General features: G+C 39.8%; 3 protein-coding genes across 3 annotated transcripts; 1 reads left to right on the top strand and 2 right to left on the bottom strand.

Moving 5' to 3' along the window:
- Positions 1-35,329: 35,329 nt before the first annotated feature.
- On the top strand, positions 35,330-36,091 carry LOC138879994 (uncharacterized). The gene has a single exon (XM_070159642.1). It carries the CDS (start codon positions 35,330-35,332, stop codon positions 36,089-36,091), a length of 762 nt encoding a protein of 253 aa, XP_070015743.1.
- A 14,169-nt stretch (positions 36,092-50,260) lies between these two features.
- LOC138879995 (uncharacterized) lies at positions 50,261-50,767 on the bottom strand. Its single transcript, XM_070159643.1, has one exon. It carries the CDS (start codon positions 50,765-50,767, stop codon positions 50,261-50,263), a length of 507 nt encoding a protein of 168 aa, XP_070015744.1.
- A 415-nt stretch (positions 50,768-51,182) lies between these two features.
- Positions 51,183-51,773, bottom strand: LOC104230463 (uncharacterized). Its single transcript, XM_009783284.2, has one exon. It carries the CDS (start codon positions 51,771-51,773, stop codon positions 51,183-51,185), a length of 591 nt encoding a protein of 196 aa, XP_009781586.2.
- Between the last annotated feature and the right edge of the window lie 20,316 nt (positions 51,774-72,089).

Consider the following 72,089-nt stretch of genomic DNA (forward strand, 5'->3'; position numbering starts at 1 on the left):
TCGTTCTTCAACTTCGTCCAGGTCTTGTAGCCTGCTTTTGTTGTTGCATGTTCCTTTCAAACTGGGCTCCCTGACCCCATACGGGTATAACTGCGTCGGTCCCATAAATCAGTGAATATGACGCTTCTCTTGTGCTGGTTTTTGGTGTAGTGCGATATGCCCATAATACTTCTATTAATAGCTCAGGCCATAGCCCTTTAGCTTCCTCAAGCTTCTTCTTTAGTATGTTCAATATTACCTTATTGGAGGATTAGGCTTGACCATTGGCGGCAGGGTGGTATGTCATGGAGAGTACTCGCTTGATGCGCCACTTTTCGAAAAACTCAGTCGTTCTTTTTCCGACGAACTGAGGTCCGTTGTCGCAGCTGATTTCTTTGGGGATGCCAAAATGAAATATAATGTTTTTCCATATGAAGGTGATGACCTCCTGATTGCGTATCTGAGTGTATGCACCTGCTTCCACCCATTTAGAGAAATTGTCAGTTAAAACCAAAAGGAAATGTACCTTACCTCGTCCTCCTGGGAGGGGGCCGACTATGTCCATTCCCTATTTTATGAATGGCCATGGCGAAGTGACAGAGTGAAGGAGTTCCTCTGCTTGATGTATCATAGGGGCGTACTTTCGACATTGTTCACATCTCCTGACATAGTCGGCGGCTTCTTTTTTCATGGTGGGCCTGTAGTAGCTAGCGCGGATATGGCATCGAATGAGGGCGCGGTTTACCGTATGGGCACCGCAGTGCCCTTCATGTACTTCCTCTAGTACTCTTCTTGTTTGATGTGGTCCAAGACATTTGGCTTGGGGGCCACCGAATGTTCTTTTGTAGAGATCACCGTTTACTAGGTTGTACCGGGCTGCCTGTACCCGGAGTTTTTTGGCTTTTTTTTTATCTTGTGGGAGCATTCCATCCTGCAAATAGGCTACGAAGCGGTTACGCCAGTCCCAAGTTAAGTTTATAGAATTACCTCGGCGTGGTCTATTGCCGAATGAAGGAGGGCGACCACGTTTTCTTTGTTGATATTACTGGTGGCCGCAACTAGTTTGGCGAGGCCATCTGCTTCAATATTCTGTACCCTGGGTACTTGGTTGAAGCGACATTCATCGAATTCTGGCAGTAGTTTGTGGATTTCCAACTGGTATCTTTGTAGCCTTTGTTATTTGATTTGGAAAGTTTCGGTGACTTGATTCACAACGAGTTGAGAGTCACAGTAGAGGACGAGTCGTTGGGCGCCGTATTTGAGGGCTAACTTCAAACCTGCAATCATAGCTTTATACTCGGCCTCGTTGTTAGTCATTTTGGGGCATCGTATGGACTAGCGAATTACTTCACCCATAGGGACCTCGAGGACGAGTCCCAGTCCTGATCCTGAGGAATTAGAGGCACCATCAGTGTAGAGGACCCAGAGGTCGGTATGTGTAGAAGCACAGAGTGCTTCTTGTTCTACCTTGGGCAATATCTCTGTGCTGAAATCAGCGACGAAGTCGGCGAGCACCTGCGACTTAATAGCGGTTCGCGGTTGGTACGTTATGTCGTGCTCGCTTAATTCTATGGCCCATTTGGCAAGTCTACCCTATAGTTCGGGTTTGTGTAGGATACCCTTCAGGGGGAAGGTCGTTACCACTTTTATGGGGTGACACTAAAAATATGGTCTAAGCTTCCGTGAAGCCACGACCAATGCCAGAGCTAGCTTTTCAAGGTGAGGGTACCTTGTCTCGGGATCGATTAAAGTTTTGCTGATATAATAAATTGGAGATTGCGTACCTTTATTTTCACAGACCAAGACTGCACTTAATGCGACGTCGGAAACTGCTAAATACGCAAGTAGACACTCACCTGGGCCCGCTTTGACGAGCAATGGTGGCGAGGACAGATACGCTTTTAGTTTTATTAGAGTGTCGATACATTCCTCGTTCCATTGCAGCCCGTGGTCTTTTCTCAGCACATTGAAAAATTTGTGGCATTTGTCCGAGGATCGTGATATGAACCTTGATAAGGCGGCTATTCATCCTGTTAGCTTCTACACCTGTTTTTTGTTGGTCAGTACCTCTGGTATTGCATCGATGGCTTTGATTTGATCCGGGTTGACTTTGATTCCCCTTTGCGACATGAGGAAGTCAAGGAATTTTCTTGAGGTTACGCCGAAGGTGCACTTCTCAGGATTCAATTTCATCCCGTACTGTTTTAGTATCTCGAATGCTTCTTTTAGATGGCCGATGTGATCCTCCTTCTTTGTTGACTTTACTAGCATGTCATCGATATAAACCTCCATGGTCTTGCCGAGCTGATCTTTGAACATTTTGGTAACTAACCTCTGATACGTGGCCCCTGCGTTCTTGAGTCCGAACAACATCACTTTATAGCAGTACGTTCCTTGGTGAGTGATAAAAGTCGTCTTTTCTTGATCTTCTTCAGCCATTAGAATTTGGTTGTAACCGGAGTAAGCGTCCAAGAAGCTTAGCAGTTCGTGCCCCGCTATCGCATCGATTAGTTGGTCGATATAGGGTAACGTGAAGGAGTCCTTTGGGCATGCTTTGTTTAGATTGGTGAAGTCAACACACATTTGCCATTTCCCGTTCTTCTTTTTGACCATGACCACATTAGCGACCCATTGGGGGTATTTCGATTATCTGATGGAACAGTTGGTGAGTAATTTATCCACCTCCTCGCTGACCGCCTCGTTGATTGAGGCATTGAACTTTCTCCTCATTTGTCGTATCAACGGGTAGAGTGGGTGGACATTCAGTCTATGAGTGGTGATGTCCTTTGGGATTCTTGGTATATCTGAGTGGGAGAAAGCAAATAAATCGGCGTTGTTAGTTAAAAATTCACGATACTTATCTGGTTCTGATAGGTTGTGCCATATGTAAGCCTTTTTTGTACTGTCGGTGTCCTCCAATTGGACGGGGTCGAGATCCTCTATAGTTGCCTTGCAAGCTTTTACGATATCTGGGTCTTTGATGGCCTTTGTTTGTAGGTTGGGTTTAGTTCCCAACACAGCTGATTGCTATGCCTCTACACTTGCTCCTTTCAGTTGTTTGGTGTGTGTGCAATCTTGGGAAATCCAGTAGCATTTTTAGGTGGTGCGTGGCTAGCCTCGGATGCTAAATATCCCCCACAGGGTGGGAAATTTGATCACTTGATAGAAGCTTGAGGGGATGGCTCTCATGGCGTGTATCCATGGTCGCTCTATGATGGCGTTATAGGTTGTTTCCTAGTTCATGACGTGGAATGTTATTTCTAGGGTGACCCCTCATGCTAGGACAGGTAGCACTATTTTTCCGGATGTCCTCTCTACTGCTTTATTAAAACTCGTTAGTGTTATGTAACACGGTATTATTTTATCCTCGAGCCTCATTTGCATGAGAACTCATAGGTAAACAATACATGCACCGCTTCTGTCATCCACCATGATTCTTTTTATGTCGTTGTCAGTGATGCGTAAAGTTATAACCAAAGCATCATAGTGAGGGAAAGACAAACCGTCGGTATCTGACTTATTGAAGACGATACTATCTTCGAGGTCGTTATATCGTTCGTGGGCGACTGTTCATTTGAGTTTGTGCGTGGTGGTGAACTTCATATGGTTGATTACCGTATCATCGCCGCCGCCAATGATCATTTGTACGGTTCGTACCGGCGATGGTGGCTTTAGAGGTCCTTGAGATGGGTCGCGTCCTCGAGCAAAGTTGGCTCTTCCTTTATTACTCAGTCGTTCTTTCAGGTACCCTTGGTTCAACATCCTAACTACTTCTTGCCGCAGACCTATGCAATACTCGGTCTTATGTCCTCTTTCTTGGTGGAATTCGCAAAGGACGTTGGACCTCCTGGTGCTTGGGTCCGATTTCATTTTTTGCGGCCACTGTACCTTCGTGCCCAGCTTCTCCAGTGCGTACACTATCTCTAAAGGGGAAACACAAATTATGAGCAGATAGTAGTGGAGGCATACCTCTGTCTCTTCGTAGGGGTGTAGTGTGCCGTGGCACGGCGTCTGCGTGTCGTGGAGGGGGCGGGTTGGATGTACGAATACAGGGCTGATGCCTTTCCCGGTTGAAATGTGGTGGTTGATCTCTTCGCCCATCATTACATCGATCTCTCCTTGTCTCGGTCTGAACCGATGTTAGTCGCTGAAGTGGCTTGTTCAGGTCGTTTTCATCTGCCCTTACCTCGGCGCAGTAGGCATTGTAGATTTCTTCCCATGTAGTAGGGGTACTTCATAAGTTTGCTGAGCAGTTTTTTGTTCGCCTTTGATCTGTTCCTGTTTAATCCATTTTGAAAGGCTGCTACTGCCATCCTTTTTGACACGTTCGGCAGACTCATCCTTACTCTGTTGAATCGGGCCAGGAAATCCCGAAGTCCCTCGCCCGTCGTTTGCCTGACGGCGAAGATATCGTTGACCCTAGCTTCGGCCTTCTTCGCTCTTGCATGGGCGGTGGCGAACTTATCTACCATCTCTTCGAACGTCGATATTGATCACGCAGGTAGCTGGGAGTACCATGTCAATGCTCCCCTGTCAGAGTTTCCCCGAACTTTTTTAACAGCGTAGACGATACCTGTTCTTTTGACAGATCATTGCCCTTTAGTGCAGCAACATAGTGGATTAGGTGATCCTCCGGGTCCGTGGTCCGTGGTCCCGTCATATATTTTCAAGTATGGCGGCATCTTAAAGGTCTTTGGAATAGGATGAGGAGCAGCCCTTTCGATGTATGGCTGTTCGACGAATCGGCCCACGTCGCATTTTGGTAATAGCTTCGGAGCACCCGGTATTTTATCAACCCTATCCTGATGTTCCTTCATTTGGTCACGGAGCGTTTTATTCTCATTTTCCATGTCTTCCATTTTCTTCAAGATGGCCATGAGCACATCGTCACCTGCATTAGTAATAGTACGGGTGTTACCTGCTCGTGTAGTGCCTGGTTCATCGATGGCAGCTGTGATTTCTGTAGGTGGCACGTCTTCGACATCTCCTTGAGTGGGGTTCTCGAGCATGTTGCTCAAAGCACTCATTAGCCATTCTTCTAGTAGTCTATTTGACTGCTGGTGGGGCTTCCCCGCCGCGGAGGTTGAGGTTCCTCTTTCGTGTAAGATCGTTAGGTCTCCGTGTGGTAGAGGCAAGATCTCTCACTCCGGTGTAGCGCTTGGTGTTGCGTTCTCATTATCTCCTCTGCCGGCTTTGTTGAGGGAGTTCAGGAGATTATTCGAGACATCTGTGATTGCCTTTAGCCTCGCTTCCTTTCCTGCCATTGTTGGTTTATACGGAGTTCGAAGAAATGCGAATATCACCTTCAGGGATCTAGATGAGAACTATGGTTTCAGCTATAGAAATCCCCACAGACGATGTCAAATTGTTTGACTCAAAAGATGTTAAGACCTATTTGAGCAAATCAATCAAAGATGAGAGGGTAAATCGTAGCTAAATATAATAATCTCTAGAATGATAATGAGTAAAGAGAAGAGAGCAACAAGTTTTCTTTTTATCCAAGATTCACAAGTTTCCCAGAATATTTCACTACCCTTTACAGGGTCCTTCTTTTCCCCTTATATAGTAGGGAGAAAAACCCTTCCGAAATGTAAAAAAATACATTATAAGGAATATTCAGCAGAATATTCTTAATGTCCCCTAATGGGCTTACATTCTTACAAGGGTCGTACAACTTCTATTTTTGCCTTGAGGTCATCTCGCTCGGGGTGCCGATTCGTCAGTACTCGATCGTTAGTCGCACTCATCAAAAGCTTGAGGTCGGTCAAATTTGGACCCATACAGATACTGACACCGAACAACAATAAACCTAGTGAAATTCCAAAAGTGAGATCCGATAAAGGTCATGTGTACGCATATCTTATTCCTACCTTATGAGTATAGAGAAATTGTTTTCAGTAGACCCTCGGCTCAAGAACGATACTAACACCGAATGAAAAAACAAAAAAGTAAAACACATTGGTTTTAAATTTAGTTAGCCTTGGTGGACCGTTTTCACATTACTTCACTTTATCCAACTTGAATTGACCTTGAGGAGTCAATAAAAGTTGTTTAAATCTATATATAGATATAAAGGTGGGAATGAAAGAGATGAGGTGACATCTCTCTTTGGCTAACAATAGTATTTTTCTAATTTCTGATTTTTTTGGCTTCTCACCTTATTTTTAATAAGAAACTCACCATATTCATGAGTTTATAATAGAATTTAATGTGTAATTATAACTGTAAAATAAATATTCATAAAGATTTGTGAAGGCAATAAAGAAGTGCATTAAATTAGGATGGTCAGACTTTCAACAATTCTGTCTCTTTTTTTCCCTTCTTCTATTCAATTACCTCTCCTTTAAATCCCACAGTTTCAATTCTGAAATTAATTCTCACCATTTAGAGTTAATTTTCAGTTACAACTTTATATATGCATGCACAGTTACAACTATAGAATTTGAAAATGTGTCTTCACCACTAAATTCTAAACACCTATATAAATAGAATACCATATGCATTCACCATCTCACTTTTCCACAAATTAAATCCAAATCCTGTAAAGTGTGCATTAGCAAAAATGGGTGAGATATAAGGATGAGTGAAGTTAAGGAACAAGGCATTAACAATCCAAGGCCATTTGTAATTTCAAAGAATCATTAAAACTCTTACTATCTTGACCTCCGCTTGAATCATCACCATACCATAATAGAGATTGTTTACTCCAAAATTGATGAATTATCATGATAGCTTGAAGCGGATTGAAAATACTATACGAATCACTCTTTCTTCACTCTTCAAGTCACAAAAAAGAGGAATCAGAAGGCTTTTGGTGAGGGGTTTAAAATATGATTTCATGAGGAGAAGCTCAGATCAGAAACTATGGCCAATTTGATATATTTTTGCAACATAGAGTTTTGTGTGAATGTAATTGTTGTCTTGCTATTTCTCCTTCTTTTTTTTCCGTTGAAGCACAATTCAAATTTATAGGAGATAATGATGAGAATATTTTAAGAAAAAACTGATTATTGGGAATTTTGCATAAAATTAGGAAGAGATCAAGGGGAGGAAAAGGAAAATGAAAACAAAACAATTGGAAAAGGAAAGAGAAACAGAGAAGTTACAAGAAAAAGAAAGGAAAGGAAATATTCGGCCGAATCAAAGCTTAATTTCAAAAGAATATTTCATTTACTTTGTTTCATATATATGGTAGGTTTTAATTACTTTATTTATCCTTTCTCTTTTACTACTTCATGCTTTATTTAAAAAAAAAAATTATAAAAAATACTACTAATAACTATCTAAGAAAATTTAAATGTACAAATAAAATATTATTCCCTTCATTTTAATTTATGTGAACTTTTTCGAGTATAGGACAAACTAACTAATTTCCCATGTGAATTTGGACATAGAATTTTAAAAAATTTAAAAATAACTTTACATATATTAGAAACTAAATTACTATAAATCAAAATAGTTAGTAACTCAAAATATTTAAGAAGCATTTTTTAAAAATGTGCTCAAAAATAACTTTATTGATTTTTCAAAAAGTAATAGTTTCACATAAAATGGAACTGAGGAAGTAAACATTAAAATACATAAGATCTATCTATATATGCAACCACATTTATAGAAGTGAAAGTACTCTCTATTTTAAGTAGGAATATGACAAATATCTCTTTTGTAATATAACAAAAATAATTTCAAAAGAATTATCACCATAGTCCAATTAGCAAAAAATAAATTTTAAAACCGCGCGAAGCGCGGCCAAATGCACTAGTACTCATATAATTGAAGTAATAATATTCATGAGGGAGCAACATGTGACACGTACTTTTGAACATATGCTTCACAGCATTTACTAGAGTTTGACATTCATATTTTTATGTAAGAAAAAATTATCACCGTACGAAATTAAGACTTGTTTAGTCTGGATTAATTTATATACTTCTAGCAGAACTTGAATCAAATGAATTTCCATTATTAAAATCGGTAATTGAGCTTTATATGAAACTAAATTTTGGAACCACTAAATTTACTTTATTTAATTACCCTTAAATAATTAGAAACAATATAGAGTAGTAAATTTTTATAATATAAAACGGCGCCAAACTCACTGTAGCTAAGAATATGACATGGAGAGACCCCAAAGATATTTTTTGGAGGTTTAATAATGACTCTAGAGACGTCTTAAACTCAGCAATTCCAAATCATTTAGTACGAAAAGTTTATTGTTTGTATATGCGGGCTTTGAATAAAGTATCAAGTCTTGTCGGTTCAAAATACTAGGTGAAATTTTGCTATTTGTCCAATTTTAATGGACAAAATTACTCAATATTTGTATTAGTGAGAGATTGCATGTACACCATGAAATTATAGTATCACATTATTTCTTGTTTGGTTATTAATTCTGAATAAGTTATTCCAAAATCAAAAATAGTACATGAATAACTTATACATACCTGAAGGTGAAATAGTAATCTCAATATAAGTTAACACAGAATAAGTAATATTAATAATTTTAAAATTAATAAAACATACCAAATAATCAATAAAAATAATTTTAGTATAATTAATCTCACCATAATTTATCTTCAAAGCAAACGACCCGTTAGTGAGGGACTTAAGATCGGGAGAAATTTAAAAATAGCCAGATTTACAATTGGTCGTTCAAAAATAGTCAATTTTAAAAGTAATCGAAATTTAGCCACTTTTCATGTAAAGAAAAATTTGAGCGAAAATACTGTTCAAAACCCGAAAAATACACCAGTATATTATACTGGAGTTCCAGCACAAATATGCTTGAACTCCAGCATATTATACTGGAGTTCCAGGATAGTATGTTGGAACTCTAGCATATTATATTGGAGTTCCAGCATAATTATACTAGAACTCCAGCATAATATACTGGAGTTCCAGCAAGTATAATTGTCCAGTATAATATACTGGAGTTTGGAGCACCGATGCTCCAATCTCCCGTATATTATACTGAAGTCAGCAAAGTATACCGGTTCAGCATAATATGCTGGAGTTCGTACACAAATACACCCGAACTCCAGTATATTATACGAGAACGGTCTCTGTTACAGCAAAATACTGACTATTTTTCATTGACTTCGTAAACGGTGACCATTTTTGATTGGCCTGGCTATACTGTGCTATTTTGACCTTAAGATCCCACAGCTGCGATAACTATAGTGCAAGTGAACTGTGATAGTGCTTGTCTTGGAAAATTAATTTATTTGTCCGAACTTTAATTGTCTTGTACTCCTTCCCCGCTTTGTTTCAAGAAACTTCGACTTGCTTTTTACTCCTCCGCCTTTGAAGGCTGGTTACATCCAATGTCTCCTACGAGGCTGTCTTAAAGTCCTCTTTGTCTAGGCAGAGGTATAGCCCTTTTTGAATACATTTGACTTGGTGCTCACTTGTAGGAAGATTCCCCGCTCTGAAGTCAAGTCTTTTTTGGAGCTCCTTCCAAAGAGGTTGGGATTAGACTTTCAATTGGATGTGTCCCGGTCAAATCGTTAACGACAGATCCCTGCAGACGTACTACTTTCAATCAAACCTTCTCTCCTTTACCTTCTTGATTGATAGATAGTGAGGCCTAGGACTTGCTTCCTTAGATTTGTTGAATTTACTCTGTCTTCACGAATTGGATTTGAACAAATATCTCTGGGCGACTTTCCTTTTAATCGATCGTGAGGGGGGTTTCCACTTTATTACTCGGGTAGAGTGAAATGGCTAGGCTCCCCTATCACCTTTCCTTTCGGTGATATATTTTGCCTTAGCACTTACGAAGTAGACGTCATTTATTGAGTTGAAGTGAAGTCTTTCCGTTCCCGATTCAATTACAGCTGTTCTCGCTAAAGCCCGATCTGATCCCGCTTGAGCGGCAGGGAGAAATCCTGATCTTTCATTTGCGTCAATACAATAAGATAGATGTCTGAATCGCTCCGTGACTTTATACACCCCAAAAAAGAATGAATAGGCGAGGCGCCCAGATGAAAAAATTACGATAGAAATAAAGCTTGGAAATGAAGGATGCGCTCGCGGAAACAATGAGATCATCAATATAAACTATAAGATAGACTTAAATGTCTGTCAATCGGTATTTTATATGATGTGATGTTGCTAGTTTCATCTGCTAGTAAGAGAAGCTGCGGTGAAGACTTATTTAGTCTGGATTAATTTTATATACTTCTAGTAGAATTTGAATCAAATGAGTTTCCATTAAATCAGTATTTGAGCTTTATATGAAACTATATGATTATTTCCTTAATGTAATTACCCATTAAAATATCAGAAACAATATAGAGTGTAATTTATTAATATAAAACGGCCCAAACTCACTGTAGCTAAGAATATGACAAGGAGAGACCACAAAGATATTTCTTTTGGATTTAATAATGACTCTAGAGACGCCTTAAAGTCAGCAATTCCAAATCATTAAGTATGAAAAGTTTACTATTTGTTGTTTGAGCGTTAAACTTTTTTACTTAAACCAATTAATGATGAATTAAAGGGCAAATTTTAATTGAACTTAATAAATTCTAAATCAAATATAATATGGTACTTGAGAGATAAATAGAGCTCAAGAGCATTAAATAACATATTTAATACTCAATGATTGATAATGAATATGATAGCATGAATATGTAGTAAATGTAGATAATGACAATAAGTGTAATAAGAAAGGATCTACCACTCCAATTATTGTATGATTAGAATGTTCCTTTCTCCTGTCAGCGTGAGAAAGTGAGAAGTAAAGATGGATAAGAAATCTTTGGATTTTGTGAATAAAGATTGAACAACATGTGCTTGAATAATATAATCAATGAACAAAAAAACTTTTGTATATTCACTCTAGTCAACCTTACAATGTATTTCTTCTCAGAAAATCCTCTCCCCCCTTTGCTCTCTATCTCTTACTACTTATAAGGGATATTCTCAAGAAATTCTAAAAAGTACAATATAAGAAATATTATGGTATCCTTTTCTAAGCCAATCTTACCATTGCAATTACAACTTCGATTACTCGTCCTCGGCAATGACCCTTACAAGAGTGACCTCTTCGTTATAATGTAGTGGTCGATCCCGTTCTTGCCACGACTTATCTTCAGCTACCGAGTTGCCGAATTTTGACCAATACAGTTAGTCCATCCACTTGTTGGGGTCGTGATCTTGCATGCCCTCGAGAAGCGGACTTGATCATCGTTTGTTTAAGGAGAAATTTGGTCGTAAAGATTAGGTTGAAACGACCGGGGTCAAGGAGAGGAGGCGTAACCAGCAAGGCTGTGATTGGTGTGACTAGCGTGGGATGACGTCACAGCCATGCACGTCATCATTACACGTCTTCCCGAGGCAACGTTTGTTCTTCCGTCATTTCGATTTTGGTGTCAACATCGTTTTGCTGCTTCGATTTTTGTGCCAACAAGCCTTATAAATAGATGGAGGCTTAATATTTTGGAAGTTTCCACCATTCTCTACTTTGCATGAACACTGTTCTTCGATCTTCTTCCCCAATCCCTATACTGAAATTCTGCTACTCCGATTTCATCTTTTCCTCCTTACCCAACTATTATCTTCTTCTCTGGGCTTGGTAGCGTACGTTTTATTATAATAATATGTCACAACCCTCTCACATTTATGATGACGTTTCTGATGCCACTCCGTTATCGGTGGCCCCTCCTCTAGGTGGTGAGGATTTTGTGGCTGAAGAAGATGACAGCTTTCCTACCCCGGAGGAGGTAGTTCTTAGAAATCCTTTGGCTAGGAACGATTTCCCAAAGGAGCCTGCTCCTGCCCCCACTCATGTGCTATCTGAGACTGGACCATCTCATATAGCCGAGCTTTAGTCCAAATATCGCATTCCCCCTCCCCCCATGTCGAGATAATTCTAGTCGGTGGCGACATCGTGGAGGTTCATTGACCCGGGTATTGCACCTTTTATGTCTACCAGCTCTTATTCGGTTACACTTTTCTTCTCCTTTCTCTAGCGGAGGAATTTTGCCAATTTTACAGTGTCTGCCCGTCGCAACTCTCTCCTTACTTGTATAAAACTTTCTTGATGCTGACGAAGTACGCGGAGTTGGCTGGTTGTGAGGTTAATATTCATCACTTACTGCACTTATTTACGCCTAGTTTTTATAGAGGCACCATGATACACCTGCGACATCGTGGGACTAGAGGGTTGATAGACGGAATGGATGATAGAACGAATCGTAAGTTCTAGCACAAATACTTCTTTATCAAGACCGAGCATTTGGTGACGGACCCCACCGGGTTTCCTGAGTAGTGGAATCACAATCGTAAGTGTTTCTGTTATGCGCTTGTTGTCTTCTGTCGTCCTTTCATTTTTAGCTCAATTGTGGCTTTTTTGTTCTTCGGCTGAAAGGCATACGCCCTCTCATGTCCTTGATATTGAAGATTGGTGTCTCGTGTGCTGCCTCACATGGTGGGGATTTGCGACTAGGCTGCTTTCTTCAAGCGTTTCGGACCTAAGGTCCCATCTAGTAAGTGTTATTTTGCTTCATCCTTCCATCGTTTACCGTTATTCATTCGCGCGATCTCCTTTTGATGCTAGGTCAACGAGTCTCCAAGAAAAGGCTCCAGTGTCAGCGTTCCTCTAGGCTATCGCATCAGTTGGGATACAATTTGCTTTGGCCGAATCCATTCGTGGAGGTCGTGCTCAAACTCCATCGATGAGGGATTTCGCCCCTCAGGCTGTTATGCGGGATGAGATCTCTTCCCTTCCTGTCTACCATCTTATAGACGAGTCTTCCAATGGAGAGGAGTCGCCATCGAGGAAAAGGCGAAGGGTATAACTCAGGGAGGCCATCGTCACTGATATTGAACCGGAGAAACACTCTGTTCCGAAAGTTGCATCTGCACGTATGCTAGACGTAAGGGCCATGTTCATGACGAATACTGTTATGGAGGGGAGGTCCTCTAGAGCCGAGGGGGTGCGTGATGTCGAGGAGTTTGTACGGACCATAGAAGGTGGTGCGTTACCGGCGAAGAGGGATAGGGCGGTACTTGCATGGGATGATGGCTCTGGCTCGGGCATTGATCCTGAAGAGGTATGTGCATTCTTGGAGAGGAATACTCACGTGGAGGTGAGGACGGCAGGTCCTAACCGACACGTAATCATTCCTGTGGGTTATGACCTTTTGGCTAACTCTGAACAAGCGGTGCCGTCCTTCGCTCCCTTATGTGCGACTTCTGAGAACACGGCGCTACAGGCGATGAGTGATGCAGAGTTATCGCTGAGTATTTCTGGCATGGCTTTGTGAGTAAGTGCTTTTTAATGTTAGGATTTGTTTCGCATATGTAATCTGCTAACTCCAACTCTTTTTTTGGGCTGTCAGACTCTCATTATGGGGATCAAGCGTGACCAGCAGAGGACGGCCATTTTTAAAAAGGTGTCTAATAGGTACAGAGAGTACCATACCAAGCACTAAACACTGGCCGACGTCTTTAGCCAAGATAGTGAGTTTTAGCTTTTTCTTGATGGGCTCAAATAGATGGAAGAGGAGATGATGAGGAAAGTTGATGACCTAAAGGAGTAGGACGATGAGCTAATGAAAGCCATCAGTCAGTGCAGCGAGCTTGAGGCCGCTCTTATGGACAAGGAAGATGAGCTCAAAGTGAGCAAAGGGTAATGGTTGAGAATGCTGACCTTCAAGCGTGGGTGGACTCCTTTACTACCGAGCTTAGGAGGAGAGAAGCAGAGGCTGTCGATATAAGGGGCGAGTTGAGCATTAAAGTCGAGGAATTGACTCGTGCCGAGAAAGGCAGAATAGTCACCATGTCTGAAGCAGCGGCCTTAGATGATGCCCTCCGTGTTTGTACGTCTGAGCGGGATAATGAGGTGGAGATGTCGTCGCTTAAGGTGGCGAGGTTAGATGAGCGGATCCAAGATCTGGAGGCGGAGTTGTTTGGATTGAACGAGCAGGTTGTGGCTTTGAAGGCTGAGAAAGTGCGATGACAGTCACAACCATCTACATCTTATATTGCTGCCGACCCCATGGTGTCGCAGTAATTGTATGAGATGTGGGTTCATGCCGAGGCTTAGCTTGATGTGTACAAGTCCCTGAAGGCCGATGGGAAAGTTTCCTAAGCGGAACTCGAGGGTGTCCGTGTTAAAGCACGTGCGGCCCGTGAAGCTTGTGGTTACACCCCTGGTACACCTGGCGGGGATGAGATTGATGATGATGCAGACAGGCTCGCCTCCGATTCTTGGTATGATGACGAGTACGCTAATGAGGATAACGCAGCATAAAGCCGTCATACTTAGTTGTTTCTTATTTTGTTTTGCTATTTTTGGTGAGGGTGTTGTTGAACCCCTTTGTAAAATGTAGTTTGAACAGTTGAAATGGAATGACTACCTTTTGTTGTATATTTCCGGGTTATCATTATCTTTTTGTTTGCTATACGGTAAAGTTCTTGACTTTTTTGGCCGCTTGCGGGTAATGTTTTGGCGTAGTCGATCATAGATTGTAAAGTAGTTTAAGCGAAGTTGAATGTAAAGCGAATCGAGTGAGGTCGAATGTAAAGTAATTTGAGCGAGGTCGAATGTAAAGTAATTCGAGCGAGATTGAATGTAAAATGTAGAACAACTTTGGTAGAGGTGTGCGAAGATGCTGCTTTATTTCATTCATTGGAGAGTGTTACATGTTTTTTTGTTCCATACACATACTGGAGAAGTTCTAGTGTACCTAGTCCCTCTATCGTTCGGCGTGGAGAAGAAATCAGCAGGTGCAGCGATAAACCATACTTGAACTTCGAGACGTCCCCTTTGTCGTCTCGTTAAAACCTCCCCGAGAAAACCCAATTAGGACAAAACCTGGGAGAGGGAAAAAGAGTATGACTTGAAGGGCGTCCTTTTTCAGAAGTTGAAGTATTTGAGGTGGGCGACATTCTAATTGTTTTGTAGTAGTTTTCCTTCCGTTGTTTCTAGTTGGAATGCTCCTTTGCTTGCTGCTACCGTGATTTTGTATGGCCCGTCCCAATTGGTTCCTAGTTTGCCTTCTCTCGGGTATTTGCTCGCTTGTGTTTTGGCCTTGAGAACATAGTCTACGACTTTGAGTGGTCGTATTTTTGCTTTTTTGTTGTAGTACATTTCTGCTTGTTGTTTTTGGGCTATTATTCTTACGTAAGCCATGTCTCTTCGTTCTTCTGCTCGTCGAGGTCTTGTTTTGTGTTCTCGTCATTGTTTTGTCCACTTTCATTGGAGTATCTCAGGCTAGGTTCCCCGACCTCAACAGGTATCATGGTGTTACTCCCGTAGATTAGTGAATATGGCGTTTCGCATGTGCTCATTTTTGGTGTAGTGCGATAGGCCTATAGTACCTCTGGTAGCAATTCTGGCCATAATCCTTTGGCTTCCTCAAGCTTTTTCTTCAAGATATTCAATATTGTTTTGTTTGAGTATTTGGCTTGACCGTTATCGGCGGTATGATATGGCGTGGAGAGTATTCGCTTGATGTGCCATTTTTCGAAGAACTCGACGGTCTTTTTCCCGATGAATTGGGGCCCATTGTCACAACTGATTTCTTTAGGGATGCTGAAACGGCATATGATGCTTCTCCATATGAATGTAATGACTTCCTATTCACGTATTTGGGTGAACGCACCTGCTTCCACCCATTTGGAAAAGTAGTCAGTTAAAACCAAAAGAAAATGTGCATTACCTCGCTTTGATGGGAGGGGTTCAATGATGTTCATTCCCCATTTGATGAATGACCATGGAGAAGTGACAGAGTGGAGGTGTTCACCCGCTTGATGTATCATAGGTGTGTACTTTTGGCACTGTTCACACCTCTTGACGTAATCGGCGGCTTCCTTCTTCATAGTGGGCCAATAATAACCTGCCCGAATGAGGTATCTGACGAGGGCTCGGTTGCCTGTATGGGCACCACAGTGTCCCTCGTGTACTTCTTCGAGCACGCGCCTTTTCTGATTCGGCCCTAAGCATTTTGCCAAGGGGCCCCCAAACGTTCTCTTATACAGGTCATGATTTATGATGATGTACCTGGCCGCCTACATTCGAGACTTTTTGGCTTCCTTTTTGTCTGGTGGGAGTACTCCCTCCTGCAAGTATGTTATGATGCAGTTACGCTAGTCCTAAGTCAAATTTAAAGAGTGTACCTCAAGTTGGTCTATTGACGAATGGAGGAGGGTGACCATGTTTTCTTTAATAATGTTTTTGGTGGCTGCTGCTAATTTGGCGAGTCCATCTACCTCGATGTTTTATGCTCGAGGTATCTGGTCGAGTCGACATTTATCAAATTCTGGCAGTAATTTATAAATTTCTGTCTGGTACTTTTGCAGCCTCTACTCTTTGATTTGGAAAGTCTCTGTGATTTGGTTGACGACGAGTTGTGAGTCACATCTGAGTATGACTCGTCATGCTCCGTATTTGAGAGCCAGCTTTAGTCCTACAATTACGGCCTCATTGTTAGTCATATCGGGGCACCGTATGGATTGGCGGATAACTTCACTTGTTGGGACCTCGAGTACGAGTCCAAGTCCGGATCCTGATGCGTTGGATGCACCATCGGTGTATAGGACCCATAGGTCGGGTGGCCCGAGAGGGGTACAAGAAGCTTCCTGCTTGACCTCGGGCATTATTTTGGCACTGAAATCGGTGACAAAATTGGCGAGTACCTGCGATTTTATACTTTGTTTTTGCGGACTAGCACTGCGCTTACCGTGACTTCTGAGACGGCCAAGTATATTAGGAGGCATTCGCCATGTTTTGCTTTGGCGAGTAGTGGGGGTAAAGACAAGTATGCCTTTAGTTCCCTCAAAGCGTCGATGCATTCTGAATTCCACTATAGCCCATTGTCTTTTTTCAGCACATTGTAGAATTTATGACACGTGTCAGATGATCGTGAGATGAACCTCGACATGGCGGCTATACGGCCAGTCAGTTTTTGCACCTTTTTCTTGCCGGTTAACACTTCGGGTATCCCTTCAATGGCTTTGATTTGATTCGGATTGACTTCGATGCCTCTTTGTGAAACCAAGAAACCGAGAAACTTGCCCGAAGTTACGCCGAAGGCATATTTTTTGGGGTTCAATTTCATGTCGTACTTCCTTAATATATTAAAGGCCTCTTTCAAGTGGTCGATGTGCTCTTCTTTCCTTTTTGATTTGACCAACATATCGTTGATGTAAACTTCCATTATTTTGTCTAGTTGATCCTTGAACATCATGGCGGCCAGCCTTTGATATGTTTCCCCTGCGTTCTTCAACCCGAATGGCATGACTCTGTAACAATACATTCCCTGATGGGTGATGAAAGTAGTTTTTTCCTGTCCTCCTCCTCCCTGAGGATTTGGTTGTAACCAGAGTAGGCGTCCAAGAAGCTTAACAATTCGTGCCTTGTTGTTGCATCGATGAGCTGGTCGATGTGAGGTAATGGAAATGAGTTCTTCGGGCAGGCCTTGTTTAGGTCTGTGAAATCTACGCACATCTGCCATTTCCCGTTTTTCTTTTTTACCATGACTATATTGGCGACCCATTAGGGGTATTTTGATTCCCGGATGGAACCGTTGGCGAGTAGCTTATCCACTTCATCACTGACGGCTTTGTTAACTGCGGCGTTAAATTTTCTTCTTATTTGCCGCACTAGGGGTAGAGTGGGTCGACATTCAACTTGTGTGTGGCAACGTTTTTCGGGATACCCGACATATCTGCATGGGAGAAGGCGAACAAATCGACATTGTTAATTAAAAACTTATGAAATTTACCTGGTTCTAAGAGTTTATGTCTGATGTAAACCTTTTTGCTGATATCGTTGCTGTCCAGTTGGACGGGATCGAGGCCTTCTACCGTTGACCCTGCTGCTTCCACAATGTCGGGGTCCTTGATGACGTCTGTTGATGCGTCGAGTCCAGCTCCCGACTTTGGTAATTGCTATGCTTCTGAGTCTGTTCCCTTTAGCTGTTGAGTGTATGTGCAATCTTGGGCGATGCAATAGCATTCTTGGGCATTGTGTTGCTCGCCTCGGATGCTGAATATCCCCTATAGAGTAGGGAATTTGATCACTTGATATAGGATTGACGGGATGGCTCTCATGGCGTGTATCCATGGTTGTCCTATTATGGTGTTGTAAGTTGTGTTCATGACATGGAACATTGTTTCTAGGGTGACATCCCCGGCCAAAACGGGTAGTGTTATCTCCTCTGAGGTTCGCTCAACTGCATTTCTAAAACATGTTAGTGTTATGCAACGTGGTACTATCTTGTCTTCGAGTCTCACTTGTGTGAGAACTCGAGGGTAGATAATACGCATGCCGCTTCTTCCGTCTACCATTACTCTTTTCACCTTAGTATCTAAAATACGTAAAGTAATAACAAAAGCATCAAAATGAGGGAAAGTCAAACTGTCGATATCTAACTTATCGAAGATGATACTTTCTCCAAGGTCGTCATACCGTTCGTGGGCGATCGACCACTTCAATTTGTATGTGGTGGTGAACTTCACGTGGTTGATCGCTAATTCATCGCCTTCGCTGATGATCATTTGGATGGTGCAGGCGGGGGAGGGTGGTTTTGGAGGGCCCTGGTGTTGTTCATGTCCGTGGCCGAAATTGGCTCATCCACGGTCGCTCATCAGCTCCCTCAGATGCCCTTGGTTCAACATGTTTACTATCTCTTACCGTAGAGATATGCAATCCTCGGTTTTTTGACCCCGCTCCTGGTGAAATTCACAGAGGACGTTCGACTTTCGGGTACTTAGGTCGGACTTCATCTTTTGTGGCTTCATCACCTTTGTGCCAAGCTTCTCTAGTGAGTACACTATTTCTGAAGGGGAAACGCATAAATTGTGAGCAGATAAGAGTGGAGGCATACCTCTTTCATTTCGTTGAGTCCCTATATGTAGCCTAGATGGCCCTTCCGCATGTCAAGTAGACGGTGGGATGGTTGTTCTGACGTAGGGTTGATGCCTTTCTCGGTTGGGATGTGGACTTGACTGATCTCTTCGACCGTCGTTACGACAATCTTTTCTCAGCTCCGTTTGGACTGATGTCAACTGGTGGGTTGGACTGTTAAGGTCTTCCTCGTCGGCTCTCATCTTGGTGCAGTAGGCATTATGAATTTCCTCCCAAGTGGTGGGAGGGTATTTCATGGGCCTACTTAATAACTTTCTGGTTGCTCTCAACCCGTTCTGAAAAGCTTCTACCGTCATCCCCTCTGATATATTTGGTAGGCTCCTTGTCACTCTATTAAAACAGGCGAAGAAGCCCCTGAGTCCCTCGCCAGGCGATTGCCTAACGGCGAATATATCATTTACCCTGGCCCCTGCCTTCTTAGCCCCGACATGGGCGGTGAAAAACTTGTCGGCTATTTCTTCGAATGTTTTTATTGATTGTGCCGGTAATTGTGAATACCAGGTTAAGGATCCCCTGTTAAGGTTTCGTCAAACTTTTTCAGTAACACTGATTGTACTTGCTCCTTCGAAAGATCGTTGCCCTTTACCGTTGTGACGTAATGAATTATGTGATCTTCGGGGTGTGTAGTACTGTCATATATTTTTAAGTATGGTGGCATTTTTTCATGCCCCAAGCCTAGGGGTGAGACCGACACTCAGTGCCTCAACTATCCTTGCGTATCACTTGTGACTCAGAGACTCTGAACATGTAATGTCGTATTTTTGGCCATGGGCCATATTGCAAGTTAATGTGCGATGCAAAATATAAAACTGAATAGAGACTAACACTGACTAGCCATCAACATAAAGCTGGGCTGGCAAGGGCGTCATATTTACTACAACTTGCAAGCCAATAAAATATACGTACAAGGCCTACAAGCCCAACATACTGTACTAACTGACAGGACATATCTACAAGCCTCTACTAATAGATGTACTATGATCGGAACAGGTCCCCAACCTACCCATAACCTATCTACATATATACACAAGACACACATCATACTGCTAGACCCGGTAACTCCGAAAGAAGGGGAGCTTACCGATAAAGCTGATCTCGGGCAATACCTAATGAGGAGGTCTACCCGTCTATCTGTCTGAACTTGCATGCATGAAATGTTGCGCCCCCAAAAAAGGACGTCAGTTACCGAGTATGTAAGGCAATATACTGAAGCTGAAACTAAACTGATAATATAATAACTGAGAACAACTGGGAGTCAAAGAAAATCTAAAGATACGCTCATCTGATAATACTGACTCAATTCTCTCAATATAGTAAGTAAAATAGATGCCCGGCCCTATAAGGCTCGGTATACATATATATCTGCTTTACCGTAGTAGGCTCACTCATAAGTGCTCGGCCATACTAGGCTCTGTATCTCAACCAACTGGGCTCGCTCATATGCGCTCGGCCACAGTAGGATCGTCATATAACTTACCATCTGATCAGAGATTGCCCAATAGGGACCTACCCATCGATTATAGCTCGATGGTAATGAAAATACTTTAATACTGTATATATAAACTCTCTGCTCTCTTGACTGGAAGAAGTAAATACTCAATTTAATATGAAGTCCCGATAAGGGAGAATACTGTAACTTATGAGAGTAGGAAATGTACATAAATTCGGGAACATGAATTTCTCTTTATGCCTCGTTATCAAACTCATGTAGTCATGAGATCATGCAAAATGAAGGAAGAGCTCAGCCTTAACATACCTGTTCCTGAAATTTATTTGAACAAAATTGTTGTTGTTCTTTGAATTTCCAATCGAACCTTGGCTAAATAATTTGGACAAAAACAACTTTGTTCCAAGTTCTTGGATTTTAAAATCCACGTCAGAATTTTTGATTAACCTAGGGAACTTTGGATGAAATAGAAATGCTACTTGGCTTAAATGCCAAATTATTGCTTCTGCTATTCACGTTAGTTGACAGAATGATGGTCTTTGATCCTTTAAGTGAAATATTTTCTTTTGTCTCATTTTGATTTGATAAAGTTCACCATAAAGTCTTGATAAGACTTTCAAATTGTGCTTTTGACACCTATTAAAGGTGATTGATGCACTTTGATAAAGAGAGGGGGCTGCCACGTACCTCCTTGGGAGGTAATTTTTGTTAAGTTTATCCTCTTATTAGTTAACCGGGTAACGTTTCGTTACCTGGTAATTAATCTATTACCCGCATAATTTAATAATTATCACAAATTACTTAAAATTCTATTTATTTTCAAAATACTTCATATATACTTTATATATTACACTACCGTGGTAATATGGTACCTAACATGGTACTAGTTTATAATTATCGAGTATTATCGCTTGACCGTATTTTATTTTAAATTGTCCAATTTCAACGAAACTCATTTTTTTTAAATTTGTGTATCCCTTTATCCTTCATAACACCTATTTATCGCTTGATATAAATAAAGTAAGTACATTAACATCAAGATGATCTCATCCCCGAGTCTACGTCGGTTAACTAAAAATGAAATTTTAACGTACGAATACGCGAGACGTAACATCCTTCCCCCCTTAGAGACATTCGTCCTCAAATGTTCAACTCCCCATGTTCTGTATAACTTTGGCAGGGTTGTCTTTGTAATAACACCACTACCAATTCTCCTCGTAGAAGCTTAATAACCCAACGACACATAGGACCATGATTATACATAACGACAATAACCAACACAAGAATTTATTCACGTACCTTATGATTTTGACGTCTTAGTCGGACCCTTCTCTGGAGGAGGGAATAGGTAGGGATATTTAGACTTCATGTTTTCCTTGGCCTCCCAAGTTATTTCTTCCACATTATTGTTTCTCCAAAGTACTTTCATGGAGGCTACCTCCTTATTCCGCAACTTGCGGATTTGTCGGTCTAGGATGGCAATCGGAACTTCCTTGTATGATACGTTCTCTGTAATCTGTACATCATCCGTGGGAACTACTCAGGTAGGATCGCCAATGCACTTCCGTAACAAAGATACGTGAAAAATTGGATGGACAGACTCCAATTCCGAGGGCAATTCTAACTCGTAAGCTACTTGGCCCACTTTCCGAATGATCCTATAAGGCCCAATATACCGTGGGATAAGCTTGCCTCTCTTGCCAAATCTCATTACACCTTTCATAGGTGACACCTTTAAGAATACCCAGTCATTAACCCTATACTCTAAATCTCGTTGCCGCACGTCAAAATATGACTTCTGTCGACTCTAAGCTGTCAATATTCGCTCCCGGATAAACTTTACTTTTTCTATGGCCTGCTGAACCAGGTCTGGCCCATATAACCCAGATTCTCCAACATCGAACCACCCTATGGGAGATCTGCACCTGCGCCCATACAAAGCCTCGTACGGAGCCATCTGGATACTGGAGTGGTAACTGTTATTATATGAAAACTCGATAAGAGGTAGATGTTCATCCCAACTTCTCTTAAAATCCAGCACACATGCTCGCAACATATCCTCGAGTGTCTGAATCGTGCGCTCGGCTTGTCCATCTATTTGTGGATGAAAAGCTGTGCTGAGATTCACCTGAGTTCCTAGACCTTTCTTAAATGACCTCCAAAAATATGCTTTAAACTAGGCCCCACAATCAGATATAATAGATACGGGTACTCCGTGTAGTCGCATTATCTCCTTAATATATAATTTTGCATAATCCTCTGCTATATAGGTAGATCTGACCGATAGGAAATGAGCTGATTTCATGAGCCTATCGACTATCACCCATATGGAATCAAACTTACGATGGGAATGAGGTAAACCTGTGATAAAGTCCATGTTAATCGCCTCCCATTTCCATGTCGGGATCTCTATAGTCTGCATTAGCCCTCCGGGCTTCTGGTGCTCTATTTTCACCTGCTGGAAACTAGGGCATTGAGTGACATACTCAGACATACTCAGCAATGTTCTTCTTCATATTGTTCCACCAATACATATCCTTAATGTCATGATACATCTTTGTCGACCTAGGGTGAATGGAATACCATGAATAATGTGCTTCTGACATAATTCTGTCTCGTAGCCCTGCTACATCTGGAACACACAAACGACCCTTGTATCTGAGAACCCCATCTCATTTGAGTTCTAACAACGACTTCTTCTATTGTGAACCCGCTCTCTCAACTTGACTAACTTTGGATCCTCGTATTGCCTCTCCTTTACTTCAGCTATAAGAGATGATTTTGCAGTATTTTGGAGTACAACTCCTACATTGACAGAGTCCACTAACTGAACCCCAAAACAAGCCAATTGATGAATCTCTCTTGTTAATTGTCTTTTCTCGGCCTTTACATGTGCTAAGCTACCAATAGATCGGTGACTTAAAGCATCTGCTACAACATTAGCTTTCCCTGGATGGTAGAGAATGTTAACATCGTAGTCTTTCAATAACTCAAGCCATCACCTTTGTCGCAAATTCAACTCTTTTTGCTTGAAGATATATTGCAGGCTCTTATGATCTGTGAATATATCAACATGCACACCATATAAATAATGCCGCCATATCTTAAGTGCATGGACAACCGCAGCTAACTCGAGGTCGTGGGTCGGATAATTCCGCTCATGTTTCCTTAACTGCCTTGAAGCACATACAATTACTTTCCCATGTTCTATCAGGACATATCCTAACCCGACATCTGAGGCATCACAATACATGGCATAACCATCTGGACCATCTGGAAGTGCCAGAACTGGCGCTGAGGTCAATTTGTTCTTAAGCTCTTGGAAACTCTGCTCACAGGCCTCTGTCTACTGAAACGTGGTCGATTTCTGCGTCAACTTTGTTAATGGTGCTGAAAGAGAAGAAAACCCCTCTACGAACCTCCAATAATATCCTACTAAGCCTAGAAAACTACGAATCTCTGTCGGAGTGGTAGGTCTAGGCCAGGATTTCACAACCTCAATCTTCTGAGTGTCTATCTTTATACCTCCGTCGGATACAATGTGCCCCAAGAATGCTACGGATTTTAATCAAAATTCACACTTAGAAAACTTAGCATACAATTTATTATTGCGGAGGGTTTGGAGTACTGCTCGTAGGTGATCCACATGCTCATCCTCTGAACGTGAATAAACCAGAATATCATCAATAAAGACTATCATGAACAGATCCAAATATGGCCGGAATATTCTATTCATCAAGTCCATAAATATGGCAGGTGCATTCGTCAACCCGAAGGACATAACAAGAAACTCAAAGTGGTCATATCGGGTCCTAAAGGCGGTCTTGGGAATATCTTTCTCCCGAACTCTAACCTGGTGGTACCCCAACCTCAAATCTATCTTTGAAAAGCATCTAGCTCCCTGCAACTGATCAAACAAGTCGTCTATCCTTAGAAGGGGGTACTTATTCTTAATAGTTACCTTGTTCAGTTGCCTATAGTCGATACACATCCTTAGCGATCCGTCTTTTTTCCGTACAAACAATACCAGTGCACCCCAAGGTGAGGTACTGGGTCTTATGAAGCCTTTCTCCAGTAAATCTTTTAATTGCTCCTTCAACTCCTTTAATTCGGTAGGTGCCATTCTATACGGAGGGATGGATATTGGTTGTTTTCCCGGAGGAAAATTGATGCCAAAATCAATCTCTCGCTCTGGAGGAATACCTAGAAGTTCATTTGAAAATACATCTGCGTACTCATTTATTATTGGAATAGACTGAAGTGTAGGTATCTCAGCATCTGCATCTTTAACTCGCACAATATGATAGATGCACCCTTTTACGATCATTTTCCTTGCCTTCAGAGAGGAAATAAACCTGCCTCTGGGTGTCACTGTATTACCTACCCATTCAAGGACTGGCTCACCCGGAAAGTGAAATCTAGTTGTCTTTGCTCGACAATCAATTGTGGCATAACAAGCTGCCAACCAGTCCATGCCCATGATAACATCAAAATCCAACATCTCTAGTTCAACTAGGTCGGCTAAGGTTTGACGACCACAAAGTGTTATCGTATAACCATGGTAAACGAGTCTAGCGATAATCGATTCTCCAACCGATGTAGATACCGCAAAAGGATCACTTAGTATTTCAGGCATTATGCCAAATTTCCACGCGACAAATGAGGTAACACATGATAAAGTTGATCTTGGGTCTATCAAGGCATAAACATTATGAGAACAAATGGTCAACATACCTGTCACAACGTCTGGTGAGGACTCTTGGTCCTGTCGACCTGTAGCGCATAGATACAATTCTGGTTACTACCTGAATTGAACCCTCTACCTCTACCTCGACCTCTACCAGTCGAAGACTGAGACTCGTGCCCTGAAGGATGCACGGACATAGCTGATCATGTTGCTGAATTCGCTGGTTGCGCCATACCCCCAGAATCTTTATTTGGGCAATCTCGCATCATATGCCCTGGACGTCCACATGTATAACAAGCATCAGAACCGGCTCGTCATTGGCCCAAGTGTCCTCGAGCACAAATGGCACATTGCGGCTGAAACGGCTCTGTCTGTCTCAAACCTCGTTGTTGCTGCAAACTTGACGCCTAGGGGCTCTCACCTGGTCCTAACTGAGTATAGCAGTCATACCTGTAACCCTGTAACTGAGGTGGCAGAGGTCTAGGTGGCCGTTCGAAGTACTGGGGCTGTAGCTCCCCTGAGACTGCTCCTGAGACATGGCAAATCTCCTCCTCTTACGTTGCCCTAACTCAGTCCTCTCCGTACTCTGCTGCCGATGCCTACCCCTCTCCATATTCTGGGCAAATGCCTGAATTCACGAGATATACATACTATCCTGTAATGCAGCGGTGGCACATGCCTCGGTCAACTCTAAGGCCAACCCCGTTATAAACCTGTGGATTCTATCCCGCATAGTAGCGATTATGGATGGTGCATATCTGGCCAATGAGTCAAAACAGAGATTATATTCTCGAACACTCATATTGCCCTATTTGAGGGCTAGAAACTGATCGAGTCGGGCCTATCAGATTTCTCGTGGTAAGTACTGATCAAGGAAGGCATTTGAAAAATTCTCCCAAATAGCAGGAGGTGCATCACGTCCCCTAGACCTTTCCCATCCCTCATAGAGGTGATCTATGAAATCCTACGGGTCCTCCCTCTGATCTGTCCCCGTGAACTCTGGGGGATTAAAGCAATAAACTCCCGGACCCTTGAACTCCCATATCCCTCAGAAGGTCCTACACTAGCGGATGCCCTAGCCTGTTGCTGGGTAGCTACCAATTGTGCCAATAAATGCACCACATTTCTCAAGTCTGGATCTGATAGAAGCGGAGGGGGAGCTAGATGTGCGGTCTCCCTAGGAATCTCCTTAGGTGGCGGAGGAGCCAGTAATCGCTGGGTAGGGGTCTCTCCTTGCGACTCCGATTGGGCCCTATCTATTGGGGGTACCTTGCTAGTCCCCTTACCTACTACTGGTTCTTTCCTCTAACTAGCCGTAGTCTTCTTAGTTATCGTCATCTATGCATGCAAATGTCAACACGTAAGTTTAAATCAAATTTTCTATAACTCAGTGCTACAACACGATTTAGATTTGAAAGAACGGTAACCAACTCCTAAATACCCCGTAGTCCCCTACTTATATAATGTGGTGCGCCATACATTTATAAACAAGACCCTAATAGACACGGCTTGTAGACTCCCTAGGACAGAACTGCTTTGATACCACTTTTGTCACGCCCCACGCCTAGGGGTGAGACCGGCACTCAGTGCCTCAACTATCCTTGCGTATCACTTATGACTCAGAGACTCTGAACATGTAATGTCATATTTTTGGCCATGGGCCACATTGCAAGATAATGTGCGATGCAAAATATAAAATTGAATAGAGACTAACGCTGACTAACCGTCAACATAAAGCTAGGCCGACAAGGCCGTCATATTTACTACAACTAAAAAGCCAACAAAATATACGTACAAGGCCTACAAGCCCAACATGCTGTACTAACTGACAGGACATATCCACAAACCTCTACTGATAGATGCACTATGATCGGAACAGGGCCCCGACCTACCCATAACCTATCTACATATATACACAAGATACACACCACACTGCTAGACCCGGTAACTCCGAAAGAAGGGGAGCTTACCGATAAATTTGATCTTGGGCAATACCTACTGAGGAGGTCTACCTGTCTATCTATCTGAACCTGCATGCATGAAATGCAGCGCCGCCTGAAAGGGATATCAGTACAAAATAATGTACTGAGTATGTAAGACAATATACTGAAGCTGAAACTGAACTGATAATATAATAACTGAGAACAACTGGGAGTCAAAGAAAATCTAAAGATACGCTTATCTGATAATACTAACTCAATTCTCTCAATACAGTGAGTAAAATCCGGCCTTATAAGGCTCGGTATACATATATATCTGCTCTGCCGTAGTAGGCTCGCTCATAAGCGCTCGGCCATACTAGGCTCTGTATCTCGACTAACTGGGCTCGCTCATATGCGCTCGGCAACAGTAGAATCGTCATATAACTTACCATCTGATCAGAGGTTGCCCAATAGGGGCCTACCCATCGATTATAGCTCGATGGTAATGAAAATACTTTAATACTATATATATAAACTCTCTGCTCTCTTGATTGGAAGAAGTAAATACTCAATTTAATATGAAGTCCCGATAAGGGAGAATACTGTAACTTATGAGAGTAGGAAATGTACATAAATGCGGGAACATGAATTTCTCTTTATGCCTCGTTATCAAACTCATGCAGTTACGAGATCATGCAAAATGAAGGAAGGTCTTAGCCTTAACATACCTGTTCCTGAAATTTATTTGAACAAAATTGTTGTTGTTCTTTGAATTTCCAATCGAACCTTGGCTAAATAATTTGGACAAAAACAACTCTGTTCCAAGTTCTTGGATTTTAAAATCCACGGCAGAATTTTTGATTAACCTAGGGAACTTTGGATGAAATAGAAATGCTTCTTGGCTTAAATGCCAAAATATTGCTTCTTTTATTCACGTTAGTTGACAGAATGATGGTATTTGATCCTTTAAGTGAAATATTTTCTTTTGTCTCATTTTGATTTGATAAAGTTCACCATAAAGTCTTGATAAGACTTTCAAATTGTGCTTTTGACACCTATTAAAGGTGATTGATGAATCACTTTGATAAAGAGAGGGGGCTGCCATGTACCTCCTTGGGAGGTGATTTATGTTAAGTTTATCCACTTATTAGTTAATCGGGTAATGTTTCGTTACCCGGTAATTAATCTATTATCCATATAATTTAAGAATTATCACAAATTACTTAAAATTCTATTTATTTTTAAAATACTTCATATATACTTTATATATTACACTACCGTTGTCATATGGTACCTCGCATGGTACTAGTTTATAATTATTGAGTATTATCGCTTGACCCGTATTTTATTTTAAATTGTCCAATTTCAACGAAACTCATTCTTTTTAATCTGTGTACCCCTTTATCCTTTATAACACTTATTTATCGCTTGATATAAATAACGTAAGTACATTAACATGAACATAATCTCATCCCCAAGTCTATGTCGATTAACTAAAAACAAAATTTTAACGTACGAATACGCGAGACGTAACAATTTTGAAAGTTTTGGGGATGGTATGTGGAGCCGTCTCCTCGCTGTATGGTTGTTCGACGAACCAACGAACATCCCGTTTTGGTAGCAACTTTGGGGCGCCCGGTATCTTATCGACCCTTTCTTCATGTTCCCTCATTTAATCGTGGAGTGCTTTGTTCTCGTTTTTAATTTCTTCCATTTTCTTGAGGATGGCTGCAAGTGTGTCATTACCTGTATCAGCAGTGGTGTAAGTGTTACCTATTTTGGGGGTGGGCTATTCTCCGGTGGTCGTCGTGGTATCCGCTTGCGCGGTGTTTCTATTATCCCTTTGACCGGTTTGTCGAGTATGATGTTTAGAGTGCTCGTCAGCCGCTCTTCCAGTAATCGTTTCACTGCTAGTGGTGCTTCCTCAGCTGTAGACGTGAAAGATCCTTTTTCGCGCGAAGCGGTTACACTTTCATGAGGGGGAGGTGAATCACTTTGCCTGGGTGTAGCACTTGGTGTTCTCATTATCTTCCCTACAATCTTTGTTGATGGTGTTCAAAATATTGGTAGCGACACCTACTATTTCTTTCTGTCTTGCATCTCCTTTTCCTGCCATCGTTAGTTTGTGCAAACGAAGAAGAGATGACAATTTCTCCCATTTTTTTTTCGATCTAGAAGGAGCTAAAATTTCGACTAAAACTTCCCCACAGACGACGCCAAATTATTTGAGCAAAAAAGTGTTTAACTTTTTTACTTAAATTAATTAATGATGAATTAAAGGGCGAGTTTAGTTGAACTTAATAAATTCTAAATAAAATATAATATGATACTTGCGATATAAATAGAGCTCAAGAGCATTAAACAACAGATTTAGTACTCAATGTGTGATGACCCAAGGAGTCATTTTATGAATTAAGACTTCGTTCTAGGTTTATTAGCCATAAAAGACTAATTTTAAATACCTCGATTTGCGTGAGCATTCCGGGCGTGAAACCGGAAAGCTTTTATGTGAAAATGTAAGAAATAATAATTTATATAATTTAAGTTTGATTTTAGTTGACTTTGGTCAAAATTTTGAGTAACAGACCCGGATCAGTGTACCGACAATCCCGAAAAGTCCGCAGTAAAATATGGGACTTGCGCGTGTGCCCGAAATTTAATTTCGAGGTCCCAAGCCTTAGAAATCAATTTTTGAAAGAAATTATTTTGCTGAATTATTAATGAAATAAAGAAAAGAATTAATGTTTGAAACCATTGGTATCGAGCCGGTATTTTGGTTTCAGAGCTCGATACAGGTTTGTTATGGTATTTAAGTCTTATTTGTGATATTTTGTGAGAATCGGAGTTGATTTGACGTGATTCAGATGTCCGGTTGAGAAATAGTGAAATTTAAGTGTTCTTGAGAAAAATCATGAGTTTTGAGGTTAAATTCATTGTTTAGATGTTATTTTCATGATTTGATCGCACGAGTAAGTCCACACGATATTTTTAGACTTGCGTGCATGTTTGATTTGGAGCCCCGAGGTCTCAGGTGAGTTTCGGGTAGACCTCGGAATGTTTTTAACTTGTAAAAAAAAATCTGCTGTCATAACAGTTTCTGGTGCACTGGTGCTCCACATTTTTTCTTCAAAAAAAAAAAGAAGGAAAAATCACAGAATCCAACTCGACGGCAACCATGTTTTTTATATTTTCGAACTAAAAAGACCTAGATGCGATTTTCTTCATACAGGTTCATCCCCAAAGTGTTGGTAAACAATTCTAAACTCTTCTCTTTCGATTACCCAATGTTTTTCATCACTTTTCAATCAAAAATCAAGAATTTTCATGGCAAAAATGGGGGTTTGGGTAGAATTAGAGAATTTTGTAAAAATCAAATTTTGATCTTGAATTGGGGTCGGATTTCGAAACTAATCACATACTCGAGCTCGGGGGTGAATGGGTAGACGGAATTTGGTCCGAACCCCGAGTTTGGACCAAGCGGGCCCGAGGTCGGGTTTTAACTTCTTCTTTTTTTAGAAAACGTAGGAAAACCATAATTTTCAGGAAAGTTAGTTCCTTTAGCATTAATTAATGATATTAAGTTAATTATGATTAGATTCGGGTGTATTGGAGGTGAATTCAAAAGGAAAAGCTATAATTGAGCAGTGAGTGGCCTGCGAATTTGAGGCAAGTGCTTGGTTTAACCTTGACTTGAGGGAGTAGGAATCCCCAAACTAATTTCTATGTGAATTTACATGTGCGTGGTGTATAGGTGAGGTGACTATGCACCACCAAATTATCTGTTAAACATGATCCCTTCCCCATTTCCAATTTAATTGATCCATGGCTTAATTGTTTTATGATCATTCTATATGCTTACTTGGTTTCGTTAAATTGCTATTAAGTATTATTTCAAGTATTTTGGAATTATTGGTTGTTCCTTTGGCTTCATTGTGATACATAAAATGGTGAGCTAGTTGACAGTGTTTTAATACATAAAGTATTTACGGTTCATTTATTTGTGAAATGATAAATGATGAAGTTATGAGTGGTACGGTTTACTGTTTATAATTGTTAAGGCAAAAATATTGTGAAAGGCATTGATTTCAAATCTGTGAAATCTTTATAAATAAAAGTGATATGATTGTCTGGTGTGCGCGGGTTGCACGCCGCAACAAGGAGTGATAAGGGTGGACAGGTGGGATCAGGTTGCACGCCGCAACAGGAGAAATAAGGGTGATATTTGTATATAAGGAGGAGGAATAAGGGTGGACATGTGGGAGCGGGTTGCACGCCGCAACAAGGAGCGATAAGGGAGAATATTTATGATTTATTGATTTTTAAATACAAGGAACTGAAATCTCTCTATTTTACTCTACTGTTTATCTCATATTTGAAACCTACAGTTACTTTGAAAGTGAAATTTGAAATGTGGAAGCATATGTGAGAATTTGGTTATAGTTGAGACCTAGCAAGAGGTGGCTGAGTTATTTCATTTATTGCTATAGTTTATTATTTTTATTTAGTTTAGAATTTCTTTCTTGCTTTAGTATTTATATGTTATTACATGTTATATTATAATTTCCCCGCCGTAGCCTCGTCACTACTTCGTCGAACTTAGGCTCGGCACTTACTCAGTACATGGAGTCGGTTGTACTAATACTACACTTTGCACTCTTTTGTGCAGATGCAGGTACCGTCTGTAGACATGTGATTTTTGACCCTCCCCAAAATTTTGCATATTTTAGCATTTAAATACTTAGTTTAGGTCTAATATAGTTATTTTAACTAATTTTGACTCTTTTACATTATTTTAAGAACAAAAATTAAAAATTACAAAAATAGTTTCATATTTCTCTACTTAATAGTTTCATATTTTGATTTAATTTTAATAGTTTATTCTCCTTAATTAAGATTAATTAGTATTTTTGTAGTATATTTTGTTATCAATATTATTTTTGTAAAAAAAGAAGAGAAAAGAATGAATTTTGGATTAGTTCTTATTTTTATGTCACAAGACTAATATTTTGAGCCTAATAGGGCCAAATCTTAGGCCCAAATTTGGAGCCTATCTTCCATAACCCAAAAAAAGGCAGCCATAAGTCATCTTCTTCAACATTGGACAAAAAAAAACCCTAGCTAGTTCATCTCTTTCTTCACAACACAAAAACCCTAGAAAACAAGACACAAGATAAAACCCTAGGACACCTCTAAGCAGTCGTTACCGGACCACCCACTGCCAGCCGCCGCTACCCCTCATCTCTTCACCTCACCGCCGTCAGCCTCCACCACGCCTCCAGCCGCCGGCTACCACCAGGACAACTAGCGAACTTCACATAAAAAACGACCATGGCTGCTTTCTTCTTCTTCTTCTTCTTCTTCTTCTTCTTCTTCAGATAAGACAACAATGGAGATTATAACCCAAAACCCCTAGAATCCCCTTGACTAGAGAAAACCAGCCGCCGCCGCCGCTTCTACAGCCATCAACCATCGGACCTAACTTCCAGCACCTCGTCTTCTTGACACCTTCAAAACATGTGCTAAATTCCCTCCTCTTAAGGACCACCCCGGCAGAACCCAACTAACTGATCCCTCACATTCCGCTACTGCCTCGCCGGCGAGTTGCCGGAAACCAGTGACCACTCTAGAAACACACACATAGTCATAAGCAGAAGGTCAAACAACTTGGTGTTAGCGAGCTTCTTCTTCTGATTTTCAGTTTTGAAACCATGGAATGGAGTGTGATTGAGGTCGTGTTGGTTTCGATTTTCCGATGCCGATTTGCGATTCTGTTTAGGTCGCCGTATCCATGTATACTATTCTGATTGTGGTCATTTTCCATTTTGTCTTCTGAGTTGCAGTTTTGAATTTAATAAAAGGTCTGACTCTTGCTCTATTTCTCCAATCTCTTTTAGCTTGCTATTTTATCTTATCAATGATTTGAATTTGAAATTGAATGTGTTATCTGTTGTTGGTTATCCGAAGTACTTTGATGACGTGAATCTGAAATGTCGTAGTTTGGTTTAATTCTCTCAGTTATCTATTATTGTTGATAAAATCTATATCAAAAATAGTAAGGATGCAAATAAGCTAAATATGTTGTGGGAGTTGGGACAAACAAAATTAAAAGTATTCTGGCCTTAAAATAGTTCTTGTTGTTTTAACTTTATTTGTTTTAAAGTCGTTAGGAGCATGCTTAGGCCGACAACACTTGAATAGGCAAGCCTTAGAATTTTTGTTAATTTCGAGGCGAGAGATCGTTTCCTTAGTTAAATTTATTCGGGAAATGACCCGAGGGATTTGTATATATTATTATCCGGGGTATGCCCCGAAGAACTATGTAAATATTTCGGAGGCCTTGATGAGCACGATGGAGAAGTCGTAGTATAGGTTAGCTTAGGATTTTTCTTTTCTTTTCCTTGTCATTTTCTCTTATTAGGTGGGGACGACCTCGAGCCTCATGTGTGTTTACTTTGCTTTTCCGTGATTTTACCTCAACTTGAATGCTTTAGAAGCCGACTAGATCGAGTACGCAACCGTGACCTTCACTGGACTTACGGAGTTCCTAGCACCTTCTCCCCGAGTCAAATGAACCCCCTTACCCTAATCTCTGGTGCAGACTTATGTTTTGGTGTCCAAAGTGTTTTAAAGGAAAAAATATTTTTAAAAAAAACGGTGACCTGGCACACTGAAATCAATGTCTGGTGGCGACTCTGAGTTATTTTTCTTTTGAATACAAATTTTGTCACTTTTTTAATTAAAAACCCTTTTCAAGCTTTACAAAATCTTTTTATTAATTTAAGAGGGTTTAGTGAGTTTGTTTTTAAAAAAAAGGAGTGTGACACCGTCCAGCGTTAGAGACTTTAGTAGTTGTCATTCATCGCTCGGAGACACGAGGTAGATCTGCTCGGAGACATTTGATAAAGTTCACCATAAAGTTTCCATTATTTTCCAAAAATTCAAAAAAAAAATGAAAAAGAAAATCCAAAAAGATTTTACATTTTCCATCATTTTCCCAAAAATTCAAAAAGGGGGAAAAAGAAAACCCAAAAGATTTTACATTTTCCATCATTTCTCAAAAATACAAAAATATGGTTTTTTCAAATTAGTTGCATTTTTTTACGGCTTTCTCCCATGTCCAATCTTCCCGAACTACGCGAACTTGATTTTCATCTTTCGAGACATGATACGTAGGCAACTCATATAGGGTCCAGTCTTCCTAGTGAGTCTTAGGTTCTTGACTTTGCGGGGTCTTAGCCAAATCTTGCATGTCTAGCCACTTTCGGCCACATCGGCCATTCTTACAAAATGGGATTATTTTCGCAAAAGTGGTTCAATTAACCATGTCTTAGGATCTTGAGTCCGCAACTAGGTGTCATATTACTTTAAGGTCCGTCCTTATTGAGTTTACATCTTTAGCCACTTCTGTCCATATCGGCCGTTTTTGCAAAATGGGTCATTCTTGCAAATTAATTTTGGGTCATGATTATCGGGAGTTTGATTTCATATAAGCCTTAGTGAGGTATATTTTCATGTCTTAGAGGTCACCTTTGTTGAGTTTGCATCTCTAGCCACTTTTGGCCATATCAGTTGTTTTTGCAAAATGGGTCATTTCTGCAAATTAATTTTTAGGCAATGATTGGTTGGAGTTTGAGTCCATTAACTTTATTTAATCTTATTCAGACATGGATTCGTTCGCAACTGCTTGAGCATGGCAGACGCCCCAGGACCATTCTAGTCAAGACCATTGTATGCACGAGCTGGTTGAAGAAACTTTTTATTTTTTAGTCTATTTTATGTTGTCTTTTAATTATTAGTCTTGTACAGTAGTATCGAGGTTGTCAGTCAAGTTAAGATTTTTGAGTCTTTTGTTATATTACTTCCTGTTTTGTATTTGAAAAACCAAAAAAGATTATAAATGAAAAATCCAAAAAGATTTTTATTTTAGTTTATTTGTCCATTACCTTTTTCAGAACTACGCTTGATCTGATTCATGAGGGACATGATACGTAGGCAACCTATATAGGGCTCGATCAAATCATTTTAAAAAAAGAAAAAGAAAAAAAGAGATGAAATTGTGCATATGAGAAATGAAAGGAAAGAAAAGATTGGCAATTAAAAAGAAAAAAAGGAAGGAAAATGAGCAGGACCAGTAGTGCTAGAAAGTAAAGAGAAGCAAGGACCAAGAAGAGTGAAATTTGGATGATGCCATATGACCTTCGTACCCTCGAAGCCATTCTAGAATCGCTAACTATGACTAGGGGGCATTGCACGCAATGTGATACTTCTATCTAATAAATGCTCTAACGCTAACATGTTGGCTTTCTTTTGCTCCTCTTTGTTACTTTTATTGTTATCATAACAGAGAGTGGTTAGTTTGTGGTACTTTGGCGATTCGCCCATACAACACAAGGTCAAAAAGCAAGGAAGCCATGGCTAGCAAAGACTTGGATACCGGGGTTGTCGACCCCTCGAGGGAGATTGTGGGGTCGGGACCTGAATTGAAAGAGGAGGTCCAAAGGTTGAAACAGCAGATGGCAGAAATGTATCAGTCTTGGATTAGAGGGCATCCTCCACCTTCATTCCCCACTAACTACACTGAAAACCCTGCAACTATCCCACCACTACCACAAGCCCAGGTTCCCACTACTGTTGATCTTTCCCCACAACATGCACCAGGCTTCACCCCTTACCACAATTACCCTGGCACTTCCTCCCAAACTTTCCATGCTCTACCAGCCAAAACAACCGCATTCCCATCTCCAGATACCCAATACTATGCCCCGAAACCCACATTCGAAGTCCCAGATCCTTACTCCCACACTCCCCACCTTGAGCCTCATGTTGAAACTGAGAAACCACCCAAGAACGCGGAGCGAGAGGAGATATTTAGGAAGGTGAAGAGTCTGGAACAATCAATGAGAAATATGCAAGGGTTAAGAAGTCAGGTGAGTGTGGCTTATAAGGATTTGTGTTTGTTTCCTAATGTCGAACTGCCTGCCGGGTTCAAGATGCCCAAGTTTGACTTGTATGACGGACATGGGGATCCCGTATCTCATCTGAGAGGTTATTGCAATAAAATGAGAGGCGTCGAGGGTAAAGACGAATTACTGATGGCATACTTCAGCCAGAGTCTGAGTGGGGTAGCTCTAGAATGGTACACCCGCCAGGACACCAGCAGATGGTACACATGAGACGATATGGCTCAGGCCTTTGCCCGACATTTTCAGTACAACATAGACATTGTCCCGGATCGCCTGTCCCTAACCAAGGTAGAAAAGAGGCCCAGTGAAAGCTTTAGAGAATATGGATTCCGATGGAGAGAGCAAGTTGTACGGGTCAATCCTCCGATGGAAGAAGATGAGATGGTTGAATACTTTCTTCAAGCCCTGGAGCCTACTTACTTCGGCCATTTGATCTCAGCCATTGGTAAGCCTTTCAATGATATGGTAAAGATGGGAGAAATGGTGGAAGAGGGATTGAAGTCAAGCAAGATTATGAGTTATTCTGCCTTAAAAGCCATAACACAGGCAATGCAGCACGACACAGGAAGCTTATCGGGTCAGAAGAAACATGATGATGTTGCCATGTTTGTCTCAGGATCACGACATGGCCCGACGGGTCTGCCTCACCAATATACTCAGCCTCGACCCTGACCCCAATTCCAAACCTATCCTCGGGCTCCACATAATCCACCTCAGTATTATCCTCCTAACAACGTCCAGTCATTTTTTCAACCAGTGGGTCACTCCTTATGGCGAGTACCAGCACTGTCTAATACTCTTTCGCCTTCACAACATTTTCGAGCATCCAACAACCCTAGGAAACATGGGCATAGAGGGGAACAAAGTCAAAGAAATAGTTTCACTCCAATCGAAGAATCCTACACAAGCTTGTTCGATCTGGCCTAATCGAGCCGCTCCTCGGCTATACTCCGGACCCACACGCAAAAGGTTTTGATCCTACCGTACGGTTCATGTACCACTCTAATGTCCAAGGGCATAGCATTGAAGATTGTCGTGCTTTAAAAAGGAAGATAGAAAGAATGATTTAAGAAGGGATAATTGTGGTCCAGGACAGTGACACCCAAAATATCGCGCAGAATCTTTTACCTGCACATGATGATGCACATTTTGTGGGCGAGATGCATGGTGGCAGAAAGTATGAGAATTCTCTTGGGAACTTGCTGACTAAAGTTAACGATATTGAAATTGGTGAAGGTTCCAGCAATTTTGATGTGCAATCCAGTGGCTAATATGTCGAGCTTGGTAATTGGAAAGACGCTCCTTTCTTGGCTAGCCAGGGAGGAGTTTTGGTGGTTTATTTTGTTGTCATTTCTGTTTGTCCGGGTTATTTCAGGGTTGTAATTCGGACATTGTTTGGTGGTTCAAACTTTTCTTCTTTTTTCCTAGTTCGTTTTATTGTAGTAACTCGTCTAGTGTTATCTGGGATTGTTCCAGGGTTGTAACCCATGTCTATTTTGCTTGTTTGTTCGAACCCTGTTCACCATCTGTCTAATGCAATCTCCTATTTTCTGTTAATTCTAGTCAGTTTTTGTTTAGGTCATTTTTCCTTTTATAGTTCTTCTCATGCTGACTCTAGTGACATGACATGCACACATAATTCTCAGCCTGATCTTGAAAGTTAGTCTAATCATGAAGTAATGGCACAATTTTGAATATGATAAAAGGATGCGTTTGAGGAAATAATTAAAGATTCACGCGTTCTGAGATGACCTGAACTTTGAATTGAGTGAAACTGAGGCAATAAGCCTGGGAAATCAAGAGGTTAATGAGAGCATACAACAAGGAAATGCCTCTCAAGTAGTTTGAGGTAAATCAGTCAGTGTTGAAATGCATTCTTCCGCATCAAGATAAGGTTGAGTCAAGTCTGCTTCGAGCTGGCAAGGGTCATTCATTGGGACAAAGGTATTGCCCATTGGCGCTTTTTGTTTGTGTTGATGCCATCAATAGATACTATATGTGATTTGTTTGCTTAACTTCAACTACATGTTTGTACTTGGCATTTTTAAGTTTGGTATGACGAAGGCACTTCATTCTGCTATCCAGACACTTTTATCCTTTGCTACCCATTTTGAGCCCTAATTTTTTGTTTCAAACCCCTCTTTCGGAATCAGAAGTAGAGTTGGGAACTAGAAAAAAAAGAAAAGGAAGAAAAGGAAAACAAAAAGAGAAAAAAAAAGAGGAGAAAAAAACAAAAAGGAAAAGAAAAGGAAAAGAGAAAAAGAAAAAAAGGAGAAAAGAAAAGAAAAAAAGGAAAAAGAAAAAAAAAAGAGAAGAGAAAAGGAAAGAAAAAAAACTAACTTTGTGTTTGAACTACGTTTGACCTGATTCTTGTCACCTCAAGATACGTAGGCAGCCTTACGGTTCGGTCATACTAGATAAATTATTTCATAATTCCCCAAAGTCAAGAATGGGGCAGATTTTCTCAGAAATCCCATAAAAAAATAAAATAAAATATCCAGACTCCAAGAAACTGGGGCAGAAGTTTTAATTTGGCCAAAAGACCTGATTCCAAAAGTTATAATTTTGAACCCTTTCATTTTAAATTATTTTGAGCCTCCATGCCACTCTTTCTTTCCAACCCTGTCCAAAAGCCTACATTACGGTCCAAAGAAAGACCTTCCGACCAATGTTTGAGGATGCCAAATCAAGTGTGTAGTGAAAGTATGATCTTCCTACATCATGGGTAATACCTTGTTCTCATCGCAAAGAGAGAGAATGATAAATAAGAGAGTCTTATCAGTGAAAACCCTCATGGGCACCGTAAGGAGACGGTGAGTTGAGAAAAAGAGCAAAATGAGAGAGGCTTGATGGTGAAAACCCTTGAGGGCACTACAAGTCGATTGAGGTTGTGGATCAGATGGGACAATTGAAGCGCTGAAACCCAGTTTCATAGCGAAGAGGTACAACAAGAGTTGAATATTCGACTCTGCTTGAGAGATTAGGCCACTTAATCCAAAGATGTATGTCATGGTCATTAGAGTTAGTATCCATATCTGATAAGTTTCTACTTTGCAATTTTCTTGTTAGGAATCATCTCTTTCTCTGTTCCTCTTGTTCTGTTTGAGTCACTTCTTGAGTCTGTTTGATCAGAACAAGTGAGAAATGACTTTAAAATTTACTACCAGCTTTCCAATTGCACAAAACGAATTTGGCTAGCACATCAAAATGGCATAAGTCAGGGAAAAGTGGTATGCGCATTGAGTTGGTAACAATCAACATGCTTTGGGATTCATGTGAAATGCAAGGGTTCAGTAAATGTCAAATCATGAGCAAAATGCAACAGATAGAGGATATTGGGATCGAATGGGACAAAGGTGTTTTCTGTGATAAGGGTTGAAAGAAAATGGGCAGTCGATAACAAGCAAGGTCTTTCAAGTTGAAATCAAAGTTATTATGGGAACTGAAGGAGCAATCGTCTTCAAAGTCAAGGCCACAAACTAACCACCATATTTTAAACTCACAAATTTTCTTTGTCTGACACAGGGATGAAGGCTATGTTCATAACAAAGCTTGAATTTTTCAGCTGTAATACCCAATTCTGTCTGCGCAAAGGCTATTGAGAAGATCACACATCACCCCTAGGAGATGCACTTCCTAGTCTGGGTATTTCAAGTTATATTTTTATTTTAGGAAACGTACTTCCTAATGTTGGTCATTTAAATTCATCCATAGGAGACGCACTTCCTAGCTTGTCATTGAAATTTCACCCCTAGGAGATGCACTTCCTAGTCTGGGTATTTCAAGTTATATTTTTATTTTAGGAAACACACTTCCTAATGTTGGTCATTTAAATTCATCCATAGGAGACGCACTTCCTAGCTTGTCATTGAAATTTCACCCCTAGGAGATGCACTTCCTAGTCTGGGTCGTTCAAGTTATATTTTTGTTTTAGGAGACGCACTTCCTAAATTGAGATTTTACCACCATGAGACGCACTTCCTATTTGGTTCATTTAAGTTCATTCTTAGGAGACACACTTCCTAGCTTGTCATTGAAATTTCACCCCTAGGAGATGTACTTCCTAGTTTGGGTCGTTCAAGTTATATTTTTGTTATAGGAGACGCACTTCCTATTTGGTTCATTTAAGTTCATTCTTAGGAGACACACTTCCTAGCTTGTCATTGAAATTTCACCCCTAGGAGATGTACTTCCTAGTCTGGGTCGTTCAAGTTATATTTTTGTTTTAGGAGACGCACTTCTTAAACTGAGATTTTACCACCAGGAGACGCATTTCCTATTTGGTTCATTTAAGTTCATTCTTAGGAGACGCACTTCCTAGTTTGAATCATTGAAATTTTACCCATTAGGAGACGCACTTCCTAGTAGGTGTCTTTCAAATTATACTTGTTAGGAGACGCACTTCCTAGCTTTGGTCATTTAAATTCATTCCTAGGAGACGCACTTCCTAGTTTTAGTCATTGGAGTTTCACCCCTACGAGACACACTTCCTAGCATTTAAGTTTACTCCTAGGAGACGCACTTCCTAGCTTGAGTCATTGAAATTTTACCCCTTAGGAGATGCACTTTCTAGTCTGGGTCTTTCGGGTTATATTTTTGTTTTAGGAGATGCACTTCCTAAATTGAGATTTCACCCATAGGAGACGCACTTCCTAGTCTGGGTCTGCAGGTTATATTTTTGTTTTAGGAGACGCACTTCCTAAGTTGAGAATCTTCCCCTATGAGACGTACTTCCTAGTTTGGGGCCATTTTAGTTTATTCCACGGAGAAGCACTTCCTAGCTCGAGTCATTGAAATTTCACCCCTAGGAGACGCACTCCCTAGTCTGGGTCGTTCAGGTTGTATTTTCATTTTAGGAGATGCATTTCCTAAATTGAAGTTTCACCCTTAGGAGACGCACTCCCTAGTCTGGTTTTTTCAGGTTATATTCTTGTTTTAGGAGACACACTTCCTAGATTGACGTTTCACCCCTAGGAGACGCACTTCCTAGTTTAAGTTATTCAAGTTTCACCCCTAGGAGACGCACTTCCTAGTTTTGGTTCATTCAAGTTTCACCCCTAGGAGACGCACTTTCTAGTTTGGGTCATTAAGATTTTATTATTAGCAAACGCATTTGCTAGTCAAAGTTTATTGGTTTTACTCACATGAGACGCACATCCTAGTCGAGTCTTTAGTTTTACTCTCAACATTGCATCAATAACATAGGTGATTTACAGTTTTGCTAACAACTCACAAATCTTCCTAGTGCAAACTGGGGCAGAAAATTTGGTTAGTTTTGTTGTTTTGATTGCAGGCACCCACCTGGATAACAAGGGAATACAGTTCAAGTTTTAGCAATCAGGCGCCCACCTGGAGAATAAGGGAATACAATTCAAGTTTTAGCAAGCATGCTCCCACTTGGAGAACGAGGGAAGTCATTTCAGAATTCAATTCAAGTTAGAAGTAGCAGAAGCTCGCGGCAAGAATGCGAGTCAACAGTCCGAAATGATCAACAGAAGTAATTTCAATCCAAAAGAGAAAAAAGAAAGAAAGAAAGAAAAAAGAAGTGAATCCAAAATACAGAAGCTGAGACAAGAGGTGGATTTCTCAAGACATGACTAAAGTCACAAGCATGGTGTGTCCAGTTTTGATCTGAAAAGCTGAAGAAGAATGAACTAGCACTTACAACTAGCAAGCATCAATGTTCAAATCTAAAGTCTGCATGATAAACCATTCAAGACTCAAGATCAAGTTTCAGAAGACTTATAGATAGAATTTTGTAACTCATAATTGACAGGTTTAGTTAATCTTTTTCATTTTTTGATTTTGATGTAATAACAGGACCGCGGACCGGAACCTCGACGGAATGGCACCTCGATCGGCTCTCTACCTCGGTATACTCCATCACCTCATTCACTTCTGAACTACATGTGACCTGATTCCTTTATAGCCAAGGATATGTAGGCAGCTCAGATAGCAGGGCTCGGTCACATTCTCTTTTCTTTTAAATTTTGGGTCTCTTTAAATAAGGATCGAGTCAAAAAACCTGTCTAGTCATTCTTTGTCTGAAAATACTTTGTATTTCCAGTCAAAGAGGGGCAGCTGTAGACATGTGATTTTTGACCCTCCCCAAGATTTTGAATATTTTAGCATTTAAATACTTAGTTTACGTCTAATATAGTTATTTTAACTAATTTTGACCCTTTTACATTATTTTAAGAACAAAAATTAAAAATCACAAAAATAGTTCCATATTTCTCTACTTAATAGTTTCATATTTTGATTTAATTTTAATAGTTTATTCTCCTTAATTAAGATTAATTAGTATTTTTTAGTACATTTTGTTATCAATATTATTTTTGTAAAAAAAAAAAGAGAAAAGAATGAATTTTGGATTAGTTCTTATTTTTGTGTCACAAGACAAATATTTTGAGCCTAACAGGGCCAAATCTTAGGCCCAAATTCGGAGCCCATTCTTCCATAACCCAAAAAAAGGCAGCCATAAGCCATCTTCTTCAACATTGGACAAAAAAAAACCCTAGCTAGTTCATCTCTTTCTTCATAACACAAAAACCCTAGAAGACAAGACACAAGACAAAACCCTAGGACACCTCTAAGCAGCCACTGTCGGACCACCCACTGCGAGCCGCCGCTACCCCTCGTCTCTTCACCTCACCGTAGTCAGCCTCCACCACGCCTCTAGCCGCCGGCTACCACCACAACAACCAGCGAACTTCACACAAAAAACGACCATGGCTGCTTTCTTCTTCTTTTTCTTCTTCTTCTTCTTCTTCTTCTTCTTCTTCTTCTTCTTCTTCTTCTTCTTCTTCTTCTTCTTCTTCTTCAGATAAGAAAACAATGGAGATTACAACCCAAAACCCCTAGAATCCCCTTGACTAGGAAAAACCATCCGCCGCCGCCGCTTCTACAGCCATCAACCATCGGACCTAACTTCCAGCACCCCGTCTTCTTGACACCTTCAAAACATGTGCTAAATTCCCTCCTCTTAAGGACCACCCCGGCAGAACCCAGCTGACTGATCCCTCACGTTCCGCTACTGCCTTGCCGGCGAGTTGCCGGAAACCGGCGACCACGCCAGAAACACACACATAGTCATAAGCAGAAGGTGGGACAACTTGGTGTTAGCGAGCTTCTTCTTCTGATTTTCAGTTTTGAAACCATGGACTTCGATGGAGTGTGATTGAGGTCGTGTTGGTTTCGATTTTCCGATGCCGATTAGTGATTCCGTTGAGGTCGCCGTATCCATGTCTACTATTCTGATTGTGGTCATTTTCCATTTTGTCTTTTGAGTTGCAGCTTCGAATTTAATAAAAGGTCTGACTCTTGCTCTATTTCTCGTGTCATTCTTTCTTCTTCTTTCTTTCGAAAATTTCCAGGAATTCAACACCCCAAAACCCAACAAAAATACTTCAAAACATCCCCTTTTACACGACAAAGAGTGGTGTTAACAGTCGAGGTCGAGGATTCCGTTGGAGCTCTGTTCACCGGCTTTGATGATCATCTTTGCTTATGCTTGTTTGGCGTTCGTCTGAGTTATTGTACATATTTTTGGAGACTCATTTAATTGGAAATCTTGCATTAAAAGGTTTATTCTTCCCTTTTTTTATCTTATTTTATGTGATTTTATTTATTTTTTTTTAAACTTTGTAAATAATAATGTAAATCAATCCTTAAATGTTATATGCTTAATCATGTTTCTGAAGACATAGTATTTAAACTTGCCAAAAGTTTGGAAGATTTGGACATTAATAAGTTTAGGCTTCAATTTTTGGGATGTAGGGTATTGGTATATGATAGTTTATTTATTCAAATATCTAAAATCATACACTTTTTCCACAAACAACTCCATAACTCTTGGCCTTACAATAATCTTAAATTAGTTTAGGAAAATAATTCAAGTGCGCTAGTTTATTTAGGTGCACTTTAAATAATTAAACATCATGGCTATGTGTATGGTCTCCGTAGCATAATTGTGATATGTAACAAAAATAAGTATTAACACGTGATATTTATTTTAAGGCAACCTTTTCATAAATTTAATCAAGCAATAAAGCAGACATAGGTAAAAGATGAGAACCAATAAAACACAAGTTATCCAAAAAATAATATAAGCCAAATATAGTCAATAAAGCGACCGTGCTAGAACCACGGGACTCGGAAAATGCCTTACACCTTCTCCCCGCTCAATAGAATTCCTTACCCGGACTTTGTTTTCGCAGACCAATAATAAAAGAGTCAAACCTTCCTTCGAATAGGGATCAAATAAAAGGTGACTTGGAACACCCAAAAATCAATTCCAAGTGGCGACTCTGAATAACCAAATAATCCCTATTTCAAATTTGTCACTTTAATTGGAAAAAACTCTTTAACCCACAATCCATAACACACATTATCTTTGGGGGGGGAGGGTAAAAAGGGGTGTGACAGCTCTGGCGACTCTGCTGGGGACATTAATAAGAATTCGAGCTTTGTATATTGATTTTTGTTTGGCTTTTATCATGTCTTGGATATGATTGTGTTTAGGAGCATAATGTGCTATTTGTCGCTTATTTACCGCTTTAATATTTATTTGAATTGTGATATAAATTGTATCCTCTCTCGCACCCCTCTAAGTCTTCTGATAGGTAGATATATTGTGTTTGCCTACGAGCATCACAAAAATTTCTGTCTTGAGATAAAGCCAGTTAGCCTACCAGCTTCTGGTGAAGGATTTAATCACACATGTTTAGGCGGGAGAACCGTTAGCTAGCAGTGCTGTTCTACTACTGGTGATGCTTGACGCTCCTCGGCTCAGGTTGTCCACCCGGGTAAGCCAGGTCTAGATACCATCTCCTTTTGGATTTAAAAAACCTTGAAGAACAAGCCACATGCCTGATTATCCCTAGTAGGATCGTTTTTGTTTTGCATCATTCGACTTAGCGAAGCTCGGCACAGGGGCCGGGTCCGTATAAGACAGATATCCTCTTTGAGACCAGCATGTCCACTTATGTGCTACTTGCTACATCATTTGGAAGGCTTGTTTGCATTGTTGACCGGCTTTAGAAAATTAGCTTAGCATAATTTGAAAAATAAAAACATTCTCCTAGTTTGGTACAAATAACCCCTTTTTAGTGAAATCTTGCAGTGGTCTGGCGTAAAGATTAACTTTTCTAAAAAAAAAATCAAAAAGAATAAAATAGTTAGTTGACCGAACTACGCGGGTCTGATTCTCACCGGATGTGAGATACGTAGGCAAACCTCGTCGGTTCCGGCCCCCAATATTTCCAAAAAAAAAAAGAAGAAATAAAACTCCAAACATATTCTCCTTAATTCTTTTTTTTTTAAATTTTGCTTTAGAAAATGAAAAAAAAAATCAATCAAAAAATATAATAATTTCTTTCAAAAAAAAATCATTTGGGCCTTTTATTTTTTTATTTAATGACTATATTACCACTTTAACTTTTTTTTAGTCCCACATTTTGGTTTTAATTTTCATTTTATTTTGTTTTTTAGAGTCGAACCTGAGAAATCGGAACTTTTATGTCAATAGTATATTTGATTAAAACCTAACCTCGTGTCCGGATAAACAGGTGCACCATGAGTAGGGAAAGAGGTAAGTCTGAAAAGAGGCCTAGGTCAGAAGGGATACTGGATTTTCTTATTGTTGATCAGATACCACAATTGTTGTGGGATTGGTGGAGAGATTTTAAGGAATATGAACGAAACCAGATAAAGAAGTACTTGGGACATTTGGTTCACATGATGACAATCCAACTAAGGAGGGATGTGATCGAAGCTTTGATTCCGCATTGGGATCCTGAAAACAATGTGTTCCATTTTACTGACTGTGAAATGACTCCGACCTTGGAGTAAATCACTCATTTCCATGGGTGGGGTCGTAATCTTCGTCGCCAAAGGCCCATAGTACCAAAAAGGTGAATAAGGGTAAGTTTCTGAAACTCTTGAACATAAATTACGGACAATATGATGGTTTAGGAGGCAAGTGGGTTAAGTTGGAATTTCTGTTTCCCTTGTACGGCCTAGAATGCAATTTCCAAAGAAATGTGGGAAAATTGAAATCAAAGGAAGACAAGGAAACATGGAAGATACACAGAAGGTTTGCATTTATGGTTGCTTTTTTGGGGCGTGTAGTTTTTCCGGAAAGGGAAGGACGTATTGACATCCGCTTGGCAGGTGTAGTTGAGGCTCTGACCTCAAAAGGGGATGATTATACCTTGGTCCCTATGATTCTTTCTTCCATTTTTCGTGCTTTAACTAGATGTAAATTGGGCGCACAAAACTTTGATGGCTGCAATATTTTGTTACAGATATGGTTTTTGGAGCATTTTTATCGTCATCCTACGATCACCAATTTTAGTGAGATCTGGCCTAATCACACTTATGATCACCAGAAAAGAATTGATGAATGTGACTTACCAGAAATGATTGATGCTTGGAAAGAATTGCTTCTTATGTTGTCTTCCAAACATATCACATGGAACTACGATTGGTTTTCCTCTAAAGAGGTCATTTGTGAGTCTGCATACCATTTTTATTTGGTACTCATAGGATTGGATGGTGTTCAGCCCTATGCTCCACTTCGGGTAATGCGCCAGTTTGCACGACGACAGGAGGTGCCACCAACATGAGATATGAGCAAGTTCTGTTATGACTTTGGTAAAGATCAACCTCATGACGAAGAGGAAATTATAAAAATTTGGTATGCTAGTAAAGTCTCGAAGTTGAATGAGATGGTAGAAGACCGGGATCATGAAGAGGTGATCCCTGAATATATTACTTGGTTTCATGATCCTTCGTCATTTAGAGATAGGCCTGAGGAGTCGAACAGGAGGAGAAATGATCAAAGAACTATAGAAAAGCTGAAAGAGGAATTGGGGCATGCTAAGATGATCATAGCCAAACAACAAGCCCAACAGCAAACAGGAGTTGCTCAGATTCGTTTAAATATTGAGAAAGATTATCAATCTGCCTTAAGGGTCATGGATAAAGATCTAAAGTTATCTAAAAATGAGGTAGCCCGCTTACAGGAAGAACTGGCAAACACGAATGGTTTAGTCAGAAGAGTTGGGGCGAACAAAAATGCTGAAATACATAAGTTGCAAGAAGAATTGAGCATCGCCGAGGAAGCAATGCACCAACAACAAATGGAATTTGATCTCCAGAGTGAGAAGTTCGAGTCAATCAAGAATCACCAACTAGCTGAATTCGAGACGGAGAAACGTCACTATCATGAGATAATAGGTCGGCTGCAAAATGATTTGACCGAAGACATGAAACAAAGGAACTCAGCATTGGACCGCGAGGCAGATGCACTAAATTTGGCCAATGCCCGTGGGCGGCAAATCGATGGCATGTTTGCATTCCAAGAAAATGTCAAGAGAAGGATACTTGAGATAGCCGAGTACACTGCTCTGGGGTGCATAGATTGTGAGAAAATGAATAAGAAAATGTTTATCGAATCTGCAATCAATCTCGCTCGCCACATTGCTACAGATCTGGAGGCCATGTACAAAGATATGTCCAACCAATTGGGACAGGGAGCGCCCCAACCAAGATGATGTCAAGTGTATAGTCTGCAAATTTGGAGTCTTTGTTGCATTCATTTTTTTTAAAGATGTTTTAGTAGGTGTATTTTTATTTTTGAGTCTATGAGGGGTCTATTTGTGGCTTTGGTTTTGTGAGTCTTGTTTCAATTCAGTCGAATCTGTTGTAGTTTTCTTTGCACATTTTGTTTCAACGTCTTGTACCAAAAACAAAAATATATATTGAAAACCCATAAAGATTTTATTTTTCAAAATTTTGTGTGTGTTTGTTTTTGAAGAAAAAAAAATACAAAAAAAATAATTCAATCAAGTGTCTTGCATCCCTGAACTACGTAATGATCTGATTCATGCGGCGACATGATACGTAGGCAACCCACAAAAAGGTTCGATCAAAATATTTTTCAATGAATCTAAGTTGGGATCAAAATGGGGGGAGTGTAAAAAAAATAAAAAAATAAAAAAAATAGGGGAAGGTGCCAATAAGAAGCAACTTGATAAGCCGGAATGAAATATGAAGCCTTCCAAAATGCATTTTAGAAACAGTGATGATGATAGGAGCATGGCACGTTATGTGTAATTCATATCTATAAAATACCTAACCCTCACACATTTGTTGTCTCTTATAGAGAGTAATTTAAGGTGGTTGGTTTGTGGTGAATTTGACAAAACATCATTACTTCACAAGATCTAAGGGACCAGTAGTAATGGATAACAACGATGAAATCGAGTTGGTCAGTGACAATCCGCAGGGTCAGTCAGTTGAGCAAGAGTCGGAAGAAATAAGAAAATTGAGACAACAACTGTCAGATGTATATCAAGCTTGGGTTTCCGGTCGACCTCCACCCCAGGGTCCTTCAGAGGGAACTTCCACCATACCCCAGGCTACTCAGATACCGCTCCATGCAACGAGCGATCCCATTCTACCACCAGGGTATGTGCCAAACTACAGCCTCCATGCTGCCCCCGGTACTTTTAATATGCGACCTCCAATCGCACCATTTAGGAACACCCCTCTAGTTGTGTCTGGAGCACCGGCATATACAGTACCACCGCCACCACCTGTGACGAGACCCAATAATGAGCCACTACCTCAGGCTTATGATGGCCAATACTACTCCCCAAATATGGATTTCAGGGCCTCAGCTCCCTACAATTAGACTACTCAGTATGAGTCACCAGCGGAAAATGAAAAGCCTGCAGAGATAAGTGAGCCGGATGAAATGGCCAGGAAAGTGAAAAGTCTTGAACAAAACATAATGAACATACAAGGAATAGGTGGTCACAAAAGTGTCTCGTTCAATGATCTGTGTATGTTCCCTCACATCCATTTGCCACCAGGTTTCAAGACCCCAAAATTCATGAAGTATGATGGACACGGCGACCCTATCGCCCACTTGAAAAGGTACTGCAACCAGCTGAGGGGTGCAGGCGGAAGAGAAGAATTGTTGATGGCATATTTTGGAGAAAGTCTTATAGGGGTAGCCTTTGAGTGGTTCATTGACCAGGACATCTCTCACTGGCATGTCTGGGACGACATGGCCCAGGCCTTCGTCAAGCAATTCCAATACAACATTGATATTGCGTCGGATCGTAATTCTTTGTCCAATATGAAGAAAAAGCCGACCAAAAGTTTTAGGGAATATGCCATCAAGTGGAGGGAGCAAGCGGCTAGAGTTAAGCCACCCATGGATAACCACGAGTTGATCACTATTTTTCTGGAAGCTCAAGAGCCTGATTACTTTCAGAACATGATGTCCGCGATGGGTAGACCTTTTGCAGAAGCAATCAAAATAGGGAGATGGTCGAAAATGGCCTCAAGACCGGCAGAATTGTAAGTCAAGCTACTCTCAAAGCCACCACCCAATCTATCCAAACTAGGTTGGGAGGTTTGGCAAATAGAAAGAAGAGAGATGAAGGGTCCATGATGGCTTCGAGATCTAGGGAGTTTCAAAGAGGGGAATCGCACCATTATGTGCAAGTTTAGTAGGGGCAATCCAGCTACCCTCAACATTATTATCCCCCGCCAATTCCTCAATACTCTGTGGGCCCACCACAATATACAGTGTTCAATGCTCAATCATATGCTCGACCTCCCAATCAATGGGTACATGCACCAGCTCCAAGGGCCCCCCGACCTCAGCAACAAAATTTTCGGGCACCCTACAATGCTCGTCCCAGGCAGGATTACGGTCGAGAGCAGAGGCCGGTGGAAAAATTCACCACATTAGCTGAATAAGACTCTCTCATTTCTTTGTTCATTGTTGCCTTATAGTTCCCGTATGGGTTTTCACTGATAAGACTCTCATTTTTTTTTATTTTGATTAAGATACTGCATGAGGGCGGTTACCCAATGCCCTTGGCATGGGAACTTCAAACATTCTCAAACACATCTATCAGAAGTTCTTGAAAGGTAAAAAGGCGAAATGAACCTTGAAATGAATTACAACTTTTGGAAACCATTTTTACAGAAAAATCGTGAAATAAAACAAACTTCTGCCCCAGTTTTGGAGTATTGGGAATATGGACTTTTTGTTCTGATGGGACCGAACCCAGGGTAAGGCTGCCTACGTATCCTTTCGGAATCAGGTCTGACGAAGTTCAATGAAAGGAGTTTTTTTTTTGTTTTTTTTTTTGTTTTTTTTCAAGTACACAGGTAGACAAATACGGATCAAAAGACTTAACAAAAGAGTGACACCTATTTGGAGTAGGGAGCAAATGATAGTCTTTGTCACTTTAATCTGAGAAAATCAATGTGTGAAAATTCTACAGTGGGTATATATCAGATATAATATCTTTTGACTGCATCTGCGTTAATAGTTATGTCTGGTACCCGTCCTTATTCATCTACCAAGTGCAAGGCCCCTTTTGGTAACACTTTCCTGATGATGTAGGGTCCTTGACAGTTCGGGGCGAACTTTCCTTTAGCTTCCACCTGGTGCGGAAGGATGCGTTTCAACACCAGCTGGCCTACCTCAAACTGCCTTGGGCGCACTTTCTTATGGTAAGCGCGTGCCATTCTTTGCTGGTACAACTGGCCAAAACACACTGCTGCTAGCCGTTTTTCATCAATCAACATCAGTTGTTCTAATCGGGTCTTGACCCACTCAGTGTCTTCAATCTCTGATTCCATAATAATTCGGAGAGAGGGAATTTCGACTTCAGCGGGTATTACAGCTTCAGTTGCATATACAAGCAGATACGGAGTTGCACCAACAGATGTGCAAACAGTCGTGCGGTATCCCAAAAGAGCAAAAGGCAACTTTTCATGCCATTGCCTAGAACCTTGGATCATCTTCCGAAGAATCTTCTTGATGTTTCTTGTTTGCCACTTCAACGGCTCCATTGGCTTTTGGCCGGTAAGAGGTAGAATGGTGATGCATGATTTTAAATTGTTCGCATACCTCCTTCATCAAATGACTATTTAGATTGGCTGCATTGTCAGTGATAATGGTCTTTGGGATACCAAAGCGACAAATGATATTGGAATGAACGAAATCTACCACTGCTTTCCTGGTGACTGCTTTGAAAGTGACGGCCTCCACCCACTTGGTGAAGTAATCAATTGCAACCAAAATGAATCTATGCCCATTTGAAGCCTTTGGCTTGATTGACCCAATGACATCCATTCCCCAAGCAACAAATGGCCAAGGAGAGGACATGGGATGCAACTCCGAAGGAGGCGAGTGAATCAGGTCACCATGAATCTGGCATTGGTGACACTTGCGAACAAATCTGAAGCAATCTCGCTCCATAGTAAGTCAATAATACCCTGCTCGCAGAATCTTCTTTGCCAAAACATATCCATTCATGTGAGGTCCGCATACCCCCGAATGCACTTCACTCATGATCTGCTCTGCTTCTATAGCACCTATGCATCTCAACAAGTTTAAATCTGGGGTACTCTTGTACAGAATTTCCCCATTCAGGAAGAAACCATTGGTGAGCCGCCTTATAGTTCTTTTTTGATCTCCTTTGGCATGCTTTAGATATTCTCTTGTTTTCTGGAATCGTTTTATGTCATGATACCATGGTTCACCATCTGGTTCCGTCTCGATTGTATTGCAGTAACCGTGTTGATTCCGAACTTGGATTTCTAGTGGGTCAATATGAGTGTTGTCTGGATAAGGGAGAATCGAGGCTAAAGTGGCCAAGGCATCGGCTAGCTCGTTGTGAAACATAGGAATGTACCTGAACTCGATGGATTTGAATCTTCTGCTCAAGTCTTGCACACATTGTCTGTACGGAATAAGCTTGATGTCTCGAGTCTCCCATTCACCTTGGTCTTGTCGGATAATCAAGTGAGAATCTCCCATGACCAATAGTTCATGCACATCTAGATCGATGTCCATTTTCAAACCCATGATACAAGATTCGTATTCTGCCGTATTATTGGTACAGAAGAACCGAAGTCGGGCTATTGTAGGGTAATGATGTCCAATATGTGAGATGAGGATTGCCCCGATCCCAACTCCTTTGATGTTGACAGCCCCATCAAAATACATTTTTCATACAGGGTGATCATCTGAAACTACTTCCTCTATTGAGTTGACCTCTTCGTCTGGGAAGTATGTGTTAAGTGTCTTGTACTCATCATCAACTGGATTCTCTACCAAATGATCTGCCAAAGCCTGTGCTTTCATCGCGGTGCGAGTGACATAGACGATGTCGAACTCTATGAGCAGGATTTGCCATTTTGCGAGCCTGCCAGTGGGCATTGGCTTTTGGATGATGTACTTCAAAGGATCTATTCTGGATATGAGGTAAGTAGTGTAGGCCAAAAGATAATGTCTCAGCTTCTGAGCGACCCAAGTCAAGGCACAACATGTCTTTTCTAAAAGGGTGTACTTAACCTCATAATTGGTGAACTTCTTGCTCAAATAGTAGATTGCTTGTTCCTTTTTGCCTGTTGCATCATGTTGCCCCAGAACACATCCAAAGGAATTATCCATCACTGATAGATATAAAAATAAAGGCCTACTAGGTTCAGGTGGGACCAGTACAGGGGGTTTTGACAGATAATCTTTGATCCTGTCAAAGGCTTTTTGGCAATCGTCCGTCCACTTGATAGCGGCATCCTTTTTTAGTAACTTAAAGATGGGCTCGCATGTGGTTGTGAGCTAAGCAATGAACCTACTGATGTAGTTCAACCTCCCGAGTAAACTCATGAATTCCTTTTTGTTCTTCGGAGGTGGCAAATCTCGAATGGATTTTATCTTAGATGGATCCAGTTCAATGCCTCTTCGGCTGACTATAAAACCGAGGAGTTTCCCAGATGGAACCCCAAATGCACACTTGGCTGGATTAAGCTTAAGGTCATACCTTCGAATCCGTTCGAAGCACTTTTTCAAATCGCACACGTGATCAGCCCGTGTCTTTGATTTTATGATGACATCATCGACATATACTTCAATCTCTTTGTGCATCATGTCGTGAAAAATGGTGGTCATGGCCCTCATGTAAGTTGCCCCTGCATTCTTTAAACTAAATGGCATGACCCTGTAACAATAAGTACCCCATGGAGTGGTAAAAGTGGTCTTTTCTGCATCATCTTCATCCATTAGAATCTGGTGGTACCCAGCATAGCAATCCACGAATGATTGTATCTCATGCTTTGCGCAATTATCTACAAGAATATGGATATTTGGTAAAGGAAAATTATCCTTTGGACTTGCTTTGATCAGGTCCCTGTAGTCAACACAGAATTTGGTCTTTCCATCCTTCTTCGGCACAGGCATAACATTCGCCACCCAGGTGGTGTATCGGACAGCTCTGATCACATTGGCACTCAATTGCTTCATTATTTCCTCTTTGATTTTGTCACTCATGTCTGTTTTAAATTTTCGTTGCTTTTGTTGGACTGGTGGAAAATCAGGATACATAGGAAGATTATGAACCACTAGATCGGCACTTAAACCCGGCATATCATCGTAAGACCAAGAAAACACATCTCTGTATTCAAATAAAAGTTGAATCAAGGCATCTCTGGTTTTCTGTTCGGTGTGAATGCTTATCTTCATTTCTCTAATTTCTTCAAGACTTCCGATATTAATTGGCTCAGTTTCATTGAGGTTGGGCTTAGGCTTATTTTCAAATTGTTCCAACTCTCTTTTTATTTCCTCAACAACCTCATCTCCATCACATTCCACCTCTTGATGCATTATTTCGATATGAGACAGCTTTTTAAGATCTGGGTGTGAATTCCTCATGCATGTCATGTTATTAAAGCCGACATTAACAAAACTGAAATGGAAATAAAATGATAGAAATTAGGAAAAGGAAAAGATACAAAACTTAATACGAAACTAAACTGCATTTCATTGAATTCGAAAGGATAGAAGGGTTAACATCAATATAAAACAATCACACTGAGATGTTTGGATTACAACCTTGAAAGTAACCCAAAATACAAAAAAGAAGCTACAAAAGCAAACTACCAAGACTTCTTCCTTGTGGGGAGAGGAGTTGCTTCCCAGTTAGTGAGCATGGTGTCTGGGTCAATTAGTTGCATATCGGCACAACTAGTGCCTTCACCAGCCTGGATCATATTCACTTCAGAAAATATCTGGCGGAGGCCATGGCAAATTTCATCAATGTTTGCATGCGCCGAGGAATTTTGAACCTCTTGGAGTCGTGGCTTGACAAAAGTGTAGAAAATATGAGGGATAGGTTGTTGCAAGACCCATCCATGTTTTTGTGGTGCTTGGCTTTGTTTTTGTCTTCTTATGTTGGCCTGAAGCCTAAGCCAAAAGTACCCCGGTTACCGAACGGAGAAATAGGCTCTGAAACTCCTTGCAATGATGCCCCCAAGCCTTTCCCTAGCTCATAACCTTGTCTCATCATAACCGCAACCACCATTATAGATGTGGTGGAAAGACGAGGATGCAGAATGGGCTTTCCTTCCTCAACATGGTCCACAGAAACCACTTCGAAAGATTGATAGACAATGGACTCACACCCTTCCTTGGCCTCAATGCACGGGATTAACGGGTCTTTATAAATGGATGACTCGTCTTCTCCGTGAACAATAATCTCTTGTCTGTTGTGTTCTAACTTGACCATCTGATGCAATATGGATGGCACAGCTCGAGCCATATGGATCCATGGCCTTCCAAGAAGAAAGTTATAAGAAGTGTCCATGTCCACTACTTGAAAGACAATTTCAAAGTCAATCGGCCCAATCGTCATAGTGAGGTTGATCTCCCCAATGGTATCTCTCGCTGAACCGTCAAAAGCCCGGATGCGAACATTGCTAGGTCGGATTCTGTCTATGTTGATCTTCATACCTTGCAAAGTAGAGAGAAGGCATACATCTACACTCAAGCCTCCATTGACCATGACTCGTTTTACATAATGCCCCTCTCATTTGACGACCAAGTGCAAAACCCTATTGTGCCCGGCTTCTTCCTCGGGAAGTTCATCATCAGTAAAGGAGATTCTGTTTACCTCAAAAAATCTATTGGCCATATTCCCCAACTCATTCACTGTAGTCTTCTCTGAGACATGTGCCTCGTTTAAGGTCATGATTAGTACACGGGCATGCTCTTTTGAGTGTAGGAGCAGGGATAGTAGAGAGATTTGGGCAGGAGTCTTTCTTAGTTGTTCAATGATTGAGTAGTCATGAACTTTCATCTTTTTCAAAAACTCTTCTGCCTCTTCTTTCGTGACAGATTTCTTTATTGGCAATTGTCCTTCTCTGATTTGCTTGGCCTTCCTCAACTCCTCTGGAGAGTAACACCTCCCTGATCGAGTCAAACCTCCAGTTTCCCCCACTTTTTCTATGATTTCCTTGCCTTTGTACGTCATCACAGTTTTGTCGTAGTTCCAAGGAATGGTTTTTGTATTTGTCACAGGGGGTTGCACGGCAGGTCTGATTATGATCGACTCTGTTATGCACTTTGTATTGCCCTGATTCTACCTTGTGATGGGGTGGCCTCCAAGGACATACAACATTGGGCTTGGAACATTAGAGCGAACTTCCAACCTCGTGACCTTGGGAACAAATAAAGTTACATTTTCTGAACTCGGGGTGCCTTTCACAATTAATGGCACATCTCGGCTTGGACTCACATCCCGTTTAGTTCCCTCTTGAATTGTTCCCATGGTCATCTCTGCCCGAGTAAATGGCTTGCGTTCCAGATCTCGTCCAATCGTTCCTACAAAATGAATATCGTTGTGTGCTGGCAATGGGTTGTTTGTAACATTGGGAGGTTCTTCGCCATTTGTTACCACAATCAACTTTTCAGTGACGAGTCTTTCTATAGCTCTTTTTAGAGTCCAACAGTCATCCGTGTTATGCCCCGGGGCACCTGAATGATATTCACATCTAGCATTTGCTTGAAATCCATGTTAAGCGGGATGCATATGGTGGGGAGCGATGGGTCCAATCATGCCCATCTGTTTCAGCTTCCGAAAAAGACGGTACCATAGACATCTCGGTACCATGCTGACAGAATCGGTTCTTCGATAGCAGTGGCCGTGAATCAAGCTACTCAGGGCATCAAGGCCACAAACCAACCACCACTTTAAGAACTCACAAATTTTTCTTTGTTTGAAGCAGGAACAAAGCATGCAGAATGGTGATTCTAAAAGAACGAATGTCACCAAACGTAAGTTCCTTAAAATCTCCATTTTTCTTTTACTTTTGGCATACATCACTATTGTTTCCACCTCCTATTTTTATGTAGCTTAATCCAGGTAGAACCTTTTCGTCTAGGGTGATCCAACTCATAGTTCCGGGTAGAAGTACTCTTCGCTCAGGTTGTTTTTACATAGCTTAACCCGGGTAGAACCTTTTTCGCCTAGGGGGATCCAGCTCATATTTCTGGGTAGAAGTACTCTTCGCTCAAGTTGTTTTACATTAGCTTAACCCAGGTAGAACCTTTTCGCCTAGGGGGATCCAGCTCATAGTTCCGGGTAGAATTACTTTTCACTCAGGATATTTTTACTTAGCTTAACCCAGGTAGAACCTTTTTGCCTAGGGGGATCCAGCTCATATTTTCGGGTAGAAGTACTCTTCGCTCAGGTTGTTTTTACATTAGCTTAACCCAGGTAGAACCTTTTCGCCTAAGGGATCCAATTCATATTTCTGGGTAGAAGTACTCTTCGCTCAGGTTGTTTTACTTAGCTTAACCCAGGTAGAACCTTTTCGCCTAGGGGGATCCAGCTCATATTTCCGGGTAGAAGTACTCTTTGCTTAGGTTGTTTTTACATTAGCTTAACCCAGGTAGAACCTTTTCGCCTAGGGGGATCCAGCTTATAGTTCCGGGTAAAAGTACTCTTCGCTCAAGTTGTTTTTACATTAGCTTAACCCAGGTAGAACCTTTTCGCCTAGGGGGATCCAACTCATAGTTCAGGTTATTTTTATGTAGCTTAACCCAGATAGAACCTTTTTCGCCTAGGGGAATCCAGATCATAGTTCCGGGTAGAAGTACTCTTCGCTCAGTTTGTTTTTACGCAGCTTAGCCCAGGTAGAACCTCTTCGCCTAGGGGGATCCAGCTCATAGTTTCCGGATAGAAGTACCTTTCGCCCAGGTTTGCTTTTTGTTAGTTTAACCCAGGTAGAACTTTATCACCCAGGGGGATTCAACATTTTTTGTCAGTAATACAGGGTGCCAACCCCTGGTAACATTTCCTTTTTCAGTAATACATGGCACCAACCCCTGGTTACATTTTCCTTTTAGTAATACATGGCACCAACCCCTGGTTACATTTCCTTTACCGGTATAAGGTACGCTAATCCCTAGCTGAGCTTTCCAACATAGGGTCTCTACTCCCTAGTTGATTTTTAAAATAGATATAGTGCTCCACTCCCCAATCCCTTTTTCTCAAGGATATATAATCCTAATTTTATTGCTTTCAACAAAGAAGTAGTTTAGAATTTTGTTACAATAACTCACGAAATTTTTCTAGTGAAAACTGGGGCAGAAAAATTTCGTTCGTTTGTTTGCTTTGGTGTCTGAGCAGGTTTTACCTCGAGGCACAGGGTTCGAGATGCCCAAAGAATGAGTCTCAATCCAGAATAAAGAGAAAGGAAAAGAAGTGATTCCAAAGTGCAGAAGCGAAGGAAAGATGTGGATTGCTCAAGATATAGTTGAAGTCACAAGCTCTGCATGTCCCGTTTTGATCTGAAAGACTGAAGAAGAATGAACCAACAGTTGCAGCTAACGAGCATCAAGATTCAGATCAGAGTCTGCAGGAAGAACCATCCAAGACTCAAGATCAAGTTTCAGAAGACTCATAGATAGGAATTTTGTAACTCATAGCTGATAGGCTTGTTTAGTTTCTTTTTTTATTTTTGATGTAATAACACACTTACGGACCGGAGCCTCGATGGAACCTCACTCGACTTTTCAACTCATCATTCCACAATTCTCCTTGAACTACACGCGACCTGATTCCCCTATAACTCGGGATATGTAGGCTGTCCAAAACCAAGACTCGGTTGCACCCTTTCTCTTTTCTCTTATCCTTATTTCTTCCCTTTTGAATAAAGATATGTTCAAAAATTAGTTGCATGGCTCACCTTATCTTTGCTCGAATACTCTTCATGTTTCCAAGAAAAGAGGGGCAGCTGTGAGCACCTAATTTTTGACAATATTTAATTTTTTGTCACTTCTTCTATGTAAATATTTTAGGGGTTTTAACCTACAATTTTTAGCTTTGTTACACTTTTTATTATAGGGTAAAAATACAAAATTTTAAAAGGTGAATTATTACTATTACTATTATTTTATTTTTTATTTTTATTTTAAAATAATAAAAAAAAATCCGAAAAATATTAATTTTTTTTTTAATTTTCGGGTGAAATATAAAAAACAAGAAAAAGGGAAGCATGAGATAAAAAAATAAAAGTAAAAGTGGGTGGAATTCTCTTTTAAAAAGTAAAAAAAAAGTGGAAAATTAAAAAATAAAAGTAAAGTTTTGTGAAAATTTTAAAAAAATAAAAAGAAAAGAAAGTTGGAATTTAAAAATAAATATAAAGGTAACTAAAAATTAAAAAAAATAATAAAGTAAAAGAAAGTAGAATTTTTAAAAGAAAAGCAAAAGAAAGTGGATTGGTTTTTTAAGAAAAGTAAAATAAGTGGAATCCTCTTTTAAAAATGTAAAAAAAAAAGTGAGATTTTAAATAAGATAAAAGTAATTAAAGTTGGAATTTAAAAAATAAAATTAAATAAAGGTGGGATTTCTTTTTATAAAAAAAAGCAAATTGTAAGTGGAATTTCTTTTAATTAAAAAATAATAAAATAATAAAATATTTTTTTTTCAAAAATAACATCTGAAAAATTTCGAAAATTTTGCTATAAATAGAAGAGAAAATCTTAGAAGAAAAGAAGGAAGAAAGGAGAAAAAAGAGAGGGGAGAATTGAGAAAAACAATTTATTTTTTTCTTCTTTTACGCTACGACAATTTCTACTCGTGTCATTCTTTCTTCCTCTTTCTTTCGAAAATTTCCAGCAATTCAACACCCCAAAACCCAACAAAAATACTTCAAAACATCCCCTTTTACACGCCAAAGAGTGGTGTTAACAGTCGAGGTCGAGGATTCCGTTGGAGCTCTGTTCACCGGCTTTGATGATCATCTTTGCTTATGCTTGTTCGGCGTTCGTCTGAGTTATTGTACATATTCTTGGAGACTCATTTAATTGGAAATCTTGCATTAAAAGGTTTATTCTTCCCTTTTTTTATCTTATTTTATGTGATTTTATTTATTTATTTTTAAACTTTGTAAATAATAATGTAAATCAATCCTTAAATGTTATATGCTTAATCATGTTTCTGAAGACCTAGTACTTAAACTTGCCAAAAGTTTGGAAGATTTGGACATTAATAAGTTTAGGCTTCAATTTTTGGGGTGTAGGGTATTGGTATATGATAGTTTATTTATTCAAATATCTAAAATCATACACTTTTTCCACAAACAACTTCATAACTCTTGGCCTTACAATAATCTTAAATTAGTTTAGGAAAATAATTCAAGTGCGCTAATTTATTTAGGTGCACTTTAAATAATTAAACATCATGGCTATGTGTATGGTCTTCGTAGCATAATTGTGATATGTAACAAAACTAAGTATTCACACGCGAGATTTATTTCAAGGCAACCTTTTCATAAATTTAATCAAGCAATAAAGCGGACATAGGTAAAAGATGAGAACCAATAAAACACAAGTTATCCAAAAAATAATATAAGCCAAATATAGTCAATAAAGCGACCGTGTTAGAACCACGAGACTCGGAAAATGCCTTACACCTTCTCCCCGCTCAATAGAATTCCTTACCCGGACTTTGTTTTCGCAGACCAATAATAAAAGAGTCAAACCTTCCTTTGAATAGGGATCAAATAAAAGGTGACTTGAAACACCCAAAAATCAATTCCAAGTGGCGACTCTGAATAACCAAATAATCCCTATTTCAAATTTGTCACTTAAATTGGAAAAAACTCTTTAATCCACAATCCATAACACACATTATCTTTTGGGGGGTGAGGGGGGGGAAGGGGTGTGACAATGGAGAAGCAAAAATAATACTGAAATAAATTATTAGAAGATTAAAAATAGTAACGGAATAACTTATAACTGTCAGAGGATAGAATTGTAATCCTATGATAAGTTATTTTAGAATCAAGCAGTAAAATTGACAATCTCATAATTAAAATAACATATCAAACAATCAATAAAAAATGGAATAAGATAAAAATAATTAATTTTAATATAACTAATTTCATCATAACTAATCTTAACATTGTTGAAGTTTGGCAAAATGCCAAAGTCCCACATTGGTTGGGAGTTAAGTTTGGGGGGATTTTTCCCCTATAAAAGAAGGCCTAATGTTTAGGATTGAAACACACCTCTCATTTGCCTTCTCATCTGTTTAAGGCATTTGTATCTTCTCTCTTTAGTATTATTTCACTTGTATTTTTGGAGTGGAATAAAATATTTGGTTGTCTCCGAGGAGTAGGCAAAATTAGCCGAACCTCGTAAATTCTGGTGTTCCCTTTATTGTTGCTTTATTGTCTTATTTATTATTTGGTGGCTGTCATAATTTTTGGTATAGTAGTTGTGACTTATTCACACTCTATACATTTGGCTTCCGCAACAATTGGTATCAGAGCCAAGGTACTGTCTAAGTATGCTCTGTGGTTGCAGCATAGTCTGATCTTCCACATCAGAAAAGATTTATCTTGGTAACTGAGTCAAGGTTCTGTCTGAGTATGCTCTGTGGTTGCAGCTTAGTCTGATCTTCCACACCAGAAAGGAAATAATCTTGATTTGTGTCGTCAGCTATTAAATAATATTTGTGTCAAAGATGGGAGACAATAAACAAGAAGAATCTACATCAAGTGTCAACAATACGTCATCATTGGCATCTTCGCTTATGACAAGAATTGTGTCAAATGCGAAATTTGCGGTCGAAATATTTGACGGGTCCGGACATTTTGGGATGTGGCAAGGCGAGGTTCTAGATGTCCTTTTTCAACAAGGGCTAGATCTGGCCATTGAAGAAAAGAAACCAGATGTTATTGGAGAAGAAGATTGGAGAATTATCAACCGTGTTGCTTGCGGTACCATTCGATCCTACCTTGCTAGAGAGCAGAAATATCCATACACAAAGGAAACTTCTGCAAGTAAATTATGGAAAGCACTGGAGGATAAATTTTTGAAGAAAAACAGTCAAAATAAATTGTACATGAAGAAGAGACTGTTTCACTTCACCTATGTTCCTGGTACCACGATGAATGAACATATCACCAGTTTCAATAAGTTGGTTACAGATTTGCAAAATATGGATACAACTTATGATGATGGTGACTTGGCCTTGATGTTGTTGGCGTCACTTCCTGATGAGTACGAGCACCTTGAAACTACTCTACTCCATGGAAATGACGAAGTTTCTCTCAGAGAAGTTTGTTCGGCTTTGTACAGCTATGAACAAAGAAAGCGAGAAAAACAGAAGGGCGGAGAAGGAGAAGCACTATTTGTGAGGGGTCGTCCTCAAAATCAAACGAGGACAAAGAAGGGAAGATCCAAGTCAAGATCCAGACCCAGCAAAGATGAATGTGCCTTTTGTCGAGAAAAAGGGCACTGGAAGAAAGACTGTCCGAAGTTGAAGAATAAGGCCAAACATAACAATGGAAAGGCCATTATGGATTCAAATGTAGCTGATTGTGATGATTCAGACTTCTCATTAGTTACAACAGAGTCATCAACATCTTCAGACATATGGTTGATGGACTCGGCTTGTAGCTATCATATGTGTCCCAACAGGGACTGGTTCGTGGAATTTCAAGAAGGAGAATATGGAGTCGTCCACACAGCGGATAACAGCCCTCTTACCTCATATGGCATTGGTTCAATACGATTAAGGAACCATGATGGAATGATCAGAACATTGATAGATGTTCGATATGTACCGGATTTGAAGAAGAATCTCATCTCTGTGGGAGCCCTAGAATCAAAAGGGTTCAAAATCATTGCAGAAAATGGAGTGATGAGAGTATGCTCCGGTGCACTAGTGGTAATGAAGGCTAATCGGAAGAATAATAATATGTATCGCTATCGTGGCAGTACAGTTATTGGGACAGCGACAGTGACATCCAGTGACGACAAAGAGGCAGAAGCAACCAAGCTATGGCACATGCGCTTGGGACATGCTGGAGGAAAATCCTTGAAAACTCTATCAGATCAAGGATTGTTAAAAGGAGTAAAGGCTTGCAACTTGGAGTTTTGTGAGCATTGTGTCAAAGGGAAACAGACAAGGGTTAAATTTGGTACAGCGATCCATAATACTAAAGGCATTTTGGATTATGTACACTCTGATGTTTGGGGTCCTTCCAAAACACCTTCATTGGGTGGGAAGCACTATTTTGTAACCTTTGTTGATGATTTTTCTCGAAGAGTGTGGGTGTATACAATGAAAAACAAAGATGAAGTGCTGGGAATTTTTCTCAAATGGAAGACGATGGTGGAGAATCAAACAGGCAGGAGGATCAAGTGTATTCGCACAGACAATGGAGGTGAATACAAAAATGATCATTTCAATAAGGTCTGTGAAAATGATGGCATCGTCCGACACTTCACTGTTAGACATACACCACAACAGAATGGAGTGGCAGAACGTATGAACCGGACCTTGCTGGAGAAGGTACGGTGTATGTTGTCCAATGCTGGCTTGGGCAAAGAATTTTGGGCTGAGGCAATTACATATGCATGCCACCTCATTAATCGTCTACCATCTGCTGCTATTGATGGCAAAACACCATTTGAAAAATGGTACGGAAAACCTGCTGTAGATTATAACTCTTTGCACGTGTTTGGCTCAACTGCATATTATCATGTGACGGAGTCAAAATTGGATCCAAGGGCAAAGAAGGCTATTTTTATGGGAATTACTTCTGGAGTCAAAGGATATCGCTTATGGTGTCCTATGACAAAGAAAGTAATATTCAGCAGAGATGTTACCTTTGATGAATTTGCTATGGTAAATAAGGTAACAGAAGATACCAAACAAAATGAAGGTGCTTCTAAGCAGGTGGAGTTTGAGGGAAAATTTATTTTTCCTACACAAGAAGCAGAGGAGGAAACAAATGAAGATTACCCTCTGGAAGGAGAGCCAGTAGAGGAGATTCCAACTCAGGAATCTCAACAACAACTTGAATCAATAGCAACCAGCAGGCCAAAAAGAACAATAACGAAACTTGTTCGTCTCATAGAGACGGTTGCTTGTGCAACCTCAATTGTAGCTGATGATGTTCCTACTACTTATAAAGACGCTGTTCAAAGTTCAGAAGAAGATAAGTGGAGGATTGCCATGAATGATGAGATACAGTCCCTTCATCAGAATCATACATGGAGATTGGCCAATCTCCCGAAGGGAAAGAAAGCAATTGGGTGCAAATGGGTATTTGCAAAGAAGGAAGGATTTCCTAACCAAGTAGATGTTCGCTACAAAGCAAGATTGGTGGCCAAAGGATATGCTCAAAAGGAGGGAATTGATTACAATGAAGTGTTTTCTCCAGTTGTAAAACATTCCTCCATTAGAATTATGTTGGCTTTGGTAGCACAATTGGATTTGGAACTAGTTCAGATGGATGTAAAAACTGCGTTTTTACATGGAAACTTGGAGGAGGAAATCTACATGACTCAGCCAGAAGGATTCAAAGTTGCTGGAAAAGAAAATATGGTGTGCAAACTTGAAAAATCGTTGTACGGATTGAAACAATCTTCTAGACAATGGTACAAGCGATTTGACGAGTTTATGTTGCGGCAAGGGTACAAGAGAAGCAAATACGATCATTGTGTGTATTTGCACAAGCTTAAAGATGGTTCCTTTGTATATCTTCTCCTATATGTTGATGATATGTTGATAGCTTCCAAGAATTCGGAAGAAATTGATAAGTTGAAGATTCAACTGAAGAAGGAGTTCGAGATGAAGGATTTGGGTGAGGCAAAGAAAATTCTTGGCATGGAGATAATTAGAGATAGACGTTCAAAGAAACTCTGTTTATCTCAAAAGGAATATTTGAAGAGAGTACTTCAACGTTTTGGCATAGATGACAAGACTAAGCCAGTTAGTACTCCACTTGCTTCCCATTTTAAGCTAAGTACTACTATGTCGCCAATGGATGAAGCTGAACGAGAGTATATGTCAAAGGTACCATACGCAAATGCTGTTGGTAGCTTGATGTATGCAATGGTTTGCACAAGGCCTGACATTTCACAAGCTGTTGGAGTTATTAGCAGATATATGCACAATCCAGGGAAGGAGCATTGGCAAGCTGTGAAGTGGATTCTACGGTATATTCATAATACTGTAGATGTCGGGTTAGTTTTTGAGCAGGAAGACAATCAGTTTGTAGTTGGATATTGTGACTCAGATTTTGCGGGTGATATGGACAAACGAAGATCAACTACTGGTTATGTGTTTACTTTTGCAAAGGCACCAGTTAGTTGGAAGTCTACTTTGCAGTCAACAATTGCTTTGTCTACAACAGAGGCAGAGTACATGGCTATTACAGATGCTGTGAAAGAGGCAATTTGGCTTCAAGGATTGCTAAAGGAGCTTGGTGTTGAACAAAAAGGTATCACAATTTTTTGTGATAGTCAAAGTGCTATTCAATTAGCGAAGAACCAAGTTTATCATGCAAGGACGAAGCACATTGATGTTCGGTATCATTTCGTACGAGAAATCATAGAAGAAGGTGGAGTCACGGTGAAGAAAATTCATACTACAGAGAATCCTGCTGATATGCTGACAAAGGTGGTGACTGCGGTCAAGTTTCAACATTGTTTGGATTTGATCAACATTGTTGAACACTGAAGATTGAAGATGAAGACACAACCAAAATTTGTTATTGAGAGAGAATTGAAAATGTGGAATTTTGCCAAGGTGGAGATTTGTTGAAGTTTGGCAAAATGCCAAAGTCCCACATTGGTTGGGAGTTAAGTTTGGGGGGATTTTTCCCCTATAAAAGAAGGCCTAATGTTTAGGATTGAAACACACCTCTCATTTGCCTTCTCATCTGTTTAAGGCATTTGTATCTTCTCTCTTTAGTATTATTTCACTTGTATTTTTGGAGTGGAATAAAATATTTGGTTGTCTCCGAGGAGTAGGCAAAATTAGCCGAACCTCGTAAATTCTGGTGTTCCCTTTATTGTTGCTTTATTGTCTTATTTATTATTTGGTGGCTGTCATAATTTTTGGTATAGTAGTTGTGACTTATTCACACTCTATACATTTGGCTTCCGCAACAAACATAACTAGTTTCTCAATCAAATAATCCTTAGCGATGGACTTAAGATCCAATGGCTTCGATCGCTATAGTGCAAGTGAACAGTGATAGTTCTTGTCTTGGAAAATTAAATTTATTTGTCCGAACTTTAATTTTCTTGTACTCCTTCCCCACTTTGTTCCAAGACACTTTACTTTAATGATATGGAAAAAATTTCTTCCTTATTACTAGTAGTTGTAGACTTTGTGTGGCAGTAGTATTAAAAAGTTAGATGGTGTTGCTTTCACGTTTATCAATTTTTGTAGGATTATTTTATATTTATTTTTATCAAATTATTATAATGTAATAATATACACTACTTTACCTTTGATCTTTACAATTGGACGGTTCAATTGTCTTTCTCTCACAAAATTCCCCACTGCCTTCTTAAGTTGTAGTACAAGGCAGTAATAACAACAACAAATTCAGTATTTTTTTTACAAGTGAGGTTTAGGGAAGGTAAAATGTACGCAGCCTTATTCCTCTTAGGGACAGAAGCACCTTTAACGCGACACCGTTTCATTGAAATTTTTTAGTACATATATTATTAATAGCGTAAAGAAACGAATAAGCAAAAAAAAAATAATACCATTTGACAAAGATTGTCTTTTGGTGTATTGGTTATATGCTTGATTTTGCTGTAAGAGGTTAAAAGTTCAAACTTCAACTAGCAGATTTTTTTGTAAATATTTGAGAAAGCATATGTGGTTAATTAAAAATTGTGATGAAACAAATTGAACTCGGACCTTTTTTAACTTAATACTAAATAAAACCAATAGACTAAGGTTATTTCTTGTTTAGAAAAATGATAATTAAAGTTATTATTCTCAGACAAGAGGGGTTGCTCTGATGGTAAGCAACCTCCACTTCCAACCAAGAGGTTGTGAGTTCGAGTCTCTCCAAGAGCAAGGTGGGAAGTTCTTGGAAGGAAGGATGCCGGAGTCTATTTGGAAACAGCCTTTCTACCCCAGGGTGGGGATAAGGTATACTGAGTTGTTGTTGTTGTTGATTCTCGTTCTTTTATAAATTCCGACATCACTTATAAATATTTCTGCGTACGCCCCTGATTCCTACCCTAGAAAGATAGAAAGGTTATCGGCTAGAGAATGATTGGAAAAAGAAATAATTGCAACAAGTAGAAATAATAATAGTATAAGGTAGCAAATAACAAAATAAGTTTCATTAATATGAGCATGTAATAGGGTGTTTAGAATCATTTTACTTTTAATTAGATGTCTTGAGTTCAAGATTTTATAACGAATTTTTTTGACTAAGGCGTTTTACCCTTTAGAGAATTTACATGACACAAAGTAATCCAATTTCAATTATCAAAAAATCAAAATATCCTTTAGAGAAGGAAAAACAAGTACAAAAATATATTAATGGTTAAAATGACAGAAGAGCCATTCGTGCGTGTGGTGTATATGAATTGCCAAAAGAGAAGGGTCCCAATATATATAAATAATGATGACCAATGAAATGTATCAATCAACAGTACTGAACGAGGACGAAATCCAAAGCTTTTAAGTGTGAGACACCGTATGTCCTTACCTTTTTTCTCTGTATGCACAAAAATTAGTACAATTATCATCAAAGATTTATAAAAAAGGATATGATCTATGGATGGAGTACAGATCCAACTCTCCCACAACAGATACAAACATATTTGGTGAACTCCCATTTTTATAATTGAGATGACGAGCTTAGACGCCGTCAGCACTCAATACACATAGTATTATATTACATACCTCAATATGTCAAGTTAACAATATATCAAATTAACAATATGCAAATTTTAAATAAGAATAATTTAGTCAAAATACATTTTTTTTTTCTAGAAGTTAGTATTTGCTTAAGGAGTATATCAAATGCCAAAAATTTATTTATTATGGAACGAAGAGAGTTTCTTATTACATTCACATTCATTAATATTGCGATAATATTTTGTACTTATTGATCGACATCCCTTACAAAGGGTGTATTATGCGCCACCGCTACATAAAAAGTTTTTTTATTTTATTTATATACGTGTGCAATAAATATCTTTTTAAGAAAGGATACTCAATTATACAATAGATCGACATCATTTAAAACAATTATTAATGTGATTGGGACATTGGAAAAGGAGTAGGGTCCTTTTACTAATTCATGAATGTACGTCCTTAAATGTTGGCACATGAACGTGTCTTTTACTACCGTACCAGTATTCATGATCCATATTTGCTATCATTGCCTACATGACATGAGTAAATCAAGAATCATATCATGAGAATGTTCCAAAAATTTGCTTTGACAATGTCATTACTCATGTCATGTAGGCAATCTCCTTGTCCCCTTTTCATAGTAGATCATTGAGGTTTGCTAATCTAACATTCAGATAAAATATTGCTATTAAGGTTGTGATGGAATGGATAGATCCTTCACCTTAACTAGTGGTAAGGTGTTCGTTCCCTGAAAATGAAAAAAAAATTAATACGGAATATCTCCTTCTTTATTGGGTCTTATGCAAATCCGGATTTGTTTGAAATTCAATAGGGGTGTTAAACACTGAATAGAGAATCTTTCTTGTATTAACTTAAATAAATCTTACAAAATTTTATGAAGACAAGGTAAATGATATATGTAGCCGTTTCTACATAACAACCAACAACAAGAGAGTTCAATTATGAACTACATGGATTAATTCTAGATTTGTATGTGTTATACTTGCATGCATAGGGATCAAGTTGATCTTCTCTATATCGTTTCAATTTTGTGGAATGTCTCAAAGTAACAGTAATGAGCTACTGAAATAACGTGTAGTCACACGACTCTATTTGGTAGTATTTACCAATAAGTAAAATCTGCATATTTTTTTGAAGTAGTGAGAAGATAATAGTAAAAAGGGGATGAAGTCCGAATATTCGGCAAGTTTAAAACTAGAAAGTCTACATAATCCAGAAAACAACACAAAACAATTGTTTTTTCAAAAGAACTGCTTTTGGAAGACAATGTGTTGTATTCCAGAAAAAGAAAGGCACAATTAGAACGTTGTTTTCCACCACGCATAAAATTAATATCCTTTCGGAATCCTATATAATCACACATTGTTTTTCCATAACACATCAAAAGTAGAAAAACAAACAAAAAACTCATAAAATTATTGCGTAATACAACTCAAGTTCACTAGGGTGCGTGTTTGGTATGACGAAAATTATTTTTCAAAAAGATGTTTTTATGAGTGTTTGACTCAAAAGATATTAAAATCTTTTGAATAAATCAATCGAAGATGAAGGGGTAAATCTTAGTCAAACATAATTAATTCCGGATCGAAAAGTTAACAATAATGATTGCATATTGTATGGGTCCAAATTTGACCGGCCTCGACCTATGACGAGCACGACAAACGACCAAGTATCTTCGAATCGGCGTCCCAAGGGAGACGACCTTAAGGCGAAAGAAGAAACTGCATGACCCCTGCAGTAGTGTAATCCCATTAGGGGCCATTAAGAATATTCCGCCGAATATTCCCTGTATTTGGTTGCTTACAATTCCGAAGGATTTTTCTCTAGTATATAAGGGGGGAAAAAGATCTTGTAAGGAGAGACTCTGAAAAACTTACCAATCTTGAATGAAAAGAAACTTTGCAACTCTCTTCCTTTCACTTATTGTTATTCTAGAGATTATTATCTTCAGCTACGATTTACCCCTTTATCTTCGATTGATTTGTTCAAAAAAGTCTTAACATCTTTTGAGTCAAACAATTTGGCGCCATCTGTGGGGATTTCTATAATTGAAATCATAGTTCTCATCTAGATTCCTGAAAGTGATAATTACTTTTTTTCAAACCTCATAAAAACCAACAATGGCGAGAAAGGAAGCGAGGCTGAAGGCGGTAGCAGATGTCTCAAATAATCTCCTGAACTCCCTCAACGAAGCCGGTAGAGAAGACAATGAGAATACAACACCAAGAGCTACACCGGAGGGGGAGATCTCACCTCTTCCACACGGGGATCTAACGATCTTGCGCGAAAGGGGAGCCTCAACATCCACGGTGGGGGAAGCACCACCAGTAGTCAAAAAGCTGCTAGAAGAATGGTTAACAAGTGCTTTGAGCAACATGCTCGAGAAACCCACTCAAGGAGATGTTGAAGACGTACCACCTACAGAAATCGCAGCTACCACCGATGAGCCAAGTGCTACACGAGCAGGTGACACACACACACTGTTACTAATGCAGGAGACGATGCAATTATGGCCATGTCGCGCCCCCTTTTTCTCGTGAAATCGGGTTTATGACATTTGGAGGGACAACTCGTTCCTTTTGGGAACTAGGTTTTGCATTTGAAGAGTCGCCACCTAATGATTAAGGTACATTAGGACACCAATAGAAATTCAATTCTAAGTCATTTGAATAACCAGAGATTGGGTAAGGGCTTGAAATTATTCTAAGGGGAAGGTGTTAGGCACCCCTCAGGATCCACTAGTGTGATTCTCGGCCAGACAATTATTGTAAATTTGGGGTGCAATTAACATATAGGCAAATAAGGCTCAAATAAGAGGGGATTTCAACACATAAAAGGAAGAACATTTTAAAGAAGCGTTTTAAAAGAAAGAGTTTGCAAATAAAAGAAAGGGGTCCTAGGTTTATATTTAACATGGATCACCCCACACAATGTCCGGTAATCACTCCTCAATGAGGGGCAACATATGACATTATCGCGTGATCATCATATCCATATCTACCTTTCCCCACCCCGTTTAAGGTACTAAAGCGCGGATTGGTCTCGAACACTATTGCATGCTATTACCCATCCCATTCCTATCAGTTCCGGAGGCACTTAGGACTACTAATCCTAAATGAGAAGGATATTAGGCTTATTTGGAAGTTTCAAAGGTAAAAATTCTAAGGCGACATACAAAACAGATTATATGGCATATAAGGGGAAACGTGTAAACAGACAAAGGCTCAAATACACCTCCTTGAACAGAAGCTCATAACTAGCATGACTTATATATACTTTTTAGGTCTGATTAAAGCACATAAAGATGAGGGAAGTTAATTATTAAGGCAGATTAGTTTATTACATAACTCAAATAAGAAGTCTGAATTAGGCCTGCCTGCTAGTTGTAGCGATTAACAGAAGCAGATCCAGCTTACAGTTATTACTCTAAGGCTTGCCTAAGCGCTTAGACGGGGTTCTATAGACATGATATCTACTGAGTTCAGAAGGTGATGAGACAGTAATAACTCAAAACGAAGTGTTTGAGATCCTATAGGCATGCTTGCTAAACCTTGTTAAGTAAGGGAATTAGATTATTAAAAGAGATGCAGAATGTATAAAATAAATTAGACTGATTACCGATTCTGCAGGTGATAGTATCTACTATTATGAATTTTAATCCCTATGAACATGATATCTAACATCGAACGTGAATGAAGCAAATTAGAAATATTTAAGAATCCCTATAGGCATGATTTCTATGCATTACTGGATTATAACCACTTGGGCCCTAAAACATGGTATCTAAACGGTGACAAATGCGCAGGATTATATAATCCTTATAGGCAGGTTATCTAGATGTGATGTTGAACAAGTAAGTCCTATAGACATGGTTTCTAAATGCAGTTTGAATATGCAGAAATCTAAAATAGTCCTATAGGCATGGATTCTACCTTTGACATACATAAAATACCCAACCCTTTTCACTAACCAGCCCCAAATGTTTATTACAACTTATTAAAAATTAGGAATACTAAATACTAAATACATCAGGAAAATACAAAGAAAAGAATTACAAACAGAGGAAGCCTGATTTGTGACTTCCTATCTGAGTTATGAGATAAACCAACTCAAAGACCTTGATCCAAAACTTTTCTCAAACTTGAGTGTGTCAAAGTTTCCTAAGGCACTCAATAGGACCCAGGGCAATGCTCACACCCAAGTTTCATAACCAGAATAGGGACAAGTGCAGTGTGGAAACGCTAGCCCTCATGTGTCCAAGTTCAGAGGGAGCTCATGGGTCCCAAGGCAAGGCTCACATGAGGGGGGCAGAACTTAAGTCTAAGAGGAGAGTGCAAGTGCAGAAATATATCTTTAAGAACTAAGGAAGTAAAGAAGAGGGAAAGAGATGCTGGGAAACAACCATTAACATATCAAACAAGTTGATAATTTTACATTAAAGGGGGCAGGGGTTTGGGAGTCCATTGCAAGGAGCCTATATACTTAGGCATAAGTTAATTTTGGGTATGCACAGCAATAGGGAGTGCTGGCATGCTTGTAAAATCAACCATAACACACAACATATAAGGGTAACATGGAGGTTATGATCACAGGAGGACCAAGTTTGAGTCATGTTCAACAATATTCAATGCTGGCATGCCCCAAACAAACCATAAGTATCAAACATATTGGGATAGGGATTTAAGATTCATATTACATTGATTCAAAACAGGAGAAAAGTAATTACAACATGCTAAATAAGGTACTGAATTAGATACAAGCAATAGGCAGACAAGAAGGCAAGAATATTAAGTAACCATGTTGTTGTTGATGCTGAAAACTTAACTAGAACATACCAGTCAAAGAAGTAAAAAATGCAGTAAAGAAAGGTAGCAGGACTTTGAAATATAGCTTTGGCTTTCAGCCAACTAAACAGGCCACAGTACAAGTAGTAAAGCAAGAGAGAGTGTTCTTAGTATAAGTGTGAGTTCAGAAATAAAGTGTTCCCTGTTTGTGTTAATGAGAGAGTATGTATATATAGTAGTTCGAAACCATGTAAAATAAGCCAAGAATTACAATTGTATAGTAATTATGGAACCAAGTAGTAATCAGAATCAAATCAATGCAGGTACTCCTTTAATTAAGGGGAAATCAACCAACGGTAATGGGCAGAAAATGTTTAAGGAAAGAAATCG

The sequence above is a fragment of the Nicotiana sylvestris genome, chromosome 10 (genome assembly GCF_000393655.2).
Source record: "Nicotiana sylvestris chromosome 10, ASM39365v2, whole genome shotgun sequence".
Taxonomy (NCBI): Eukaryota; Viridiplantae; Streptophyta; class Magnoliopsida; order Solanales; family Solanaceae; genus Nicotiana; species Nicotiana sylvestris.

Excerpts from the sequence above, each read along its gene's own strand:
- LOC138879994 (XM_070159642.1), top strand. The coding sequence starts at position 35,330 with ATGGCTAGCAAAGACTTGGATACCGGGGTTGTCGACCCCTCGAGGGAG.
- LOC138879995 (XM_070159643.1), bottom strand. The coding sequence starts at position 50,767 with ATGGAGCCGTTGAAGTGGCAAACAAGAAACATCAAGAAGATTCTTCGG.
- LOC104230463 (XM_009783284.2), bottom strand. The coding sequence starts at position 51,773 with ATGGACATCGATCTAGATGTGCATGAACTATTGGTCATGGGAGATTCT.